Source organism: Hirundo rustica, chromosome 2 (assembly GCF_015227805.2).
Source record: "Hirundo rustica isolate bHirRus1 chromosome 2, bHirRus1.pri.v3, whole genome shotgun sequence".
NCBI classification, from domain to species: Eukaryota; Metazoa; Chordata; class Aves; order Passeriformes; family Hirundinidae; genus Hirundo; species Hirundo rustica.
In genome coordinates, this window is record NC_053451.1 from 90,042,581 (window position 1) to 90,110,261 (window position 67,681).

Here is a 67,681-nt window from a genome sequence, read left to right on the forward strand (position 1 = left end):
CTTCTCAATTGACCTGCTTAACAGTGGCCATCAACTCAGGGAGATGCTTCAAAGTTAACAATTTTTCTTTCTTTTATGATCACGCAATTCTGAAATTGGGAGGTGCAAGACAGGTGCAAATTATTGCTTTCTTGCAGCTCTTATGGGCTGGCCAAAGTCTTCAACAGGTCGCCTTGGATGGTACAGTATTTCAGAACATACTTGCATCCAAGCAAGAGTATTAACTCATGCTACTCATAAGGGATTCTCTGTTCACACCAGTCATCAAATGGTTTTGGGGTCGTTCACAATGACCTTTTAAATATTTTTTTTTTTTACAGCAACAATGTCAAACAACTATAGAATTTACTGCTGCTTAGCCTGGAAGGGATCTGTTTCTCAGAATGGGGAACTAGGGGAAGATGTTTTCACTCAGCTGGAAGGTTTATGGGGCAGATTTCATCCATAGTCCAGAATTAAATTTCAGGTCCCTTGAGCTCTTGAAACTCAATGAATGTTCAGCCCCAGAAATCAGGTGATGAACCAGAACTTCAGTCTCTCAGAAACCAAACACTTTGTGTTTCAGAGAGATTTGGTTTGGTTTTATTTTTTCTCAATTTTTTCTCCTTTTTCCTTAATTTTGATGGATGGTGTTTTGTTCCGCAGTGAGTTTTAATGCATGTAGCTGTGGAACATTTTCAATTGTCGCAAACAACAACAAAAAGCAATATTTCAATATTTCTCAAGAAAAGGCTTCAAAGGTTTCAGATCTTTTTAAAATGTTTCTGCTTTATTTTGACGTGGCATAAAAGTTTTGTATGCAGTCTCGCATTCGCTATTGTGACAGCTGTATTTAATGAGTGCAAAATGATCAGAAAAACAGCCTTTACTGTGGGTTGCCATTGCCAGCAGATGACAGGAGAGAGGCAGTACTGTAATAACAGAAGCGATGAAGTAGTTCATATTACTACTGATGAGGTATTTCTAGCTCAAATGCCTAGGTATGCCTTTTGAAAAGAATGCATTGGTCACATTATCTGATCGTTTCATCAGATTTTGTTTCTAGGTGGATTTTGAAGTAAAATTGTGCATTCTTAGCCTGAGGTCATGAAGTGGTTGGTTGCGACATATTATTTGGGGATAACACAGTCAGCTTCTGTAAGACGAAGAGGGAAAGGTCCTGGTCTTGTCTATAAATGCCGGCCTTTCCATCAGATTAATGCTAAGTATGAAATGTAGATCTACAGATAATGCTAGAAATGAAACATTGCACAATACATTTGATTTCTATTTTATACGCATATTTATTATCAGACTACTTTATTCCAAATTGGAGGGAGTATAAAAATAAATCTAAATGGATTTGAAAGGCAGGGTATTTCTTTTTTCAAAGCTTCATCGTTCCTGACTTCCTCTGGTGACTGTTAGCTTATCATGCCTTTGTAGAGGAGATCTAAGTATTTCATTCTCTCTTGTGTCTCCATATGGTACCATTTCGCAGATAGTCTTCCTTTGGTCACAAGATGACAGTGAGAATGGATTGTCAAATGGACCACTATGACAATTTACTCTGGGGGAGAAAGTCCTGTGGGTGTTTAGAAGCTTTACTGTAAGTTATATTTGATTAACATATCCTACTACTGACAAATAATTAGGTCAGCAATTAATTTCAAAATGCAAATGTGCTATGGGCCTTCATATTTTAAGAAATTCCCTTTGTCTTTAGTTTCTACTTATGTTAAAGTCTTAATGGATTTAGCTGAACGAAGAAACAAAATTATATTTTCTAATGCTTTACTTACTTGGTTGAGCTGGACTTTTTCAGCAAATATTGACATCAAATATTTGTTCAGAAATGATCACGCGGGATGGAATTTAATGGAGGAAGAAAACAGAAGAGTAGTGATATAAAGAGTAAAGAGTAACTCCTTTAATATATATATATGTATATATATAGTATTCACATTTCTGCTGCAAAATAGTTATTTATCTTCATGAAATAGGAACAGAAAGACAAACCAGAGGGTCAGGAGGAGATCACTGTGGCAAAGTCATTAGTACCTGCTTAAGCAGTTTAAGAAACCAGGGTATATCATAAAAAAACCCCATACCTAACATTGATACAAGCATGTCCCAAAGAAACGTATCTACCAGACTATCTCAGGGACTTTATTATTAAACAAACACAGATTAAAGGCTCAGCCTTTCCCAAGAGAAGCTCAAGGGAATTTTCTGTTGACTTTAAAGGAGTGAGGCACCTAAATCTATATTTTCTGTGATTAAAATCATGCAATTTTTTAGAAAACATTCAAAATACACTGCTATAAACAAAACCAACCAGCTATCCTGATGTAAAATCTGAATGAATTTACATAGGTGGCAGAATTATATTAGAATTTCCTATGAGTTATTTTGCTCAAGTATTTCAAGTCAAGAAAGAGAACAACACTCAAAAATTAGGTGAGGGTTTTTGACAAAATTTTTACTGACCTGAAGATGAAAAAAATTCTTTTATGCCTAACGATGCAAGCCACTTTGGAAGAAATAATGGTTTTTAAAAAAAGCCAAGTTTTGTGTTTTCTGGGCTTTTTTGATTCAAAATGGTGCTTTCACATCACAATTTTTAGTAATGCAAGTAATTATATGAAAAAAAAAATAAAAAAGATAAAGCTAAACATTTTATTTCTTAGGGAGTTTCATTTTGCAAGGAAAACAGAGAGAGAGAAGAATTGCATGGGGTCAAATATGTCTCATACACAGAAAAAGCTTGGTTTCCATTCTCCTCTGAAAGACAACATCCAGGTTCCATTGGGTAGGAGCGGGAAACACAAGACTGGAGCTTGATTTAGAATGAGGAAGAATCTCTCTCTCTCCCCCCAGAGTTGTGGGAAAGAAAATCAGAACCATATCTGGGTGCAAGAGGGCTGAGCTGTTGGGAGCTGAGCAGACAGAAGCTTTCTTGTAAGATAAGGCAGTGATCATGCTGCTCAGCTGTACGCTGAGGGACCCCATTAAAGAATCACTTTTCATAAAAGATGCCTTCATAAGTGTCTGAAGGAGAAGAATGGGAATGATCAGAAATTTGGGAAACGTCACCTGCAAAGAAATCTGAACTGGGGTGATTTTGTCTGGAAAAGGAGTGGACATAAAAACCAAAGACTTCAAATGTTAAAAGCCTTCTGGGAAGAGGCAGGGAAGAGTTTATATTTCATGACTACAGCCAGATGACAGAAAGTGACAGTACTACATTGAAACAAAGGAGAGTCAGATCAAATGCTGGCAAAAATTTTCTCACAGTGAAGACACTGAAGCTGTGGAAATGATTGTTTATGGAGGGTCTGGAGTCGCCCTCACTGAAGACCTTTGAGAATAGGCTGCATAAGCTGCTTTCCGAAATAATATGAATATAGTTTTTAGCTGAAAGTAATTCCTTAGCAGTTATTATATTGATATTTTCAATTTATTTTAAGAAGCTGAAGGAACTCTTGCTTTTGTGGTAGCATAAAATAAAATTTTAAATTAATCTAGAGCAAGAAACACTATGAATGCCCAGCTCAGCTGCCATTACGAGTGAGAGCAATTTTGGATGAGACTTATCTGCTGAAGCAGAACAGATATAAATGGTCTGCATGACCAAAGGTGAGCTCTTTAAAATAACAAAACAAAAACAAACCAACAAAAACAAAAATATTTCCATCATGAATTAGCTGGCTTAAGTACTATAAAATAAAGCAAGTCAATCAAGTCAATATGCCATAATATTATCACTAGAATTGGAGTTTATTCAACAGATTTTAGAAACAAGAGTCACTATGACTGTGACCAAGTGGAGAAGTACGAGGCAAAGCAATATCGAACTCTGTTCCAATATCAATAGCAACTTGATATAATAGCAATTTGGCAAAAATACACAGAACAGAACCTGTGTAATGCACGTTTGAGTGAGAATATTATTTCTTTCAGGTAGTATCTCTATATTTTACAAAAAAATATCATAGAACCACAGAATCACAGAATATGCTGAGTTGGAAGGGACCCACAAATGACCACTTAGTCCAGATGCTGTCCCTGTGTAGCACCATCCCCAAGAGTCACAGCTGTATAACATTCACTTCACTCTTAAATTTAAAAAAAAAGCAAATAAATGTCCCATGTCATTTAAAACATAATTTTTTCAAATCAGAATGATCTCTGGAGTCACCTGCCATAAATGTAACAAGGTAACATATGTAACAAGGTAAAAAGAATTTTGAAATATTGTCACACTCTAAAATTAGGACTTTTTGCATAATTTTATTAACACTTTTGTATCTGTTTACATTGAAACATCCACGCTAAATATCTCAATCTCTTACAAAAACCTTCTGCCGGCTTCTCTTCCCTTGGCTGTTAGTGTTTTCTCTTTGTCTCAAAAAGGGAGTGGCACAGCCCACCTCAAATGGTCTGTCTTTCTCTCTTTCTATCATCCTTGGGAAAGAAGAGATTTTCCTTATCCTGTAAAATGGCATCTGAGGATTTCCTTGTGGGGATCAGAAGGACATTTCCCTTGGGATTGCCAGGCAATGGCTGAGGCCTGATGAGTATTTGTTTCTTCTGTCATCCATTCTGAGGAGCATAATCCCGAGGAAATCAGTGGGGAGTTTTAATATGGACTTTGAGGGCCAGATATGCGTAAGAATATGAAGGTGATTAAGAAATTATTTTACTGAAGCTTTCCCAACAATCTGGGGCTGGCTCTTTTTGAAAAATAAGCAAAATAAAAATGTCTTCCTTTGTTTTTCATGAGTATCAGATGACAGGTCTTTGCCTCTCCTTATAGCTTAAACAACATTTGGCACGCAACTACAAACACAGGTTCCAGCTTCAGGTAAACTTACGTTAAATCCTCCCAGTGTTGTCATTTGGATCCCAAGTGTAGTTTTGATTCTTGTTCACATACATGGAAATAGTAGTACAACTGTCTTTTTAAAATAAGTGAAATTCACAAGATTTACCAAAAAATGCAATTTAACTTTATGAAATCTTTAAAGAAACATCTTATCTTACATTCTGCTTAGATAAAGTTTTCCCTTTGTAACATAGTATACATAGTATGGCATTACAAAAGGCCTCCTTTTTTTATAACAAGGTAGAGTCGGACTCTAGACTGTCTGGTGTCATCTCAGAGCATGTATCCTCTCTGCACCCCACAGCTGCCCCACAATCTGTCTTTGAGTGTCTCCAGGGCAGCTTGGGCCCCGGATACTTGGCATCCCCTTGTTTCAGGGGCTAAATCTCCAAATCAAGGACGCAGATACAGACTCCAAAGGACCCAGAGCCTTTCAGAACATGCTCTCAGCAGAGTGAGGAGTTTATTACTCTTGAAAATCCTCTCCAGCACTCTAAAATCCCCACTTTAAGTGTTCTTTTGCTGGCATCAACATCCTGCAACAGCTACCACAGAAGATATTGAAGAGTAACAGAAAGAAGGTACCTTAAGCCAGATGGCACACTTTAATTTTTTGAGGAGTACAACTACACACAAGAACCAACCAGTAAAGGAAAAAAGTAGGGAAACAGTGGGGAATTCATTACCTGGAAATCACACACTGGTCTGGGGAGGGAGGTGAGGGGAGAAGCCTCCTTTTCCTCAGAAAACACATATTGCAGCATCTTCATCCTCATAAGAAAAAAATAAGTATGAAACCTTGAGAGTGATTACATGTCCTGCTCTCTTCCTTACCACCCTAGTCAGCCACCCATGACAACAGAGCTAGTTAGAGAGTCCCAACCGGCAAAAGGATTAAAAAAGAAAAAAGTAAAGTGGAAAAATGCCTCAGGCCCCACACATGTGACTTCACAGCAAAACCTAGAGCCAGCCCTGAGGGGTCTGGTACAGAGAGCAAAGTAATGTGACTGTGATTAGGATGTGTAGAAATTAGAAACCCTCTTGTTTTAAGAAGGCAGGTTATCTACCAAGCCTGCTCTACACTTCTTTCAACTGTAACATGGTGAACAAAGGCCGTCTGTAGAAGATGCTGTATTTTTCTCCTCAGCCTTTGTCACTTACAGCTTTTTATGCTAGACTCATTTAAAAAACTTCAATTTAAACCAACATGAAAGGTCCTTAAACAGTAAATAGCTATTATATCAAAAACAAATAGATTAAAAAGTGAACAACCATAGCCAGTATCTCTCTTTCCTGAGGAGTTTCACTTTCCACACTAACAAAAACTCTAAGACTGGCAGATCTGGGCCAGAGGTTTGTAATGGGCCTTTTACTTTTTTTTCTTCCCACTCCAGAGATAAATAATCAGTTTTAGAGAACTGATAAAAAGAGACAAGAATGAAAAGTGAGTATGACACATTTATGAGAGGGATTTTTCATCTGTTTCTTAAATACAGCACCTTTATTTCAGATTGTATTAAAAAAAGATATGGGAGAGCCAACCAATTTATGTTGTGCTGCAGGAGTGAATACATATGAATGTACAGAGCACAGCCTGAGAGAGACAGAAAATTCATCCAAAATTTCCTGACAAGTTGAAAAAAGTTATGTTATCATTCAAGAATCATTTATTTGAAAAAGAAAAATAAAAAACAGGCCACATGACTAAAGGCAGCGGAGAATAAAAACACATTGTTTCCAGACAAATCCCCATCAAAGACATATGACTCGGGACTCTGAAGTCAGAATATCTTCATATTTTAAATTTCCATGAGCATTTTCAAGAAAAGCTGGAGTTCTGCTGAAGGATTTTCTTTTCACTACTGATTGATAACAAGAAGCAGCATTAGCAGTATTTTCCCCCCATCATTCTTCTGAAGCTAATGGAGTCGAGGATTCGTTACTTGATCTAATGGCAATAGCTTTCCAATAGACATGCACAGAATCATTGATTAGTTTGTCCTCTTCTTGTTTGCGTTGGAACACTGTTCAATTTACACCAATTAAAGAATGCTTGGTTTGTGTATTGAAGAATAATTAAGGGATGGAATCCCCTATAGGCTACTAAAAATGACATCTGACTTGAATGGTGATTACAGCATGAAGACAGCATTAGTATTTAAATAGTTTGACTGCTATATAAAATCATTACAGCACCTCACCATGAAAAGAGCATTAGTTAATTTTGCCTATAACAAAATTAGTTGTATGTATTTGCCTGGTCACTTTAAGTAAATTTGACAAGGCTAATCTTAAAGCAAGCGATCCAGGTTTGGTGGAAGGAGCAGATAGAGCACTGTTCAAAGCAATGATCTTGATAGATATGTCTATAATCTCCAACCAAAATACAAACACACACAAATGAGTAACAAGAGCTTTGTCAGAGATGCTCAAATCAAATGTAAACATTAAAAACGCATCGGTTGCTAAAACTGAAAATCCAAGGGTAACTGGCATGTTAATTATTCAACAATCAAGTTTCACAAACTGTAAACACGCGAGAAATCCTTGTTTGTCTGCCTCTGTGATTGTCAAACCTTTGCTACCCTTTCTAGCACTGCATGATACAAAGGATCATGGGAAGCAAACAGGCACTGTGGAAGAAGTCATCCTTACTAGAAGGACTTCCCTGTGAAATATCCCGAATTATTAAAATATTAGAGTGGCCTAGCCCATCTATGTTGTGCTTGCCTCTTGAGACAAGCTTGGGGTTTTTTTGGATTAAAAGGTTCATTCTTGAAAATACTCTTGAGGAAAGAATGCTTTTAAATTTCTCTGGTTTTAAATTTCTCCATGCATATTAAATTCTATCTCCTAGCCTTAGATTATAGTATCTACAGTAATGATCTATCCAAAACATGATAGCAACATTACTGTAACATAAATTGCTTGGGGCCAGTCCTGAAGCCTATTTACATTTACATAGCCTACTTATATAGTGTGTTTGTTTTACTAAACTTGGATACTGTAATATATTTTATAAGGTCATCTGCCTTCCTCCAGACCTCATATTGTAGCTATCCTTCCTATGAGAATTTATGCAGTTTCAATTGAAGGTTGTCAACACCTTCTTTAATTCAGCAAAGGGTTCTCTGTGAAGGAACATAAGGCTTTTCCATTGAAGCCTCTAAGGGCGTGTAGCCGTGCTTATTAGCATGTGTACATTGTGCAATGCACAACTGTGTCAAAGATGCCCAAGCTCCCAAGCCCAAGTTCCAAATGAGACGATACATCTGCACAGCACAACATGCCTTTATTTGCATGGCCCAGCACCTCTGCCCAATCTGCAGTGCCTCTTTGCAGACCAAATTAGTCTTCGGTGCCATGCTGTTTTGTGAACATGCCTGGTTCTGCAGATCTCTAATGGATATCTTCACTGCACTGTATCCCACTGGATGGATCTGCCCTAGAATTAAGTTTGGGACAGTACGCTTCATCACACTGACTTTCCATGGGGTTTTTTTCCAACATTTAAAAAGTCTTCTGTTCTGGCTTTTGTTTTCATGTTGGACAAGTAGTTCTCACTTCTGTACCAGACCTCCTGTTGGGATCTCCCAGTATAATCTGCCTGACTAGACTTTGGGCTTTCAGGAGTGAGACTAACGCTTTTTTTCAATGAATAATATTATTTTGCAACAGGGCTGTTATAAGAGTGTATTCTTCCTTCCACCCACAAGAAGAAAGTCCATTAATTTCAATAGAAACTCTCCATGCAGAAAAGGGAGAACTGTGCCCCAGGGAACATTCATGGAAGATTAATGGCAAGGAGAGAAAAGTGATACAGTACAGGCAGAACAAAATCAGAACCCACCACACAAATAAAACTGGACAAGGGATCATTTTTTAAAAGAAAGTCAGAAACGGCAGGAAGGCTTTGAAAAAAAAATCAGGGCTGTTTCAGTGCACTTTTGCATACATTGGCTTTCAGGAGACATGAATAGAAACCTAACAGTAACTCTTTTTTCGTACCTCCTTTCACAGGTCTCACTGGCAAAGAAGGATTTAGCACTTAATTCCTGTACTTTTATGTGGCAAATTAGGAATTTGCACCTTAAAAGGAAATTGCTTTTCAAACTACCATAAATTCTGGATTTTATTTTTTTTAATGGTGGAAAACATTCCCTACTTTCATCCCAACACATAATAAATAGCACTCTCCATTACCGCTCCTCAGAAAGGTGTAGGAAACTGGATCTGGCCAAATAGAGGTGTTTATCATTCCTCCTGAGGAGATGCTAAGGGTCTGGACCTTGTCCTTAACCCTTTTGTTTCCTCAGTCCTTTTTAGTTTAGACTAGCACATTTGCTCTCTTTCTCAAAATCAAATATCTTTTGAGGAAAGCATTTAACTTGAGACTTGGTTGCTTGATGAAGTAGGGCCAGTTGGCTCTGAATAGTCCAGACCAAAACTGGAATAAGAACAGAGTTATAATATTTTTTATTTTTCAGTTTATCATTGTCTTAAAAAAAAAAAAAAAAACCCTACACCATTTTTTGTGTCATTTTAGATAACAATTGTTTGGTTTGCAATTGCACCAAAGCAGGAGAAAGATGGTGAAGGAGACGGCCAGAGCATGAGAGCCTGCAAGCAGACAGCAGTTGGTGACTCTCCAGCAGGAAGCACTGAAATGTGGATGGTAATGCTGACCCCAACACAAGGGGTCATGTGGGACTTGAGACTGAAGTGGTGCCCACTAGAGTGGAACAAAGGACATGATCAGAGAACCTCTGAAGGTCTTTTCCTCATGAGGGCAAGACAAGACTTAAAAACAAGGAAGTGCAGCCCAGTGAAGAAGTGTTCGCTCACAATGTGGCACCATGGCTGTCATCAAAACACCTTCCATTCTGACTGTCAACACTGAAGTGAAGATAAGCTTTCAGAAAGGTTGGTAGACAGCTTGACTTGCTTTATTTTTGAGTCATTTTTGAGTCATTTATGACCTGGTTTCTTTGTCTCTGCACCTCCCAGCATGACAAAAGGCCAGGGGCAGGTGTTGGGATGGCAATAAGTTTTTCTCATTTAATCTGTGAGTCACCATAAAAAACAACCAACAAGCACGGAGCATGCTCTGGATGTGTCTAAGAGTAAGTGGCTCAAATACTAACATGTGAGTTTAGTAAAGTTAAACTCTGAGGAATGGGAGATAAATGACAGCAGCAATTGAAGTTGAATGTGATATAGAAATCCAACTAACAGAAGACTGTCTGGAAACAATTATTCAGAAAGCTGCTGACCCTCTATTTCTTTAAAGAGTTAAACATTTGGATTGGTTAACTGGCAGCTGCAATAATAGGCATATGCTCTAATCTTTGATCCATAGCTGAATTTGCAACTCTTTGTATGAGAAGCAGATCACATAGATTTGCATATTCTAAGGATCTATAGGGAGAAAAAGGAGAAAAAAAAACTGTCTTTCCAAGATGACACTTTGAGATCAGACAGTGTCATGGGTCCTCCCAAGTACACTAATGTTCAGAGCCAGTTGCAAGACTCACAAATGCTATAAATGGCTCTAAACTGTGGCATTCACATCTGAAAATTAATCGAAATTCCTCCTAGAAGAGACTCTTGCAAGCCAAGGTTGCGTCATAACTCATTGGAGAGTTATGTACATCTATCCTTAAGATCCCATTTCTACACCTAAATTTGTGTCAGAACTTTCCTAAAATCTTAAAGAGTGCAGAACTAATACATAAATTAAAAGAATGCTTTGTAACTAAATGAGAAACTGTTGACTAGAATTCAATGCATGAGCAAATAACAGATTTATGCCAAGGTCTTGACATTTTCTTAGACTTGGCAGAATTTTTCAGTGTTGATGAAAATTTGCAGAGAGAAGACAACTATGAATAGAATGGATGCGATTAACCTTTTTTTTTTTTTTTCCTTTTAAAGTTCATTTCTTGCTCATCTTTGTTTTCAGCACCAACAGAAAGGTGTTTACTAATTACTCATTTTGGATCAACAGTCATACCTATGGCACAGATTTCCTCCACTTGGTAGTATTTCATCAGGAAGTAGATCCTACCAAGAGAAGTGAGCAATATACTGAGTACTGTGAAATGAAGAAGTAATCATCCCTGCAAATGTGCTCAATTGTGTGGGATGTTTCAATACAGTCTTTACTCAATTCGCACTTTGCAATAGGCTTTCTCTCCTGGTTCACCTACACAAGTCTTTGACATCAATGAAGATGATGAGAGCAGCTATTTGTTATTTGTCTGTGAATATTTCCTATCATTCCAAAAAAATGTGCAGACTACTGCATGGGACTATGCAGAAATGTATGAGAAATGCGATGCAAAGAAGTCATTTTCCAAAAAATATTCTGTGTAGCTTTCTTGTAGTTGCCCACAGTAAGCCATATGGAGGAATGGAGGACTTTTAGAAGCCTGACTGACACAGAAGGCAGCGCATCCAGGCACTATCTGCCTTGTCCTCTCTGCCTTGTTACTTCCTGGCCAAAACCCCATGAAGAGGAGAAGAAGGTGTTGCACATTCCTGGGTAAGGTGTAGTAAGAGAGTGAGATGATGCAGCACTGGTGATCAGACCACTGGCAGGTGGACAAGAACTTGAGCCTTGAACAATAGCTTCAGTACCTTAAAGAGGGAGAAAAGAGAGAAAGAGAATAGCATACAAGTTTTAATGAGAAAAATTGTTGGCTGATGCAGAGGTTTTGAGAAGGGACCAGCCTGTGTCCTGACAGCACATACGTTCCACACCGTAAACAGACTTCAAAGTAACCCAAAAGCCAAACCAAAAACTTTGCTACTTTTTGTACCTTTCCAACAGCATTAGTTGGCACTCCTCTCACCAGCATGGCCATGTAACAGGCTTCTCAAGTTCTGGAAGCATTATTAAAATAAAAGACCAAGACTTGCCTTGCTTCTTAATTAGGAAGAGCTATAGATCTCTACAGGACTATTCTTTATTGTTGTCTTCTGTGCTTTGTATACCTTTGGGTGACTCTTCCCAATGGCCTCTGAAAGATTTTTGATCTCCCAGAACCTTATTTTTTTAGGGTATTGTGTGACGTACTTGTTTTGTAAGAAGGCAGAGTGCAAAAATGGAGAAATTTCCTTATGTGCTGTATAGTATATTTCAATTACTTCATTTAGTTATTGCTAACCATAGCTTATAAATATCAACACATTATATTTGTTCTGGCCATTGAAATGATGCTTTCAAAGTAATTGAAATATGTATTCTGATATATTTTGTCAATATTACAATTGTACAAAATTGGTTATATTAGTTAGGAGAAACATCTTAAAATTGCTTTCCTACAATTTATTCTCTGTAGCTTAACTTTGTACAATACTACAAGATCATTTTGCTCATGTGCTAAGTGGGCTCCTAGTATATCACTACATTCAGTCAAAATATTACAAGTTAAAATAAAAATACCTGTAGATTATGAAAATGAGACCCCAAAAAAGTAGCATTTCTCATTACATAAAGCAGAAAGACTGGAAATAATTTCAGTAAAAACAGATTAGAAAAGGGAGGGTTGGGAGGCATTGTCATTATTGTAAACTACAGTAAAAGAAAAACATACATCAAATCAGAATTACTTCCCTTAAATTAAAATAAACAGAGACATTTACAAGGAGATAGTATCACCTTAGTGGTATGGTCTAAGGCAATTGCCTACACTCCCTCCATAGTTGAGAGAGAAAGAGAGACTCTGCCAGCAACAGAGACTTATTTTCATATAGCCACATGAGATACCATCCTATAATGGCCATATGAAATTGTTGGGCAGAGATCTGGAGGCGCCACCTGTGACAGACTGGGAAAGAAAAATTACCTGAGACTAGATAGCTAATTCTAAGACAGCCACAGCAAATTATAAAGCATACTGCTCTGTACATGAATTCCCAAATTTTATAAAATGAAAGACCCAATTAATTTCTAAGGTATTTTCATTTCTTATAAACAGATGTGCTAGGGATGAGCATGCCTGTTTGAAATAGATTTCATAGGCTGGACTTGAACTGACAGCTCTGTAGTTATGAATCTTGAGATGCATTCCACCTCAATTTAGGAAGTTCTAGGAAGCTCAGGGTCTTTATTCACAAAAGCCTGAGACAAATAGAGCTGTCATATTTTAATTCTTCATTTGAAATAAGAAAGTTAGTGGAATAAGGATACAAACAGTAGGCTTTCTACAGCTTCTCCTTTCAGAAATCTAGGACAAACTCAACAGCATAAATGCTTTTCTCCATGATGGATGAAGTCATGGAACTTATTTCTGACATCGTCTCCATATCTGGGCCTTAGGCAGCTAGAGTGAACATATAGTGAACAATCTCATATCCATACCTTATCAAAGGGATGTTTGTCTGTGTCTCAAATCAGACATGTATCTTTAGTGAATGCAGTACAGATACAGCTACTTTCTTGGGTTTGACTCTATAAGCAAACCAAGTAATGGTCAACAAAATTCACTGAAATAAGTTTTAAGTCACAAAGCTCAGTAGTGTTCGTGAGCATGTGTTTTCATAAAACTGACTTCTTTTGAAATATCTGGACTGAAGGTAAATCTACACTGGCCAGAGAATAAAACAGAACATGGAGAGTATTTGCCCCATTTCTGATGTTCTAGTTCTGTCCTTCAAAATAATTAAAGACTGGATTTGCCATACGGCAGTTTCTGACTTTCTCAAAACAGAAAGGGAGTAGGAATAAACAGAAATAAAAATATATAAAAGAAAGAGCAGAAAAGTTAAAGGATTGCTCCAGCCCTCAACTTCCCTTTATGAAAGGCAAAAGACCAAAGGGCTTTTCACTTGATGAGGGTCATACCACAGGCTAGGATACAAACCCTCTTCCTCTTGGGTTGTGATGCTGAGTACTCATCCTGCCCCTTTGCTGTGATGTTTCATGGGGTGGCTTGTCAAAGCACTAGGGAAGGGTGTCCTGCAGGACCAGCTCCTCACTGAAACATCTCCCTAGGGATAGTGCCAGTTGGCATAGCTGAGAATTTAACCCACCTGTGATGGATGTAATGCAGAGGAATGATACTGGGCTTAATAAACCAGTCAAATAAGATGTGCTGAGAGTCGTTGTAGTAACACACCGAAACATCCTTCAGTGGAACAGCAAGAGAATACCAGCTGAGAGACAGGCCTCGCCTGTTGGTGAATATTATTCTTAGCCCGGACTTTACACAAAAATATTGCAGAGATCCCCACAAATCCATATAATGTGGGTCAGAAGAGTGCAACAAACTAGCAGAAGAGTTAAATTAATCTCTTGCATTGTGTCTGCTGCTGAGAGTGGTGCAGAAATTCCTGTGCCAAAGGCACTTTGAAAAGAAAATCAGAGTGTGGCCTTTATACAGATTGAAGTCTCTAAGGAGGAAGTTGTAGAGTAACTTGAGAAACTCAAGTGCAGTAAATCACTGCACAACCGGATGGTGTTCATCTGGGAGTACTGAGGGGAAATAAAGTGAGAAAAAGCCAAGATACTGACAAGAGGATGCCTTCTTCCCTTGAAAAATGCAGCAGCACAAGAAGGCTGAGAAGCCCTGTTATGTTGCCTGTCTTCAAAAGGAGATGAAAATCCGGGGAATAAAAGAGCTTTGAAGTTTGCCACAGTTTTAGGGAGCCCCAAAAAACCAGTTCTGAATAACAGCTCAGGTTAGAGTTTGTTGGGCAAGAACACTCCATGAAGGTGTTCTTCAGTCTCCCAAACCACTAAGGCTGTTACAAGGGGGGAAAGTGCACTTGGTTACTTTGAAAAAACAGTAGAGCAACCTTCAGAGGAAAAGCAGGATGACCGGGTCTTCTCAGAGAAAGCAAACCAAATGATCCAAAGATTCTAAAGGTTTTACAGAGGTCAACTATAACTGATTGTCACAGAGTATTAAGAAACAAAACTGAGAATAATACTTGATGATGATTTCATCCTGGAAGAAGTGAATAGGAGAAGCATTTTTCTTTCTGCTGAGGCAGGGAAAGGTGAACTCCTGGTAGTAGGCACCAGGACTAGTGTCATAACAAATAAATGAGTCTGAATCCCAAATCCTCATGCATACAAGTTAGTGTATCCAGAATCCACCCAAGATCTGGATTCAAGTCACACATGTGGTTCCCATCTTAAAAGAGGACAAATCAATTCCTGGGCTGAAACTCCTGAGGTTTGTGCTCTGAGGTTTGAATACTCCACATTCAAAGACTTCAGCCTACATGACAGTTATGTATGAAATATGGGGGGGTGGGAGGAGTGCATGTGTACACATAGCATGCAAAGGAAGCAATTAAATGTAAACCCCAAACAATTTTAAAAGTGATTCATGGTAAAAAGTGCTCTGATGCTGAGACTGTAAGTACTTGTTCTCAACATTAACTTTCTGCAGCTAGCTGAAAAGGCAGAAGATTGCAAGTAATAGACAGTGGGAATTTTGCTTGGTTTGGTGAGGCCACTTACCATGAAAAAATCAAACATTTTAAATTATCTGGATTTACATGGCTTTGTACCCTTATATTTTCTCTCCTTGGGTTTTGGGGTTTTTTTTTTAGTTCCTGTAGTCTAGGCCCAGTGTACTGAAGGCAAAGCTTCTTCAGTTTTAATTTGTTTTGTCTCTTGAATTCATTAGATTTTGAAAGCTTTCCAAGGAAGTCACAGGTAGGAATTAGAGAAAATATAGAAAATGGGACATTTCTGACTGGCTTGTATGTTTCCAGTGTCTGAAGAGAAAGCTTTTCTTCTGAAGAAAATTGTAGGAGGGTTTGTAAAAATAGATATTTATATTTACATATTGGGACAAATCCTCAGCCACCATGGAACAGTATTGCTCCATCTTCTTGAACAGGGCTAGCCCTATTCAGCACAGCTGAGAACCTGCCTCTCACACATGCACATACATGTGTGAAATATGTCCAGGATTCTGCATTTTTCCAAATGTACAGAAAGCTGGTTCTCCCTCCAGGTGCTTTTGCCTGTGCACTAAGTTGTGGGAGTTACAGCTCCTCTTTTTTTAACTGAGGGTGGTGTCTTCAGGGAGGCAGGGTACAAAGGAATGTTGAAGTGTAAGGAGAGGGATGTGTGAACAAAGGAACTGGCATGAACATAGAAATCCAAAGAAGGTGATGGAGAGAAATAGGAAAGAAAATGTTATCCCACATAGCCATGATGTACCAAGCAATGTCTGCATTCACAACAACGGGGAATTAAACTGTGATTATACAGCAACCATGACTTTTGGAAAACACCTCAGGTGTTTCCAGCTAGGTAACAGGAATAGCAGGAGACCTGCTGCTGATAGCAAGGTGGAGAAAAAGGAGCTCTGCACTCAGCTGTGCTGTTGCAGGAGTCATGTAACACAGCACAGAGAGTAAGTGTCACATCAGATAGTGCTAATAGGTGCCAACAGCCACCTTCACCCCTTTCCCCTCAGTCTTTCCCTGTGAGAGTCAAGTGAATATCAGTGTGAAACAACTCTGTATGACCATGTGCTTCTGCCCACACAGTGGGACTCTGGTAGTGATTCAGACTGTACTGGACTCTGGACACAAAATATATACTGAATATCCATAATAAATAATAATTACCACAGTAGGGGGCAGCAGCCAGCTGTGGAGGAAGAGTAGGGCCAGCTGCTGGAAGAGATGTAGGCACTGGCTGAGCATGCAAGCTGGGCACTGGGGAGGGTGAGGGGGCCATGGCTGGGAGCCAGTGGCAGCTTACTGCCAAGAAGAGGGAGATAAAAGCACAAAAGAGTTTCACCAGAGGGAGCTGCTCCTGGCCACCCCCCAGCAATCAGTAGCGGCCCTGATCCAGGAGGGAAGGCTGATGGCAGACAGGAGCATCGCCAGCCTGTGAGCGTGGCCAACACTGCTCACACATACCATGCTGGAGCTAGCAGGTTGGGTGTCTGTAAGCCAAGCAAGCCTGCTGCAGGGAAACAGCCCTGCACAGACCTCTGGCTTGCAGGAGACCCATACCTCCTCCAGAAATGAGGACAGACCCATCCTGTTCCCCTCAACATCTCCCCAATGCACCTCCAGCTAAAGCAGGGTCAATACCCCAGAAACAAATGCAGATGCAAAAGAGACGGATAGGCATGTGGTCAGTGCTTTTCTGAATACCCTGATGCTCAGGTCTCCTTGATTTCATCTACAGAGAAGTGTCCTGGTAGCACTGAAGATCCCCAAACAGCAGTGTGATTATTTGTCTGAATTCCTCGGAAGGCCTGACGCTTAGTGCTTGGGTTCCCCAGGCGGTATGGTAAACAAAAAACTAATTTTGAACACACTGCACACACTCAGCAGTCCAGTCATCCAGCACAACTAAAATTTACCATAGATTTAAAATATTTTTCTAACCCCTCCGAAAAGTAATTTCTAAGACCAAATCAGCTCACCAGTCTCATTTTCTCAAGGCCATTCATGGCATGCTCCTCACACACTGGCTTCTAAACAAGAGTCAACAGTATCCCAGGGTCAGGTCCTCTGTTTCTCCCATATGGAATACTCAACTCTTGCGCCAGCACAGTGCAACAATTAATTAGCACATGTTCGATGTAATAATTATAACAATGTGGCACAATTCCCTTGAATTTAGCACAGTGAAATTTATATTTACTTATATTTATGTCTTACCTTCAAGCATGCTTTCTGTGCCTGGTTATTTTTCACTGAGTTCAGTTGCAAACAGATAAAACCTGTTTGCTTTTCTCTCCCAAGGAAGAGTATATGTATTTCCAGATTTGTCCTAGGGTAACTTTATGACGATTGTATCCCCAATCGTCTGTTCTGTTTGTGCTGGATATTGAGTTCTGTGCCTTTAAGACTGGTTCTAAGAGCAAGGAGAAGCGCGGAGTTTGTTTTGGGAAAACTGCCCGACTCCTCCACATTCTTCTCCGGACGGGGTGTTCGGCGGAGGCTTGGAGAGACTGCAGGACAGAGATTTTTTTGCTTTTAGTTAGTTTCAGCTAGCTAGGGCAGAGAAGGATCCTGGACTGTGTTTTTTTCCTTTTTCTTGGAGCTGTTTAAACCTGCTCTGGACTGAAAACCCAGGGGATCACTGGGGGCTGCACCTGCGGCCCACCGGGGCCTGGACCTCGGCATTTTCCAGCAGCGCCGGAGGGACTGGGACTGAGGAGAGGCTGAGAGAGAGCCGAGCTACCCCCACGGCAAGGACTTTCTCAATTTGCCATCTCCCTCCAGAAGGAGAGGTTTTATTGTTTCATATTTTTCATTCTTTATACTTGTATGCACTTTGTTTGTTAAGTAAAATAGTTTTTTCCACTTTTCTCCAAAGAAGTTTTTACCGGACCGGTTGGAGGGAGGGGCCACTTGGGTTTGCTTCCCAGAGGGATCCTATTCAAGCGTTTTCTCCCAAATTTGTCCCTAAACCAGGACAAGATTTTATTCACATCCACCAGGAAAAGTCCTACACAACAACTGAAGCTTAGTTGGGCTTTTTTTTTTTTTTTTTTTTTTTTCCCATGTTCTTAGTTGGTTGAGCATAGGGGGTGTAATATGGGTGATGTTAAAGTAAAGCTGCTTTTCCTCCCTTTCTCAACATAGCAGCTGATGGATTTTTCAGTCCCAGTAAAAAGAAAGAGCTGCCATCCAAATCTCAGTTTTTGTAGCCCTTGAGAATGAAGAAACTGATAGAGGACATCCCAGGCAAATAGGGTACAGTATCAGGGAGAAACATCCATATTTTTTGCGGGTAGTAGACAAGCATAATCCATGAGTGAGCTGATATGCAAATTCATGGGCAACAAAAAGCCTATATGTTGAACATGTATACAGTTCAAACATAAAGAACCAGATTCTTTCTGAATAACTTATATCTGAACATCTGACCTTAAGAACCAGCTCAGTAAAGCGTTGGCAAACACCAAGATTTGGAAGGAAGTTAGGGGTACTGCACTACTTCAAAATCTCTGTTTTGAACTAGCTGTCATGATGAATGTGTCTGTTGGTACCTCTTCTTGCCACACAGCCTGTCAAGGGTGAGCATAATGAGAATGAACCAATGGAGTATATTGAGCTATGTTTTGTTGCCTGTCCTTGTAGCTCGAATTATCCCTTCACACAGCCATAACAGCTAAGCTCTGAATCTACTTATGCCACATTCTAATTGGTTTAATTTAATTTGTGTATATGTCTCTGTGTGTGTGTTTGTATATATATATATATGCATATTCATATGCACATATGTATATTTGGACACCGTTATTTAAAGTAAATATGCATATTGTCACAGGTTATTGCTATGTTCATAAGAGATTCTTAGAGTAGTTTGCTTTATAATACAATAAAATCATAGAGATTGATTGCCTTCTTTAGAATAAATAAGGAACACAGGACTCATTGTACCATATATGTTTAATAGTTTGGACTTCTCAGTGCCCACATAAAAACAAGGAAACATATATTGCAATAGGCAGTATAATTATTTCAGTGAGGAACATCCATCCCACACTCCTAGAAATATGAGATTCAGCATCACAAGATTCTAGAATTATGTCATCATCTGCACGAGTTTCACAGTTTTTCTTTATGATTTTATCTTACAGAAGTAAACTCCAGCAAAAATGTATAACACTGCCAGTTTAACTGCACATTCATGTTAATACTAGCTGTAAAGATTTCAAAAAGGCGAATAGCATCAGCATTTCTATTCATATGTATGCACTTATGTATCTGTACACACACATGCACATATAAATGTGCACATACTTGTCTGTGCTATGTATATAACCTGTCTTTAGACATGCCATTATTTTATAAAGTTAATTCCAAGTATATTAAACTTGAAAACAATGTTCTGTACAGCTGACCAATTTAAAGAAGGCCCTGCTGGTGCACAGAAGATCGAGCTAGCTGAGATCATTAAGCATCATCCGAGAAGGCTGCAGGTAGCTGAAACATTCCTTAATGAAAATTTAAAGAGAGCAGATTAAAACTATATTCCTCCAATCTAACAGAACACAAAGGTAAAGACAGTCAATTACAACCAAGATCTCATCTAGCACAAAAGGAGTATTGTAGTTTGTAGAACAGAATTTATTGCCTGAAGTGAACATCTAGGTTTGTGACTATGTATATAATTACTTTCTACAGTGTACTCTCCAAGCGCTCAGATGTAGTTATGGAAGATGATGTCTTCCATAATTTTAGTCTGTTATGTTCATGACCAAGAGTTAGAAAATCCCAACAGCATCAAAGATTTTTTTATCTGCGTTACTCTGTCTTTTTACGTTATGAAAAAAAAAAAAAAAAAAAAAAGCTGACTGTCATGTACTTGTTTTTTTAACTCCTAGATTAATTGTTTTAATAGTGTTTTGTGGGTCAATAAAGTGGCATCAAGGAAGTGGTTCAAGCAGGATACTCTACCTGTGTGCCTGTTCAGAATACTTGCAGCTTTCCCCTGGACACCTCAGGAGGTCCTTTTGGTGACAAGACCCTAAGGGTGCTCAGCTCTATACCAGACCTGTTGTTAGATCAGAGAAATGCATCACATCTTTAAATCTCATAGCAAAAAAAGATACTGACAGCCAGTTTTGTGACAAGAAGAAATGAAGAATAAGAAGAAGGCTGAAAGAACTGCTACATTAGAGAAGATTAAGTGAGCTAAATATCTATGAGTTGCCTTAATGCTAAGTAAACACAACATCACACTAGTTAAAAGAGATCAAAGAAGGGAAAGAAGGAAATTTGCAAAGGGACGTAAAAAGAAGAAATATGATGACATAAAGAAAGGAAAAAAAACTCCTGACAACAAGAGACTCTAGGCAACACAACCTCTCCCTTAGATATAGAGTCACTTAGGAAATTTAATCTAGACACAAAAAACCACAGAAAATATACCACAAGAAACAACTTCACTGTGTCAGGAAGATGTACTGGATGACCCAAAAGATACTTTACTAATTGGTGTGCACCTGTTATCTGTGATTTTCCTTGCTTGTATGGCCAACTCATCATTACTTGTCTGTATTTGGTTTCTCTGGGTCCCATCCAACTCATGCTGCAGTCAACAGAAGTTTCCAACAGGAGCAATAGGACCTCAATGTCTGTTCCAAGTCTTTGCTGTTCTAAAAAGAAGAGGGGAAAAAAAAGCCCACACTACTTTGCAAGAACTTAATGCATCCGGCTTATGAACGTATATGCAATTAAACCCTTAAATTTTTTTTATATTTAAACCTGTGTTTAGCCTTAGAGATATCTGAGGAAATGTGCATTTTCTTTCACTTGGTGCAGCCAAAATTTTTTGTTAGGGAGGAAACTTACAGTTCATCTAAAAATAACCTCTAATGAAAAATGGCTTTGGTCACGGAAGAGTGAAGAAAATTCTCTACACAAAACTAAAAGTAAATTCTATATATTACATAGAAATGGCAGAGATCTTTCTATTTCTAAAGCAGTAATGCAACCAATGAAATAAAAACTAAACATGAATTTTGAACTCAAGATGATAGTTTTCAAATACTTTTACCCAATATCTTAGTATATATAATCAAATAGTGCTTAAAATCCACTTGCTTGCAGGTAGGGAATCGCTATTTTGTGGCAGCACAGTGTTGGCCCCTTGAGAGACACAAATTTCTGTGTAAGTGGGGCTGAATGTTCAGGGGTCAGGGCTGTGAGTCAGTGTTGCCCATATATCTAGCAGCTGGTATTGTAAATCTTTAGGGCAATGTTTCTTGAAAATACTAAACAGACATTTTGGTAGCCAGTATTGAGCCCGTGGCTATACTGCTTCAGGCTGTGATCTTGTCAGCTTTTACAAGATAAGTAGGGTCAGGCAGGGTCACCACTTGGACTGGTAATTCTAAGGAAAGGCAGGAGGTGCCGGAAGTGTCTCAGGCGATAGATTAGCTGTAACCATTTTCCCTGGGCCTTTTCTAATATCCTTATGAAGGCATTATGCCAAGCCATGACACAAGAGCAAGATCCTCACCCTCTGCAGCCATCAAGTGCATCATTTGCATAGGGATCTTTCCCTGGCCTGGCATGGCAGTGTGAGGTACAGTATGTGGGAAATGGCAAAATTGAGGTGCTGTATGCACGTTTTGTCCTGGATGAACTGCATGTAGTTGTTGGGCTACAGCATGTCTCATCAGGAAGAGGGTACAGGAGAATGCCCTTTCTGACATCTTGGGGCTGCTGGTAGCTCCAAATTGGGTTTTGTCCATGTCTATAAAGCAAAATACAAGCCCAAGAATGAAGAACTTGTACACTAACTTTCAGCCTCACACACTTCTACAGAAATTATAGAAGGGCTGATAATGAAACCCTTGCCCAATGGTCTACATTGCCAAGAATTTTAAATTGTAAGTTAACCAATTTCTCCTCTAAAGTTCAAACAATAAATAAAATTCTATGTGAAAAATGGAGCCTTTTATTCCTTTGTTAAAATCTGATCAGAGTAAACTACAGATGTTAAAAGGCACTGTAGTTCAAAGAATTAAAAGAATCTTACAGGGTTTGTACAAAGAAAAGAGTTTTAGAGAATAATATGGAAAATATTATAATGCTATTATATAAATCAGTGGCACATCCTCACTTTGAATACTGTCTTCAAATTTGGTCACCTCATCCCTGAAAAAAAGAAAGTAGAAATAGGACAAGTCCAGAGAATGGTAATAAAAATGATAAAAGTCAAAAGGATGGAAAATTTCTTGAGAAAAGAGAAAGAATATAAGCACCAGCTTGTCTCTCAGGAAATATATATCCTCATGGGACATTCATAGATATGGCACTTAGGGGCATGGTTGAGTGTCGACTTGGCAGTGCTAGGTTAGTGGCTGGACTTGATGATCTTAGAGGTCTTTAATGATTCTATGATACAAATTATACTGAACTGAACAAACCTTTTCCATGAACTTAGAACACATGCTGCTGTCTCAGACAATCTAGAAAATGTCCTTGGATCCCAGCAGTTTTGGAAAGCTCTGGGACCTTTCATGAACCAGATATTGCAAGTATTTTCCTCAGTTGTCTTAAAGAACTTTCAGACATGGGAGGCCAATCTGACTCACGGACAGTGGACAGGACACAGAGCTACGTAGTAGAAATACTTTTTTTCCTTTGTTAAATCATGGGCTCATAGAGTGGTTAGGGTTGAGAGGGACATTAAAGATCATCTAATTCTGATCCCATCACCATAAGCAGTGATACTTCCATTAAAGAAGGTTACTTAGAGTCCCATATGACCTGGCTTTGAACATTCCAAGGGTGGGGTGTCCCACATTTCTGGGCAACCCACATTTCTATTCATTCCAGTGCCTTACCACTGTTACAGTAAAGAGTTTCATCCTAATATCTAGTCTAAATCTAGTCTTCATCTTACGGCCCATGTCCCTTGTCCTGTCACTGCTTGTACTTGTGAAAAGTCCTTTTCTAGGAACTTGACTACATGCCTAACTCATTGTTTGGGTCTAACTTTTAGAAACTTCACTTTTCCCTACTTTTCTCCTCTGAAAGGCATAAGTCGTTGAGAGGTATATGAGTGGCAACTTTTTCAGTTAAATGACTCATCCTCCTTGAAAGTGTGCCATGTGTCTATTAAAACAGTCTCAGTTCCAAAGGACTTGCACAGTCTCCCTCACTTTGTGTTAGGGGATCCCCAGTCTTCATCAGAGTTCTACTTAAGCATGACTATAACATAAATAACGTTTTGTCTCCAAGATCTTTGAACTTAATTAGCAGCAAAGGAAAAAATCTTTCCTATCCTGCAAGGTGAAGCAAAAAGGTATTGAATTTCAAATGGATGAAAGGAATTGCTTTTCCAAACAGTGTACACTTAATTAATGGAACTTGGTATCACTTGGTTAGTACTGGGAGAAACAGCATCATATTTGTAAATGAGAAGTAATTTTTAGGCATAAAAGCAAATCTTCACATAAAGCTCAAATTTTTTACTGGGTTAAATTCAGTAGAATGCATTACATAGAAGATCAGATTAGGTTATAATAATGGCTGCTCCTAGCCTTAAAAAATCTCTGAGTTTTACTAGCTGCTACTACACAATGATGTCTAATCATCCCAGTGGTTCATGGCATGTACCAATCAATAGACAGTGTCAGGACAGCATCTTCACCCATGGTAAACAATCACACTGGGCCTTCAGAGGGTCAGGAAAGTCTAGGAGGCTTTTAAAACTGGTGGCAGTTGCATCTCTTTCTAGAGTGGGACAAATCCTTTCTCCTCCAGCCCTATATGGGAACCCTGGAGGCATCAGTCATATTCATGCTAGCATGGTGTGTCTTCAGCTCTGTCTGCAGGTCTGCAGGAAAAAGCAGACCAAATTCAACAAGCTCTTGGGTGTAAAAGGTTTGGAAGAAGGTCAGGAAATCAAAAGGTCAATGGCTGCAATTAACTGTATTCTTTCCATCCCACCTAAACCTAGAACCACCCACAGGAACCTATGGAAGCAGAAGGTCTATCCCCAGGTGCCCAGGGTTGAGTTGTATAACTGAACCTTGGAAGCAGGACAACATTCCCCATGGACAAGTGTGTTCTATGGCATTTCTGGCACTCTTTTCTACTTGAGATATCCTAAGCAGGGAGCAGATGTCTTTTGTCCTTATTGCCTTATCTCATGTTACCTTACTGTGGTAGGGCATCATAGATACCTGATTCATCTCTGAACTGTTAAGACTATGTTAATGCTGACAAGGTACCAAGAGAGTAGAGGCACTTTTTGCCATGATTGCACTTACCTGCAAGTTCAGTCATCTTACGCGCCCCCCCCAAGAAATCAAGGAGGATGTCTTCTTGTGAATAGCTGTGCTGGGGACATTTCAGTTAAGGGAAGTTTTTTCAGCCTTGTGGGTTGAAAAGTTATCTGCTGGGAGATAAAGAAAAAAAAAATTTGAAAGGGCCGAATCAGTTCCTTACGCTAGTATTTTTTTACCACCAAGGTGTACTTTTATATAAAGTCACAGAATACAGATAAAGTAAGCACAAAATGCTCACACAGTTGCTATTCCAGGATGTTTGTAATGGCAAGCTAGATTGTAAATTATTTCTTTGGAGGGCAGAAAGCACAGTGGAAATAATGTATATTATTCATAAAAATGATTGTCCTGTTCACTTGTATACCTCTGCAATTTATTCTGTAACAGCTTTTTACTTCCAAGAAATCACTAGCTAATGACATCTCAAACTTAAAAAAAATCCACTTATTCACAACCCTGCCCCTGAGGGAATTCCTGCGTGTTATCAGAAATTTTTTCCAAAGATCATTAACAGATATTACAAACCAATTGAAACTGAGTATTTTCTTTGCAAATTACTTTTAACTTTAGAGCTATTGAAAAAAGACATTGAGTGATTTAATTTACTTAATCTGTCTATGGATTGCAGCTATGCGCGTATTCTGTGATTGCCTTTCCAACAAAAAGCATATATAACTATCCTTAATAGGGATATTTTTCTAAATTATCGTACAAGATCAGTAAGATCTCTGCAGATATTAATGTTTACTTTTTCATTTAGAAAATTACACTCAAAAAAGAAATGGGCATCTTTATTCTGTTGGTATTTTAGAAATAATAGCACACTATAATACTTATTTTACCTGCTATTTTAATTAAAACTCTGATAATCATCATATCCTTTGAGGATATGTCCTACTGATTTTTCTGAAAAATTGCTGTATTTTCGTTAGGCTGTGAAGACGGTATTTTAGAAACACCTTACACAACAATGAGTATACCAAAAGCCATCCTCTCTCTTGCACCAATCCAAAACAGCAAGCTAATTTAGCAGTGGAGGGCTGGAGAATGTATCTGATTCTGTACCTCATTGCCTTAAACTCCGCCCAGAGAACTTTACATGTGTCAGCACCCCTTCTGCAGGAAGTATGAAAAATCTCTTATCCCATGAATATTTAGCATGCAGCTTCCTACCTAAGGTTCCTGCTTTCTTTGCAGATAAGAGGTAAGTGCTCAGAGCCCCTGAAGCTTGGGTGGAGTTTGAAGTTATTGCCTTTGAATAAATGTGAACACAGCTGCTGTGCTTTGTGTACTGCTCTGTCCTGATCATGTGTTACATGTGCTTTACCAGGACACTCTTGGTAGACATATGGGTGAACCAGTAGATAGATTGAGGGGGTGACTCAGGATTAACTGCTGGGAAGTTCAACTTAAGTGAGCTGGTGACCGACCAAGAGGCATGAGTAAAAAAAAGTTTAGATGTCTTAAGAACTTTCTTATCAAAAACACAGGTGATGAAAAATGCAGGGGGTATGTAGATTGGGAACCTGGACTTGTACATCTATGTCCCACATGAGTCTTAGTCACTCTCTCTTGCGGCCTTGGGCCCAAAGACAGCTATTCAGAGAAGGACCCAGATTTTTCACAGCAAATAGGTGCATAAACATCTTTTCATATCTTGCTTTGAGTGGTGGGAGAAATGTGCGGGAAGGGTGACAGAGATTTTGCGGGTGGTAGCACCTTCCTTGGATAGTCTGCATCTTCCTATCAGCTGGGTCAGAGGCCTGCAACCAGTCTAAAATCTTCTCCATTCTCAGTACTATTGAGCTCTCACTCTTGCTGTTTTCCTTCCCCCGGTTACAACAGAAAGATCTCACAATTAAAAAAATGTCTTTTATTCACAGTGAATCAAAATATATGGGGTTAGTTAAGTTAAGCAAATTTCCAAACTCTGTCAAGAGCTGAAAAAATTACTCCCTGAGCTACCTGTAAACATTAAGAAACCATAAGTCTTTACAAAGGTCCCATGCCATTAGCTTGGCAACTTGTTCCTGCCACCATCCTGTGGAGGCAGATAGGCATGAGAAAGAAGAGGAACTGGTTGCTACTGAGCAATTAATATCTGGCCTGGTTTTAACCCACACTGCACTCAGATAAGTGCCTAGGGAGGATAGCATGCCTTTTTTCCCTGATAAAGCTGCAGCCTCTCCTTCCTGCTCTTCATTCCACTTCCATGACCTGCTCAAGACAGTTTTCTAGTCACGGTCCAAACCTCTAGTTTACAGCCATAATAGCACTGAGACTGTCAGTAGTTGTCTGAGTGAAATCCAACTGCTTTTCAGGATCCCCTGCTTTTAGATGCATTTCCCTCACCTTTCTGCCACACTCTTGCAACTGGCATTGCAGTGTCAGATCAGATGGTACACATGGAAAGCCAGAACCCCAACACATTTGCTAGTGGCTTGTGTTTCTCTTAGAAGTGTAATGTCTTGTGCATATCCGGCTCCAGGGACAAGTCAGTTCAGCACTCCATCCTCCCTGTCTTCCCTTCCTGCCTTCTCAGGAGTCTTGTTTGTGCTTTACTACATCCACCCGCCTGATGCTCTGGACTCCTTCTACTTGGAGACTGGTGACAAAAGCCACCAGGGTGTCTCCATCAGGGGAGACCTGGAGTTTCCACCTGCCAGCATTGGGCACTGTGCCATCAGCTGCTAAACTGGCACAGCTCCACTGGCTGCAGCAGCTGAGCCCTTCTGTTGTCACTCAACCCAGGACATCTCCACGGAGTCTGATAACATATCTGCTAATTAATGCTAGTTGTGACCATTGGTCAGGTCCTCAACTGGGTTAAATTGAAACAGGTCCATTTAAGCCTGTGACAATTAGCAGCAGCTTAGAGGTGACACGACAGTTTTCTCTATAATATGAATATATGTCTTGTTCAAAGCAAGTAAAACCCACCAACAAATTGCATAAGAACTACCAAATGATCAGAAAATGAAATGAGTGATAGTAACTCCCAGCCCAGGACAAATTACAATGGTGGCAAAAAAGTGATAGCCCTAGCTATCACCTCGTTAACAACTCTCTGAGCTGTCCAAGCTCTTTATAATAAAATTAATCAATAATAATAGATGTGCTTCTGGACACATTCACCTTTCTGTAAAGAAAGCCTAATGAGTCTGTCTTTTAAAAAAACAGATTATCAGAAAATTTAAATGTGATTCTATTAACTTGTAAGCCTAGTTTACATTTTAACAATAGAATTGATCTATTCTTGAATTCAAGACTTGTAAAGCAACATCAGTTAGTGAAAAGGAACAGTTCAAGAATTTTCTTTGTATTTTGTTTCTGCCCTTTGTCAAAATTTTATTTCAGTCAATACTTCCACCCTGTTAGCTTTTACCATTAGTTTTCTCAACCATAACAAGCAGAGTTGTAGAAAGTATTAAATCTTAAACAGAGGTAAGTAAGGTACTCCTGGAAATAAAGCAAAAGTTTGATAGGTTGTGTCAGAAGGAGCTGCGGTTATTATTATAATTTATTATTTGTTAAGCACTGACAACGTGCTCAGTTCTGCTGATTAAGTTTTTCTGAGCAAGTTCTACTGATTATCTTCTGAGGACAACACACTGTACTACAAAGAAGATATGTGACAGCTATCAAGAATTTTGCTTTCAAGACTCACTTAGCAAAACAATTACATGCCAGTTATGCAGGTTTTATGGAAAAAAAGAGAGATAATGCATAAACTGAGTAAATATCATGACTTTTGTGTTCTCTAATTTTTCTACTCCAGATCTCTCACTTCAGCACCGTCTGACAATCTCAAAGTTACAGTGAGATTTGAAGAAGATCTAAAGCCCCATCCCTGCTTATATTCAGTTATAAGCATCATGTTATGTTAGAGGCAAGCACACAGGCTGTATTGTTAGAATCTGTCTTTGGATCTGGGACTCATTCCCCAGCAAGTGTAGAGATGGCTGAATGGGGCCAGCCTGAGACAAACAAAAATCAGAACTACTCCAGACTCACACATACATTTCCTTCATGCCACAAAACAGATCAGACAGAGCTAGCCCATCCTCTACCCGTAGGCGGTGATCTGACCTTACAAAGGCATTTGGGGTGCAGGTGCCTCAAGGGAGCCTTCAGATCCTTGCTAGGCTCTCAGGACTGTTTCTCTAACACACCTGCTGTTAAGTTTTTCGAGCCTGAGCTATAGGCGCATTTTTGCAGGGCATCTAGGAGCCAGGGATATTGGGCTTCTGCTGGTCTAGAGGCACTGCAAATATTCTATTCCTGTGAATTTTGTGCCTGGTTTTTATCTACTTTAGTATGTAAAGAAATCACAGTTTCTTCTTCCACCTTTACCCTCAGATCATTTATGTATACTTTACTTCCAGGGTGGAAGATTCCCCAAAACAGGCATTTGATGGCAAAATAATGTCCATGCATCTGTGTATGCACAGCAAGGGACATGGTTGAGGACTGCTCTAAGAATCTCTGGCCAAATTTGCATGTCAGGAGGGTGCCAATCAGTCATTGTCCCTTGCTCCAACCTGGCAACACCTAGGCTTTCAAACCACAGCACTGCTAGGATTCCAGCTGTGCAGATGTCCTTAGAAGAAAAACTCCCTTTTGTCTGCTTCTATCATTTAGCCTGCACACTTACCTAAATCCTGCCAGCATGCCTTTTTTTTTTTTTTTTTTTTTTTTCCCCGACTGAGAGAGAGAAGTGAGTTCTTGTATAAATCTTTTGTGTGAAGTTCAAACTGCATGCATGTAGAATTATTTTTTTTTAGGGGAAAATCTGCCCTAAAATAATCATTCCATGTTATCCTCACAGAGCGTCTGCACTGCCTTTTAAAATGCATCCAAGGCCACCCTCAAGACCAGACTCAATGCTGTCAGGTGGCAGGCTGCAGCTGAAGTCTCCATGCATGCAGGGAGGGCAGAGCGTGGGCAGCCCAGGGCAGGACTGGGGTCAGGGGCAATGCAGCTGGAAGGAACCGTAATCTGAGTTGCTCCTTGCAGACAATGTTAGCCTTTGTACTGATAGAAACTTGTGGGGCAACTCGGGAGCTGAGCTGGGTCATGTGAAAAAGGTGTTTCTTTACCTAGTCAGCTTGGACTCCTCAAGCATCCAGCTGGCAGACCCTGAGGTTTCAGTCAAATCTTGTAAGTTAACATTAGTTTACTAATAGACCGAGGAGTAGAGGATTTGGTTGAGAAAACATAGCCTTCCAAACTCAGAAACCCTTGTAAATGGAGAGGATAATCAGCAAAAATGATTGACTGATAACAGTACTATTGGGAAATTCTTTTTTCTAAAAAAAGAAAATACTAAAGAAGATAGCCCCAAATGAGCAGTTTTAGGGTCAATTTCAGTGCTGCTTTGTGTTTCACTATTTACAATTTAATTACCAGCTAGAAAAATGATCAGGTATTAGGCATAGTGAAGCCCCCATGTGTGATACCAAGCAGTAGTACAACTCATTGTAGGACCTTATCTTTGAGAAGCCTCCCTCTCTCCCTTTTTCACAATTTCTCTCCATCTTGCTTCCTTCTTATGCTCCCAATTTCCCTAAATACAATATAGTCAGAGTTTTACATCCAGCTAATTTTCCCAGAAGGGGCAGCCCTTAGAAAGCAGCACAAGTTCTTTTACTCAGGACCATAAAAATGGACTTGTTCTCCAGTGCAGCCATCTAATAGACAGATGAACAAATTCTATAAATATAAAAACATTCTACCTGTGCCCATCTCCCAGCAAAGTTTTTGCCAAAACTGGAACAAAACCCTAATGTAGCCTTTATTAAAGTGGAGAAAAATCAACTTCCTTTCACTCCGCTATTCATTTTCCACCACTGTGATTTTCTAAATTTCAGGCAGGCTTGTGACCAAGAGCTGCAGGGCCAAAAGTGGCTGGATGTGCCGTATTCCTGGCCCAAATGGAAGCAGGAAATACTAAACATCTTGCATGGAAGCCTGTTCTCATCAGGTTTATAGCCCAGCTTTTTTCATCAAAAGCAGTGAGGATAGTACACAGTTCAGAAATGCATCCAAGCATATGGGAGCCTCTCTACACTAATCCTCCTTTTGAGCTTCATCCAGCACTAAATCAGAGCCACACCGGAGAGAGAAATAATGCAATAACTTGTGGAAAATACATGGTTCCTCTCTGTTAGCGTATGGAAAATCAAACATGACTCACTTTCCTCCTTAAAAATTGTTGGAAGAATATTAACAGCATAAAGCATGACAGAGACTGGAAAAGAACAGAAGTCACATACCTTTTAAACTTGCCTGCCCTGGGACTATACAACCCCAGGCACCACAGGCTACATGTGCAGAGCAGTCTTTACTGGGTCAGCACCAACAGCCTTGGAAGAGCAACAGGATAATGACAGGTGACAAAACTCACCTGAGAGGCTAAGAAAACACCATTTTGCAGAGTTAACCTGCACCATGCTCACAGCATTGCAACTGCAGCCACCACTTCAAGAGGTCCCTTGCAAGCATCACTGCTGGAATTCTGGGGAAGAAGGGCTGCACAATCTTATTTTCCCAGGCAGAATACAGGGCTCTCAGTCTGAGGGAGAGAAAGGGCTTTGCTGAGCTCATCCAAGGACAAGAGGGCCCTATGGCTGCACCAAGGCCTGAAGAGTGTGCTGTCAGTGCTGCCTTGCACGTGGGAGCAGAACAGGCAGAGTGGTGACACCCCACTCTCCGCCACAACCTCTGGCCTCACCTACTGAAAGCAAAAACAACAGAAAAAGCTGTGAGAGGAGATCTGCACCAGCTTCTCGAGATGCTGCAGCAGGGAAGCACAGGTTGACCAGGGCTTGAGCCCTTCATTCCTTTTCCCGTATGTCAAAAGTATAAAAACATTCAAAGAAGTACAACCCTGATCCACAGGCTCCAAACACCACTCTCTGGACCTCAGACAGGTGACAGAAAGAAAGGTTTCTAACAGAGCTTGCTTCAGGAGTGCTGATGTATTAGGGAGCTGAAAAAGAGCTGTCAGCCAACAAAATTATGTGGGTAGTTAAGGATACAAGTTATGAGAGGGATTGGCTATGTTATTAGCAACAGGAAAAATAAATGCAATTCCAAGCACACAAGCAGGTACGTGTGCAGAGCCAACTTAGAACTTGTAAACAGCCTATTGTTTCCATACATAAACATCATCAAACTAGAATTTTCTTGATCACATTTATTGCCTTCTCCTGATTAAAACTGAGTGAAATATACATATATATACACACACATATACATATATATACACATATACATATATATACACATATGCATATGCATATGCACACACACACACACACACACACACACACATATATATATATATATATATAATTTTTTTTCTAAAAGAAAAAAATTATATTTGACTCCCAGCTCTTGAAAATTACTGACCAGAATCTTGTTTGGTATAACTCAGCCTCGCTGTGGTAGAATCATAGTTATCACAGAAATTTAAAATCACAGAATTGTTTAGGTTGGAAGGGACTTCAAAGACCATCTAGTCCAATCCCTCTGCCATGTGCAGGGACACATTCCACTAGAGCAGGCTGCTCAAAGTCACATCTAACTTGGCCTTAAACAATTCCAGGAATATGGTATACACAGCTTCTCTGGACAACCTGTTCTAGTCCCTCACCAGCTTTTTTGTGAAGGATTTTTTCCTAATATCTAATCTAAACATACCCTCTCTCGGTTTAAAACTAAATTGCCATCTACAAAGCAGAGCATCTTTACTGAAGATTAAGATTTTCTCCCATATGCTGTTTCTTTAGAACAACTTGTCTTCCTCTTTTTCTTTTTTTTTTTTCTTTTTTTTTCACAATATGCATCTGGTTTAAGGTGACTTTTTCTTTCCCAGCATATGGAGCTGAATGATTATGATGATTTAGATTTATTTTAAATCACAGCCTATTAAATGGAAAAATAAATGCTAATATGTTGATACGGTTTACTTCTGAATGAACTATTGATATGAATTAGTAGTTTCTTCTATCATAATTACTCTTTATTAAATAAATCTATTTTGAATTAGAGATTCTTCATTAAGAAATCACATTTTTATCTCAAAATTGTTTCCCTGATGCTAGTATAAGAAATACCTTACATTTCTCTATGGATAAAAAAGAAAAAAAAAGGCTGGTGAAATTATTCTATTTTTTATCTTTTCCTTTGCTCTGTGAATTTGGCAGTGCTTTGTGCATATTCCCTTTCACTGTTTCTCTCCTCTAATCAGTTAAGTGAGGCTCTTTCCCCTCTGTTGTTTGTGTGGATCTGTCACATACCACCTAGAGACAGAAAAAAAAAAAAAAAACATTTTAAATAGGAAAATGCAAAACACAAGAACTAAAGGATTGAGGATCAGATACCTGAAACTCCTCTCAACATTTTCTTTCAAGCTGAGCACGTTTCAGATTAATGGTGACTCTTTAACATAAATAATGATCTAATGAAATAAATATGAAATTGAAAGAATTATAAAAAGAATTTTACATTTAAGAATGCCATCTGTGTAACACTTAGCCTAACAATGAAATCATTACAGTGCCAAAACAGCTCACTCCGCTTCTAGCACAAGTTACAGGAGAGGGTAATGGCTTTGGAAAATGGCATAAAAGTCTGAGTTCAATCACAGAAGGAACACCTGGGTTCAAACTCACTCTGCTTCACACAGACAATGGATCTCACACATGAGTTTCGAACTCACCTCTGCTTAATGTTTCCACCTTGAGTCATCACAAATTTTTCACAAAGCTGGCGATTTTTATTGCAAGGACATTTAGATATCAGAGGAGAAGATTTTCTGGGTCAGTGTGAGAGGATCTTGCAACAACTATTACACCGATTCTCTGCTTTCCAGCTGTGGAATCCAGAGTCAGTATTGTCTGACTGAAGTGCACAGGACTCAGAAACAGGACCCTATTTAAGCATATCTGTAACAAGAAAAACTCCCTCATAATGCACTTAGGAGTTAACAGCAGACCAACTATCATTTTTTAGGACCAGTGTCCTAAGCTACAGTTCTGTCTGGGCCTGCACTGGGAAGCTCCATGTCTCAGAATGGAGATGCTGTTTTTGTGAACAGGGAAGCCAAGTTCTTGCCATGTGCAAGGCGGCGCAGCAGAGCCATGCAGAACACAATGGAGATTGTTTGTTTATACCAGCCGAAGAGAACATATTTGTTTTGAGTGAGCTGTGTTAGAATACATATTGTTGTATATGCCCAGGCATCATTACACAATGCTAGTCTTCAATATGGATCAGATCCTAAAACTGCTCGACATACTGAAATAAATGTGAGTTCTACCCACAGAACATCTCCAGACTTAGGCCTCATGTCTGTCAATGTCATCTCAAAAAAACAAATGTTCAAAGAAGAAAAACAACAAAAGTATCTTAGAGACTGCGGAGGACGCTCACGTGTGGTAGATGCCATTCAAGGGTATGCTAGGGAATTACTTGGAGAGAGAGAAATCCATATACCAAGACTGGAGAAAAGAGTGGGCCTGAAAAAAAGGAGAAAGAATTAAGTTTCACTGAAAGAAATATTTCTTATTTGTATGTCAGAAGTTACTCTGAAAGCAAAAGGAAATTCTTCCTTCACATCAGCAATGAGGCCACACTAAAATGTCCTCAGGCAAAGGTGGCCACAGCTCAAATTTTGCTTAAAGTTATAATCATAGGGGCACTCGCAGAGGAAGAGTTAAAGTGTTGTTCAGTAAACAACCTGAAGTGCTGTATGCTGTATTCATATAAGGAAAGGTACGAGCCAAGGGAGAGATATGTTCAGCTACAATCAAAGAGGATCTAAGCCTAAGTGAGTGCTCACATGACAGTTGGGATCATTTCAGATCCCTTCCAATGAAGATAAAATAGCATCAAAAGCAGAGAGGTTTTTTTCCTTTCTTTTAAGGATGAAAACACAACATCATTAGTCAAATTTACTCTGAACTTCCACCTCCTCATGTTGATTTGTACTCAGGTTCAGTAAACATATCTTTCCATCAAGGTAAATAAATGTAAAAGCCCATCAGTAACTTAATTGCTTAACGATGGATGCAGTGCGGGGTGTAACACTGACTATGCTGTTGATGTTAACGACCTCTCAAAAAAACCTATTATACAGCTTGGCAGTAAAAAAAAATCTGTTCCTTCTTGAAAATCTGCTTATCAGCCATTTTTTCCTGATGTTGGGGAGGGTGTGGAAACCTCTGAGAACAATTTTTCAGATGGGCTGATGTAAAAGGGAGTTTATTCGAGGTGCCACCTCGAATTTGTGGGTCTGCATGGTCCAGGGAAATTAGGCTCAAGAGAAGTGAGGAGTCCACAGTGAGGGGAAAGGAAAAACACCTCCAAATTAAAATGTCCATGGTCCTGAGTGCAATCATTTGCTGGGAGGGGTGGAGGGCTCAGTCCACAGATGTCAGGCAGGAGCCTGATCCCACATGCATAGCACACACCTAGGGACATTTGGGAATGTGCCCTCCTCCTCTGGCCATACCGAGAGCCCTGGACTGAGGACCCATGGGACAAAGCTGCTGTTCCCATTAAAACCAAGATGTTAATAGAGGTGAAGGCAAAATCAGCTCTCCAGTGAGAGAACAGTGAGGGAGGAGAGTATGCCAAGCATCTGAGAGTGAAATCTGGCTCACGGTGGGCAAGCAGGCACAGTGCAGAGGCACAGCTGCCAGCCTGACATGATGGATCAGAAAAGCTACTAAGGAGCTGTGAGAGTCCAGGCAATTGAAACAAAGCAAAACATGAAAAGGCAATAGGTCAGACCTTCTTTGCAATCTATCAATTAAACAAGTATCCACTTCCGAAGGTGTATGATGTCCTAAGCAGTAGACATCCCAGTATGTGATTGTTACTGTGATGGAGGGACGGGCTTACCAAAAGGAATTAATAATAATAATTACTAGTAGTGCTAATAATTTAGTTGAAGTTGTTTAGTGAACCCCTCTAAGGAAATAACATTGCTGGGCCTTTTGGCTTAATTATATAGTCCCATACCAGCTTTACTCAGCCTGTTGGAAAACAAAGGTGTGTTCAAATCTGTCCATTACATGGGAGGCATGTGCCAAAATCTTGCCCTCCTTCAGTTAGGCAGCAGTGGTGAGTGCCACAGCGTTGGCGTCGGTTGCTTTCTCCAAAACCATGAAGCTTTCAGAAATATTCATTTCTGCTGGCATCACTCAGCAGCTTATTGTTAGGATTTGTTCTCATTGGCATGCATGAACTGAGACTGATGTGCGGTGTGATCCAGAGTGACAGCCTTCAGCCCCAAAAGTGGATACCTGCTTCCCTTAGAGTCCAGGGACTCACACTTGACTCGGATATATGCAAAAATTTATCTTTCGTCTCTCATTTGCTCGTGTTAAGGCTAAGTGTGTTCAGCCAAATTAGCAATCAGGCAAACTGTGCATGCAGAAATCTGCACTTGTACAAACTGTGCAGTTTTTTGTAACATTCCAAGATTAAATATCTTGACAAAAAAATGAAAACCCTTTAACAAATCTGCCCCTAGAGAAAAGTAACATTTTTTTTTATTCCATTTACTGTCAAACAACATATCGTTGAACACAGTCCTATAGGTTGATTTTTTGCTTTAAATAATGTCACTAACATCCAGATATCAATGTGATGGTGCAGAAAAAAAGAGTTCACATTGAGCTAGATTCAATTACAGACCTAGAAATTGAAATTAAGTCTGATGCTACATGCTTAATTCATGTTTGTCTGACTGAGAAAGGGAGTATCTGGTTTACCTTGAATTTCCTGCCTCAGTGTGGTGAAAACATGACCCATCGCATTAATTAAAAAATAGTTTTCAAATGTAACTTAAGTGGTATTGCACTGGCAGGAGAAGACAAACAGCTTTTTGTCCTTGACATGTTATGTGATATAAAGGAAACTGTTCAACTGCTTTTTCCTCGATTCCAAGGCAGGTCTTACAGTTCTCACTGAAGAACAGGAAAAAGGTATGATGATATCTCACAATAAGAAGACAAAGATTGTGCTTTACATTAAAAAAAAAATTTATTCCTCAAAACCCATAACCTTCTTCTGACCACACTGTTTAAATAGGTGCCTATAGGTAGTTATCACATATTTTATGCAGGTCTATATTTATCTAGTTTGAGCATTATACCTGGGTTGGTATTTTCACTTTTAATACCCCAAAATACCATATCATAGCAATGGACTTTCAACCAGCACACATTTGACTACTGATTTCACATATGCGGCTGGGACTAAGTTTTCTCCTAATATGGTGATGGCACAGGCACTATTTAAATGATTCCTGAGCCTTGTAAATATACACCAGATGTATCTTTTGTAAATGTTACATTTTTCAACATCTCAGCATTTGTGAATAGTTGAAAGCGGTGCCAGCCATGCTTTAATGGGGCACAGAAGCGTACTGCATTCAAAGAAATGGCACACCATTGCAATAGTCAAAATTACAAGTGCTGTCAAAAAGCTACATTTTTGCTTTATTGATTAGCACCAGGTAATACAGTGCTTCGCATCGTACCTTCATACATGCCTCTTTCAGCTGACAATGTTTCCCTGCACATGGGTAACACAGAGAGGGATGGGAAACTTCCAGGGCTGCACTGGGGAAGGAGAAGGGCAGAGAGGCCTGGAGAGCCACATGTGTCCACCCCCTCAGCCACTATGATGTGGGAGCTGCCACTCCCACAGCCATGGCCACAACCCAGGGCCACAAGGATGTGCTCACCATCCCAGAGCTGGGGAAGGAACAAAGCTCACCTTTCCCACAGGTACTGATGCAGTGTGAAGCTACGATACATTTTCCTGCTGCTCAGGCTGCTGCTGCTCAGTCCTCCCTTGTTGCAGAGGTAACTCAGCACCAGCGAGAGGGATCTCTCATTAGGCACCTCTCTGTGAGCGCAGGGTGTGTTCAGGTGTAAGAAGCCAACTCCTGGGCTTTTCCAGACCTCTCTTTTTTCCCAAGCTTTTCCTGGATTTCCTGTGTCATTGCAGGAATCTCACCCAGGAGCACTCGTGTAACAGGTTATGGGAAATATGCTCTCTACACCTTCTTCCTCCTGGCACTTGCCCTACCCACCACTGCCATATCCAGACTGCCCTCATGGTCTTCCTGTTAGCACCAGGCAGTAAAAGGAGCTGTCAGAAATCAGCCACCACATTTGCCTAAGAATGCACATTTTTGTATGGTTTGTCCCCCAGCTCTCCCACAGATAAGAGGAAAGACCTTTATAATATTGCACAATTACCCTTATTTGCAAGGCAGAGCGCTTTTGCTCAGTGAATTTTTTGCTGGAATTGCATCATGCGACTCAGTTCAGCAAATCAGCTAAAATCAGAGCTAGGTGACACAGGACAATAAACTTAGAGGGAATGGACTAGACATAATGCCTCACTACAAGTATTATTTCCAAGTTCACAGGCTTGCAAATTTAAATGTCCCTGGATCACTGCCATAAAGAGAACATTAAAAATCAGGGGAAGAGGTCTGGGCATCTGTTAGAAGCATCTAATATATACCAAATGTGTATGCTGAGCTTCTTAGATATATGCATTGCTGAAATATAGCCTACGAGTAATGTAAAAGCAGAAATATTTTAATTGTATTTTTTCCATTTGATATTCAAATGAAAAAATATATCTTATTAAACACAACACTTGGCTTTGCTATTTTAATAAAAAATAAGTTGTTGAGGAAAAGAAAAGCAAAACTACTGATTCCTTTCCTTATGATGATCAAATGAGCTTTTCATGTTTGCATCTTATACTTCACTTTTTAGCATTTTGAGGCAAATAGCAGATATCAAAACTTAGTAAATAATCAAAGACTTATTCAGTTTTCCAAACTGTCATGCTGCTTATCTTGTAATAACTGATCTCTTAGGTAGCATAAGCTATTTAATTGCTACTGAAGATTATTTGAATGAAAAAAGAGACGACATTCTCCCTTACCCCTCAAAAAGACAAAACTATATTCTTCAAAAAGATGCATGCCGACAGATAGATTCTGATCTCTTCTACACATGCACAAGTGCAGTAGCTAATTTTACAAGATTTGATAGGAGCTGTGTATCTGAGATTACACCCTGTCCTCCAGACTGCACATTCCACATGGAAAATGACTTAATTTGGAAATAAATTTTGTTGCTGATAAATCCAGACTCCGAAGTCTCTGGGCATCCAAAGAACCAAACCTATTAAATTATTGTAAAAAAACAGCTACTGCATTTTAAAGTAACTTTTTACGGTGTTGGCAAAGCGCATATTCATGTATCCCCCCTGACATGATAGACTGTAATGGCTCCAGTCTGTCATGTCAACCATCTGCATATTAAACAGTCCCTAAGTACACATTGACACAGCAGACCCTAATAGCTCTGAAGCCGTAACCATCTATTGAGTCAATAATATGCATGTTAAAGAGCATCTCCTGTAGTTCCATCAATATCTTTTATCTTTTCCTTAATTTGTATCTTCTTTTTATATGTATATTCAGAGTTAAAGTTTTAGGAACCTTTATCCTTTAATGTGCTGCCACAGATGTGAAACATGTGGCACAGAGAGGCACACTCAGTAGCAAAATCCTTCCCTAGTATTGGGGCCAGACCTTAAAATAAGAACTGTAATATTTTTACACTGACAGCACACATTCTTCCAGATAAGGTGGAAATAGCCTTTCTTTTCTGCGGGGCTGAACCCAATGAGAGTGAAAAGCCCGGGAAAAGCTCCTGATGATTTCACGGGCTTTGGATGGAGCCCAGTGTGATGATACTCATTTCCTATTATGCATTTCCTTCTAATTAAATGAAATAGGTCACAGGGGGAAAATGAAACAAAAGACAAATGTATTTACTTACAGAAATATCAACCCCCCAAAAACGGCAATCAAAAACAAGATAAAAGATAATACAAAACATACTGTCTCTTCATTAACTTGAAATTATATCTGTTACCACAGTCTTAATTCATTCCTGCGTGATCTTGGGATCTTTTATACCATGGAAGAGGGAGACTGTTATTTAAACATAAGAAAATGGAGACTGTAATTTAAACATAAGAAAATGGAGACTTAACTTCTTTTGTCTAAATGACCGGAGAGAAAAATTCTAATTTTCCTTTCCTCAGCTTTCCATCACCATACCATGCTGTGATCCTCTCGCTCCCTGATCACAGGACTTTCCCATCTTCTTCCAATCCTCTGGCTCTCTGCAAGTATCACAATTTGGCTTACACAAAGTGAAACCGAAGTGCAATTTGTGTTTCCAAAATGTAGACTCGAGGACAGGGAGGTCACTTTACCCTATCAGCAGATCTTAGTTGTCCTAAATTCCCTTCTCCTTTCCATTAATTTGATACCGATGTATCTTTGATGTGCATAGGGATATATTCCAGCATATTCTTGATTAACTTTCACTTCAGTGAGGGCAGAAGCATGGCACTCTCCCTCTTGCTTTGTAGGAGTGTGCTGTTCATCCTACCCCTGCCTTGCACCATTCCATGTCCCCAAGGCACACCAGACCAGGTCATCTACTTCTGTGCCTCATTCAATACAGCATTACCTAACTGCATGAGAAGCTCTGAAGGCACTTGCCTTCTATTAAGTCCTTGGTAACATCCCTTAGCCAGCAGGTTTTCTTCTCAATGCAATGGCAGGGAAGTGGATCAGATTCTCACATGCATGCATGCCCAGGGATTTGCACAGCCATGAGGCAGGTCCTTAAAACCTTAGACTAGTGCATGAACTTCATCTTATATGTGTTGTCTATCTACTGTGTGTCTTATCAGGACAGGACTTTCTAAACCATGGATAACACAAAGCCACAGTAGTCACCAATTAACAAAACCTGAAGAATGGGTGCCATTAAAAAAAAATAAATGTCACTGAAAGGTCTGCTATGTTGCCTATATTTCCTTCAGCTGAGAGTGGCAGCCCCAGTGTATCTGTGGAAGCACTTGTTCCTGACAAAAATGGTTCACTGTTAAGTCCTTTCTGGGATGCTGCAGTTCATCACCAAATTATGGATGAAGTGCAGTCCTCTCTCTACAATATTATGGATACAGCCATGTCCATTTGAGGAAAACATGTCCTCCCTGGATCTCCTGCAGGAGCTCTCTTTTTATTACTCTGATACTTGCGGTGTAGCAACCCAACAGCCTCGACCAGTCTAGCCCCAGTGAAGGTAGGAACATCACATAGCAACCACGCAGCACGTCTGGATCATTTATAACATCCCTTGCTCCTCTGGCACTTCTGTTTGTGCCTGATGAGCCTTGTAGGCTTCCCAGAACTTAACAAAACTACCAGGCAATGGCAAAGAGGGACAGGAGGCAGGTTGCTGTCCGCATAGTCGGAGACCTTAAACAAAAATCCTCTGCACCAAGGGTTACTGGTGGGTCTCACTCACTCTGGATGACCAGTTCTTGTGGGAATTGTTTCACTGATTTAAGAGGATAGGGCACCCAGTCCAACTTCATGGACTTACGGCAACAAATACCTGCCACCAAGCAAAAGAAGAGCCACCAGCCTTGGTCCGTAAATGAGATAGGTAAGGGAAATGAAGGGAGGGCAAGTGAAAGAAACATAATGCTATAGGTGAAGTGCTCCATGTTCCCCCAGCAACCTCCTTGTGTGTGCCACGAATGTAAGGTGGGCTCGCTTCCTGCTGCCTTGTCCCCCTCCTGCACAGCCTGTTCTATGCCTAGCTGCAGCTGAGCCTACCCCAGGCTGGCCTGACCCTGAATGGAAAAATTTCCAATTACTTCAGTGAAGAGGGCTCTGCATCCTCCGGCAAATGTGGGAGAGCAAAATTTGGGTAGGGCTTTATTTCACTGCCTGTGTGCATAGGACATCTTTCCTACACGGAGGAAAGCTGGCCACTCTTCCCACTTTTTTGGTTCTCAGTGTTCACCACTGCACCTGGAGTTATCTCCCATTTACCAAGGAGTTGATTTAAGTGTCTGACTCAGTCACATATGTTTGGCTCCCTTATTCAGAGTAAGATTTGGCCTACTAGCTGTGAAAACAGCTTATATCACATGTGCTGCAAAGCCTAGCCAGAACAGGCTGAATAAAGGATGAAGTTTAATCATGGAAATGTTGACCTACAAATAGAGAACAAAATGTTAAACCACATGGTATAGGGTGCTGCACGCCCCAAATATCAAGGAGAGGAAAGAAGAATTGAACATATTTGGAAAGTAAAGCTTACTGTTTGGGGTTTGGTTGTGGTTTTTTTTACTTTTTCTTTCTGCATATTCGAAGAGTCAGACCCACACTGTTCCCGCTCGCGATGACACCCTGGCATCCGAAGAACAACATGACACCCACCACAAAATGCTGCTGTTGGCTGGCGCCATCTAAAGCAGCAAGTTTTGGTGAGGGAGGTGAGACTGCCAAAGGCAGGCAAGTGGGGGTGTCACAGAGAGTGGGACCCGGCCACCAGCACCACAGACTCCAGTCTATAGGACCTGTACAAACTGGGGAGAAGCAAATGTGATGAGGATCAAGACCTCTTTCATCCTGTGTCCTTGAAGACTAGTCCTGGGTTACCTCTTACAGCTGGGGGGCCGGAGGGATGTTGTCATTATTTACACAACGTCTTTCAGCTCGGACATCCTCACCTTTGTGTGTTTCACACAAAGAAGAGCAGTGTTTTCAGCAGAGGGTCCATTTCCATTTTTAATCACAGCCATTACACAAACAGTTCATCTCACATGATGGAAAAACTTTCTCACAGGCTTTATTTAACATAATTTTGGGTGTTGCAAAGGACAAAGGATAAATTTTTTAATCAGTCATCTTGCTTTCAGTGACTCGTCGGCTTTGTCTTTAGGTACACTACATTTTACACAAACATAGTTAACAGCAGCCGGCCAGGCTTTACTGAGTGACAACTGTTCTTTACAGGATTTCTATGTGCCAAGGAGCTGGACAGTAATATCCATTTGGTATTCATGAAAAGTACTTGCAGAACAATAATGACAATAATTGCTTCTGATTCTTGTGTTTACAACACTGCCAAAGTATCATTAGAGCCTTATTTATAGATAAAAATGCTTATTAATCAAACATATTTGAATTTTGGAATGTATTAGATTAATATCTTTTGTAACTTGGTTCTGTACTAATGCTATGAAAAGCACTTTCTGAATGCAGCCCACTGGGAAGTATTTGCCTCGGTAAAGTAAAAGCATCCAAGCCATGTGCAGGTGAGGGACGAAGGGCATACCTCTTCCTCAGCAGGCAAACACCAAAGCAGACAGGACACACCAATTCCGAAAGCAGCTCCTTTGGATTAAAGTCAGGGGCGGACGCCTGAAAAAAATACCGTGAAAGGTGTGAGAGTAGTGTTGTTCTTGAGCTTGCTTTTTGATACTCTATGAAAAGGTTTGTTTTCAACTGCTTTATAAAGAAATGGGGTTTGGAAGGTGACGAATAGATCCGTCCATCATCTCACTCTCTAACAGCCCATTCTAACCCATGGGTGAGTTTAGCCTGAACCTCAGGATTCCTTATAAGTCAAGAGGTTGGCAATGAGAAATATACTACAAAAAACGCTCATAATTTTGGTTATTAAATAATTCCTATTTTCTATATCAACATCTTCTATAATTCAATAGCATGATAGAAAGAAAATAGATTTTTTAAAAAGACATTTACAACAAATGAAAATGCCACCCAAATCTAAATACCAACTGCTCTATATTCATATCCTCCTTTGTCTCCCTGTAGCCCATTACAATGGTGAAAAATACACCAAAGCAACTGCTGTACCAAACTCTCCCATTTTTAGTGTGTGATCGGCTCCATAAATTAGTGTTTAAATAAAGTCCAGAACAGCATGGAATGTTTATTATTATTATGGTTTTTTTGAGATAGCTCTTCAAGCAAATTTGCAGAGGCTCTGTCAGTTCAGAGATGACATTTCCACCTGTTTGGTTGGGGTTTTTCCTTTTTACCCACTGCTGATGCAATGTTACTATCACCAGAAAGTAGAGAAACTGAGAAGCGGGGGAGCGGGTGTTGGATATTATTCTCTGTGTCCATTTTGTGGTTTTTTTATGGTGCTCCCTGCACAGTGAGGATAACCTGTTGCTAAGTGTCACCGCCCCATTGTCTCCAGGGGTCTTTTACAGTGGCAGAAAAAAAATTAAAATGCAGACGCTTTAAACTGTGAAGAACCCTTGTGGCTTTACTGCAACTCCCCCAAGATGCCCCTAGCTGATATGTTTTAACAGACAAAATTACAAAGTGATGTTGCCCCTTTAAAACATGTTTCACCTATTAATATTCCAGTGTGTTTTGCTTACTGCGTTTAGAAAATGCCAGTATTGAGGTTTCCCAGGAATTTCAAACCTATCAAGACAGCCAGTGCTGAGCACAGCCCAATTGTTTCCAAATTAAGCCAGGATTTAAAATTTAAAAAACCTTAATAGAGAGATTAGAGATGAAACCAAAGCGCGAAGTTGGCATCGGGATAGGGAGGGAAGCTCCATCCTTATGGGTTCCACACAACAAAGCGGTGCACCCCTCCCATCCCAGAGACCACAGCTGCTGCTGGGGGCCATGGGGCCAGCTAGTCCTGTGCATTGCTGGGAGGAGGGTCATGGCTCCAACCACCGCTTGCAGACAAAGGAATTATTCCCCAAGTGTGGGCACAGGGGGTGCACAGAGCTTTGGACTGGGCTTCTTTCCCAGTTGCAGCTCAATACCATCCAGCCAAAACTGATCCCAAAATTTGACAATGCTGTACTGAGGGGACTTTGATCAATAGCTAGTCATGGGTTTTGGTTCTTCTGCTAGTCCTCTTCTGAAAGGAAAACCCGTGGCCCCAGGTGCACACAACCTGCTGCAACATTCACTGGCACAGAAGGGTGTACGGATACTCTCCTCTCTGCAGCCTTTCGCAGCTCATGGAGAAGTTTGCTATATTTTCCTTAGGTTTCAGAGTGCTGCAGTACAAAAAGGTGTCCCCCTAACAGGTGTTTGAAATCTGCACCTTCTTGTTTCCAAATAGCAATAAAAATAGCTGAAAGAATTCAGCACAATGATCCTAATTTCAAAAAAGCAAATCAGCAGCGTATAAAATCATAATTCACCCTGAGCAGAAAACAGATTTCTTATTTTCTTAACTGACTAGTGAACAATAATTTCTGTTGTTTCTGTCAGATGTTTTTTGTTGGTTTGGTTTTTTTTTAAGGGCAGTAGTGGTTTAAGAAATTTTTCTACCTCTTAGAATAAAATGACAAAGCAAAGAGTTATCACATGAGGAAAGTACGGTTGCATTTTATATATGTATGGCTAAACCCACACAAAGATAAAAATAGACACTTCCCACTATAGAATTTTACCATTTATTATAGCCAGAGATACACAAGTCAGTTTTCCATGTTGACACTTGACTTTCTAAAGAAAAATGGGCACTTTTTTTTTTTAATACTGAGTTTTCACAGTTCTCACTGAAATCAAATAAAGGAGTAAATGCCCAATGCCCTTGAAAAATAGTCACTTTTCTACAGTATCACTTTTCTGTGCCTATAGGAATCCCCAGCAAGAAAAAGCTGTCCCTCTTGCACAAAATAAGTAGATGACCCTACAAACACTGTTCACATGCACCAGAAATTCCAGTATGAGTCAGGGTATGCAAAATCAAGTCTCAAGCAAAACCCAAGCAAACAAGCAGCAAAATCACCCTCTTAACATCGAGTGCAGTTACAAGTTGCATTTTTGGATTTGTAGACATGGGACAGGAAAAATTAAGACAGAAAAGTTTTGACTGGCTTGTTCACTAACCATATCCCAGTGGTCACAAATGATTAAAAAGGAAAATTCAACTGGAAAAGTTCTAAACATAGAGGAAATTTCATAAGTGTCTTTTTGTAGTATCATTTTATTTGCTATATTTCTCACTAGGACAATATTACTCTGCTTGTATTTAACATTGGGTTTATTGTCAAATAATTCTTCTTTTTTGTTATTAGATTGCATGATTATTGTGTATTTATTCCTCCAGATACATATCATGAACATCTTTTTTCCTTAGTTTTATATAATATATAACTACTAAAGTCTAGAATTTGTAGCTTCCCATTGCCTTCATACAACTGAAAGACACAAGGAGGAATAAAAATAAAAACATACCTTTTCATCATGTAGTCTGCTAGCCAAAAGGAGAAAAAATAGACTTTGTGTATTTCTAAATAGTCCTATAGGAGTCTTATACTTATACTATGTGTTATATATTGTATGGTGGTTTCTCCCCCTTTATGACATCTCTGATTACTTTAAAAAAAAAATCTCTTAAAAATGTTGAGGTACAAACCTTTATATGGAATACTTTTCGTACGCTTTTTATTCTGACAAGATTAATAATTATCCTATAAGCATGACACAGTGTTTTAAAATGTTTTTGGGTGTTTTTTTTTCTGCTATGAGTTAGGATTGTGCACATAAATGTGGAAAGAAAGGTTATTTCACACAGAGAATTGCATATTTAAACAAACTGTGATTAAATGGTAAAACAGCTTAAAAAAGGAAAAGCATGGGGTTTTTCTCATCAAAGTTATTCTGAATTTAAAATACCCATAGTGAGTTTCCAAAAGACACTGGGCATTTGCAATGGAAACACAGGCTACTGAAATTAATGGGAGATAAATTGAGAGAACCATTGCAAATGTCCTAGAGCTTTAGCCAAAAGTGGACAGAAAAAGATCCGCTTGTGCAGCAAGTGGCAACTGCGTCCCTTCCCCACCATCAGCACCCTGTCTTCTTCTGTGGCACCAGTGGGAGCAAAGGTCTATGTGGGAACCAGACTACGGACCAACCAGACCTCTGCTGTCCTTCAACAAAACACCTCACAAGTGCTGACAGTCCTCATGGCAGCCTTAAGTCTTTCCCTGAACACACAACTGCCCTTTCCACTAAGCTCATACACATTCAGCACTTCCCATTGATGCAAAGACATGGGCATGGGGGTTTTTTTGATCATTCAAAATGCCCAGTAATGTGTGTCCTACGTGTCAGTATGTAGTGACCACAATTATTGCTGGCCTGATTCACTAGTCCAAGTGTGTAGGATGTAACCCTTAGACAGCTGAGGCATAACGGCAAGATCAATGTGGCACTCAGACCGAGCTCCATTCACATCAAATAAATGCAAAAACAATCTCTCCATATTTAAAATCTCTCCATGATATTAAAGTCTAATGGAAAGACTTCAGGAAGCAGAATGAGAGCTAGATGTTGCTTATTCCAATCAAACAAAACTCCACGTGGCTTCAGTGACTGGGACAAGCAAGATTTGGCCTATCCTGAGCGGCACAGGTTTGGCTTCCAGAGGCTGAGCTGTACCTGCGCGTTGGAGAAGGACAGAGAAATATTAGAGCCAATAGACCTTGAACTAAAGGAGACAACCAAGGGTAGCACCTTGTCCGCACTTAAACGGATGGCAAGGCAAGCGGTGGAACCCAATTTGCCCCTGAGCTTTAGTGCTGGGCTTCAACCATGGTACAGTCTTTCTACTAAATTTACTTGAAGGAGTAATTTTAAAATAATTTAATGCCAAGTGCCAGAGGGCTCACTTTTTCACAACATTAAACTGAATCGTATCAACTCCCATTCTAAATATAAAATATGATTGCATTACTTGACTGCATACTTTTTGTAAACGTCCCATTGTGGAGGGGTTTCACAAGGTATAAAAGCCCATGCAGGAATTATGGGCCATATCAGTCCATTTCATCTAATTAATCATCTACTTTAAAATGTTTTTCTTGTCTCAGAGTAGAAAAAATAAAATAAGTGCTCTTTTTTATCATTTCCAAAATTAAATTCATATTCCATAATGACCATATTTCATGTGCAAAATAACAAGATATGCTTATATACCTGACTTCCCTTCTTTAGTGAGTTTCTTCATTTGTAAAACGTTGCATATAAGATTAGAACCTAAAATGAATTAGTTGGTTTTTCTTGATATGAAATCTTGTTTAAGTTCTCAGCAATTTTAAATATGATACATTTAAAATATTAATATTTCCCATATATTATTCACTAACTTTCAGGTTTCATCTCAAGTTAGTGGCACTTCATATTTCAAAGGAAGAACTGGGTTTTTTTCAGTACTAATATTCTATTAATTCACTTTGTAACATCATTCTGGTTCAGACAAATAAATTTGCACTAAATTGCTTATGCCAAGAATTGTGCTAAAGTTGTTGGCACTATATAAAATTCCATATTCCATTATTATTTTATAAGTTTTTATATCAGTGGCATCTTTTTAGGCATAATTCATAGTCCCATTAAGTTAGTTCTAGAAGGGCAAATACACACAGAGGGATTTTTATACTGCAGTGGGGGTGTATGTAGGTATTTACAGTAAAGTCTGCAACTAAAGTGACTTTTGCAATGTATCAGATACAAAATCCCAGCAAACTACCTTTTCCTTCATTAATATTTTGGGGGGGGGGGGGGGGGGGGGGGGGGGGGGGTGGTGGTGGTGTCTTCGTTTCCAAAATGTTTTTTATCTCACACATGTATAAACACATATGTATGTACACACATACATTTGTGAAAAATAAATTTGTGTGTGTACAGAAATACTTGAATGGCCTCATATGCATATTATGCAACATATGCCATTCATGTAATCAATACGTACAAAAAAATCATTTTAAAGATACAAATAAAATATGTGAAAGAAGTTCTTAAAGGACCCATAAAGGCCTCAACATAGATGGATTTTTCATCACATCCAAAGAACTGAAAGAACCATGGGTATAAACCAATCTTTTGTATGTCCATTTACATTTTATACTCTTTACTTAAAGTCCATGTGGCCACATAGCTGTTTCCAGATATGTGGATGAAAATTACTCCTAGATAAACTGAAAACTCTTTAATGAGATAATCTAATCCTATGAAATGCCTTGCTGAAGTGAAATAATTACTAAGTGCTGGAACAAGAGTAGCAAACAGCAATAAAATCACTTGTAAATAGATGGGAGGAACTATAAATACACTTTAGAAATTGTATAGTTGACTTTCTCTGACTGTCATCAAAATCAGATGTTCAGGGGGCAGAAATCCAACTCCAAGGAACAGAGATTAATACATATATATTAATATATAGTCTGCGACTAAGTTTGCAACATTGTTAATAATGTATGCTCCTTTTCTAGCGCCTAGAAATTGCTCACTCTGCAATTTTAAAAATAAGAAAATTTTGTACAACTCTTTTAAAAAATAAATTGCAAAATAACTGATGCAAATCCCTGTCACATCTGAACACAATGAAATTATACAGAAAAGAGCAAGTGTAGGAGAGGCTCCTCCTCAAAAATAGAAACGAATGCCCTGTTCCTATAAGGTCCTCAAATGGCAAGATTTTGAAACATGAATTAGACCTCGAATGCAAATTAACTTCGGAAGGCAGGGAATGGGAAAAAAAAAAAATAATAATTAAAAAAAAAAAAAATCAGCGAAACATACCAAGTCAAACGGTCCTTTTCCTGCCTATCTCGTCCGCAATGGTAAAACAGGCTAAACAAAACAAGTGCACATCAAGATAGAGTCAATTAAGGAATAGAGAGCGGGGGGGAGAGAGTGGAGAGGAAGGCACCTCACTGAGCACATGGGGAGTGGGAGCGCAGCATCCCACCATACCTACCTTATGAGTGCTCAAAGGAAGACAACTGGGGTAAATTGGAGCCAGCTTTGATTTTTGCCATCCGGTTGCACGCGGGATGCGGGGGAGTGGGGTGGGGCAGAAGGGTCGGTCTGGGCGGATGTAGAAGGGTGATAAAAAAAAGTGGGGGTAAATACTGAGCGAGGGTGCCAAATGCTATGCAAGTAGTTAAGCGCTTTTTTTTTTTTTTTTTTTTTTTTTTTTTTTTTTTTTTTTTTTTTTTTTTTCCGCGGGGGGTGGGCAGAGGAGGGGGGATGAGAAAAGGCACCGTCAGTGGCGAGGTGAGGTCCCCGAGCCGTCCGCACACGCGTTGGGGAGGGTGAGGGGAGTCGTGCGGGAGCGGCAGCGAGGGGCAGCGCTGCCCACCGAGGGGCGCGGGGCCGGGGCTGGCGGGGCGCGGGGGCTGCACCTTCCCGGGAGCAGCGGCTGCTCCGGATGGGGAGAGAGGGGGTGTGGACTCCCCCTCCTTCCGTCAGTCATCGTCTTTCTAACCCCCCGACCGCTCCCCCACCCCGTCACCGCTGCCTCACCGCTCCCGGCGGCTCCCCGCTTAGAAATGGAGACCGGCAACTATCGCCAGAGCTCACCCGCATCCCACGGTCCTGAGGAAGGAGTTTGGGGCGGCGGGGGGAAGCGGGCGCGAGGCGTGGGGGGGTTGTTTGAGAGTGACGATGAGGCGAGGAGGAGGAGGAAGGAGGAAGGCTGGGAAGAAGGGGGTGGGGGGAGACGGCTTCTGAAATGGAGCCAGCCCAAACGGGAGACGATGCTGGAACAGGGGCTGCGTCATTTCGGGGCAGGGAGAGGGCTCAGCTCCCCTCCACCGATTCCCTGTCTCCCGGCACGGAGGACAGATACCAGAGGACAGATACCAGCAGGCCAGGGCAGGGTGCGGGGCTCTGTAGGGTCGGGATCACCTCCGCCCGTCCTTCTCCGCAAGCCCCCGGAGCCGGGACGGGGAACGAAAACCCCCCGTCAGGAAAAGGAATAAGCCGCCTTCGGTCTGCCTAGCGATGACAGAAAGGACTGGGGCAGGGAGAGGAGTACGGGACTCGTCGGCCACAAGGCAGTAGGCAGGACCGGTCACGAACGGGGGCCCGAGGCAGGGCCGACATCCGCGGGGGTAACAGGGTCCCGGGACGGCGAGGGTAGGAGGAATGATCGGCATTTATAACGCCGGGGGAGGCTCACAGCCTTTCAAAGAGTTTCAGCTGGGTGAGTGGAAATGCCTTCTGCCCCTTTCACATATGGAAGCACAGCGATCTTGGAGGGGGGGGAGGGAAAGCGCTTTTTTTTTTTTTTTTTTTTTTTTTTTTTTTTTTTTTTTTTTTTTTTTTTTTTTTTTTCCCTGCTGGACAGTGGATCTCTTTGAGCTTATTGTCATATCCTATGGCAGCAATTATAATTAAACTTTCTTGTAGCAGAGACTGGGTCTGAAGCTAGTGAATGGCCAGCAGCTACCCTGATCTTTGCTGGCCCATGCCGGCAAGGTGGTGGCCTGGCCCTCTATTGAGAGACTGTGGGCACAGTACGCTGCATGTCTGAGGCTTAATAACTGGCCTGGGAACACCTTTACTTGTTTCAACTCTGCCCATCCAGTCCAAGAGAGTTTCATTCTAGAGCATCTCCCCTCAAAACCTTTCTAAATTCAGCTTCAAATACTCGTGTTCATATATTTTTAATTTCTTAGAAAAATTTTTTTCATACCACCCCTGTGGTCCTGTGTTTAAAAAGCAAAGCTGCTCAGTGGGCTGAGATCACAGGTGCCATCATGGAGGTCCATGGTGAGTGTCAATATAAAGCAAGAGAGAATTAAGTCCCCAGGCAAGATTACAGTGCTGGTACACAACCATGTACAGCCTTGTCCAAGCCTTCTACAACACCTGGCAGAGCAAAGGTGTTACATGTAAAGTCCTGAAAATATTGACCGTAGTCATTATTGTTATGTGCATAAATATTTTGGCTTCTTTTATGACTCTGCGCATGTGTGTGCATGTGCAATATATGTGTGCACTCATACCAACACATTTATATCTATGTATATATTCAATAGTGATGTACCTATTAAACTGAGCAGTGATTCCCTCACTGTTGCATAATACACACATAGTGATGATACCTAAGGTGTTTGGGGGTGGGGATGCATAATATCTTATAAATTTGAAGTTTTTATCAGGCAGAGCAGATTACTTTAAGCGTTCAATTTCTCAGCGATCCAATTTTATTAGGATTTACTATCATTTGTGCTGCACATCCCTGGGGAAATAATGCTTTGATTAATGTAATCCTGGGCTGGGATCCGCCACATGCCCCTCTCCCAAGAGAAGGGCCCTGTTTGACAAACAAAAATAGAGCAGCAACTATTGCAATCTGCACTCACCTTTAGTAAGCACATAGACCCACATGCACAACACACAGACACAAATATATAACCCTCTCCTCCCCCCAATCCCAAATACAATAGCAGCTTCTCAAAACAATGTGCACTTATTCATTTACACACAATGACTCTGATTCAATGTGGGCTGTACAGTCCAGCCCTCAAATGCACAGAGACGGCCCAAAAAGGATTCTGCTCTGTCCCCCGCTGAGAAGCTGAAGCATCTCTGGGAAGCTCAATGCTTCTCTGTGTTTCAGACCCTCCTTGGGCTCCCAACATTTCTGCCTCTTTGTTTCCCACTGCAGGGCTTGCCACAAACCGATTTCAAGTCTTATCCTTTAAACCCAGGGGCTGGAGAAGCTGTACCTCCGAGGCTCCCTGGCACCTACCAGAGGGACATGTACCTCTCTAAATGGGCCCTGGTAAGTGAATCACAGCCAGGCACTCTGATCAGCTCACAAGGGAGAGTGAGGGGACCCAGAAAACAACGTCAAACAGAAAGCCTTGTCACATACATTTTTAAACGGAAAAAAAGAAGTATTCCTCCGCCTTTGGGGGTTGCTGGGGTTTGAGCAGCTTTGTTCCAGCCACTACCACCACCCCCCGCCCCCCTCCCGCTCCTTCTGTTTGTGTCAAAGGCTGGCAGGAACAATAGCGTTTAAACAGAAGTAAACATGCCTGGATCAGAACCCAACCCCAGAGAAAGGGAAAGCTGTCTTTACATCCCTAGGTGAACTGGCCGGTGTTTCCCCCTTTCCTCCTTCTCCCCTCATGCCCACAAAACAACGTCTATTTCTGACAGCCCAAAAAGCTGTTTAATGTTGAATTTCTTCCTGTCACCCCACCAGAACAAAGCGGGTCCGGTCCCACTTTGCCTGAGGAGGACATACAGTCTCGCAAAAAGGGCTCTGGCAGCACCTGGGCCACTCTTTCCCAAGTCCAGAGTAATAAATCCAGGGGAAGGAGGGGAGGGATCTCCAGGCTGGATATGAGGAGGGATGCGGTTTGCGCCGGGGTTTTCAATAAGCTGCTGCTCTCTCCTTCGTGTTTACCCACTGACCCCCAATACGGTGACTCAGCGATTACAGAGCACTGGGTGTCTGTGCGTGTAAGGGTGTGAAGGGGAGCGGGGGGATTTCCTCCCCCTTTTCTCTTTCTTTTCTTTCCTGATGAAAAACGTTGCAATTACATTTATGCATGCTGATCAGAGAGTTCAAATAACAAGCCTTAAAAGCGTTATCAGGCTCTTGTTAAAGAGGAAAGAGGGAAGTGAAGGGGGGAACAAATCCAGACGTGTACGCCTGGATGTATGTGTACCTATATATGCACACACCTATATAGATACAGATTTAAATGACAGACTGCTACAAGCAGAGATGGGCTGTTGTTCAGCCCGAGTGCCTTCACCCCGGCAGATGAGGGAAGAGCCTCAATTTAAACCACCAACCCAACTACAGAAGAAAGAGCAAGACGCGCAAATCACTCCAGGGAAAAGTTATTTAGACGCAATCTCCAGATTTTCCCAGTGCAAACTGACTCTTCTACCGTGTTTGATCCAGTTTTCCTACTCCCCTTCACCCCCGGGGGGATCCATCCCTCTTTCGCGTTTTCCTTCTCAGAAGTGGCCCCCGCCGCCCCGCCCGCGGAAGCGGAGGGCGTCTGGCGGGCCCCCGGCGTGCGCGGAAAGGCCGGCGGGGCGGGGGTCGCCCCCGGGGACGCGGGGTGGTGGCGGGCTTTCGGGTTACAGCCTCCGCCCCCCACACTGCTACCCCCCTAACTCTTGGCAGGCAGCAAGAAATTGTTTCAGAAGTAGGGTGGCGGGGCTGAATTTAGAGAGGGGAGGAGGGAGTAAAAGCAAGGAAATGATGAATAACGTTAACTTTTGACTGTAGGAGTCATGATGGAGTTGAGCGAAGCTGCGGGGAAATATGTCATTTAATCCCAGGGCTACTGAAGTCCCTTTTATCAAACGTCGTGATGCTGGAATTATACGGCTGTAAAAGCGGCTGAGTACTTAAAAGTATCCAACATCAGGCAAATATATAGATTGGAGGAATGGGTGTAAAATGAAGGCATGTACAAACTAATCACACGACCGTGAAAACCCCAAGAGGATTAGATAAATATAAATAGATGTGCATTAAAAAAAAAAATAAAAAAATAATAATAAAAAAAAATTCTAGCTGCTGTATTCACACAAGGAGAACAGACAGTGTCTGCATGTTTGTGTGCAATGCCAAAAAGAGCAGCCTTAAGGCTGACCTACTGCAATCTGCACTGAGCTCCTCAGACAATAGACAGGTTCAAATGTCAAAAAATCTAATAATAACAACCAGAGCTGCCAAACTGCACGAACTGTTTTCTGGTGTATCACAATTATTCACCCTCTTATCCACTAAAAGACTTCCAGTCTTTATGCGTGTAAAAGAAAATCTATGTAATGCATATGGATCTCTCTTTTTTGTGTGTGTATTTGGTTTTTGTTGTTGTTGTTGTTGTTGTTTGGGGTTTTTTTGTTTATCACATGTGAAACGCCATTGAGATGGCAAGCACACAAATCGGAATGATATCATGTCTAATAAAAGCAGAGCTAAGGTTTTCACAGTCGTTTTTAAAAGACTCCAACTTGTAAATCCCCTTTAATGTCTCTACATGCACAATTATTCTTATTAATAAAAATCTACATGTTCAAGGGTCTGGATTGAAACTATGTATTCCTCTGATTTTGACATCGATGAGAGCACTAGGTTTCCATCATATGTAATGTGTCTACGTCGAGCCCAAGTCAACAGATAGATTGTTCCATTCATTTGAGCAAGACACGATGGGTAATATCAAAATTATGCAGCTGGGAAATAAAGGAATCTTGCTTTGCACGTGCAGTTCTGTAATATTGTTCTAATTTATTACAGAACCCAAAATGCTTTGTTATGCTCAAAACAATAAATAAGGTTCCGAGTGAAGCCTTCAGAATAAAATGTGTGGATAGATGATCCGCCTGCCTATTGTGTTTATCGTTATTATCGCCAGCCTTTAAAAGTAATCTGTGTATTTTCATATTTTCTCCAGATTGGTTAGTGAAATATCCCTAGTGCAGCTATCAATGTGGTCATAAGAACTATGAACTACAGCATGGGTAAGCTTGGAAAACCCAGAGCAGATCGCATTAGCCAAGAACACTACATATCTGGAAGCCAGTCAACTTCACGTTTGCAGCTGACTGCTGTATTATGCACGAATGTGTTTTACATATAGCAGACTGTATACGGAATATGTCTTTATGTTTAACATTTTAATTTGTAAATGCTAATTAGGCAGTTGGTCTCCACGGTTATATTAGTACATACCTAATCATTTCCCACTATAAGTAAATGAATACTAAATACGGTAAACACTTTCTTTTCGCTATTTCCACGACAGTATCTCTTCTACATCCATTTTCTAAAGGCGTCCATTCGGACAAAATAGGCATTTGTTTTAAAAAGGGGGAGAAAAAAATGCACTCTGTAGCACTTTTACAAATGGGGTGCCACGGCAGGCATGGAGCCGGCAATCCTGTCCAGACCGGACACTTCCAAAGGCAGACAGAAAAGTTTAGTTTTGCCCAATTAACTTGTTGCTCGTTTTAGCGTTAGTTTTTCTCTTCGCTTGCTGTACCTAGCCGCCTGCTGCTGCTAACTGGTGCAAGCACACAGCAGAGAAGCTGCGTTTCTAAATTCTGTTTTGTTTAAAATACAACACAGGTTACACTTGAAGGATTGGGAGAAGGGGGGGCAGAGGAAAGCTGGGGAAATCCGCTCGATCCCGACCCCGGGATGCTGAACTTTGCTGGGGTCTTTCAACTCCAAAACCCGCCCGTTTCACAGGCGAGGAAAGTGTTCACCAAACTGCAAATCGCAAGCAAGCGACCACGTTTCTGAGAATTGCACTCTGGAAATGTGTTTTACTAGTCTGGAATATTGCTAGTGCCATTGCGCCAAACGCCGTAGGTGGAAAGTTTTGTTCATGTAAATATCTCAACCATTTTACCTCACGGTTAATAGACACAGAGACTTGACTCCGTTTTCCAAATGAAGACCCAAGAACACTTTAAATGAAGAGTGTAATTTCTTATAGGTCGTTTTTCGTATTTGATTGCTTTCTCTCTCTCGCTTTTTTTTTTTTTTTTTTTTTTTTTTTTTTTTTTTTTTTTTTTTTTTTTTTTTTTTTCCCTATGTATGTGTTAGGCTTTTAGGCACAGAGTTCATCTTGCCAGGTTCGATCATATTTATGGACTGTGTGATTTCCAGGGTTCCAATTGGTCTTTCCTTTATGAAGGCAAGAAATAAAACTTTCCTTGTAAGACGGAAACTGCTGGGGCTCCACCGCCGGGGAACAAAGTGGCTTCAAGCCCCCGCCCCCGTGGCCGCCTCTCCCCACCCGTCCCGGGGGTGCAGGTGCTTTGAAGGATGCTTCAGCCCCGCTGATCCGTCCGTGCCCAGTGTCCTGCCAGCGGACGGGGGCGCGGGGGTGAGAAGCAGCCGTGTTCGGGCAGGAATTCCACCCCCCCAAAAGACCCAACCCCCTCATATTAGGAAAAAAAAAAAAAAAAAAAAAAAAACACCACCAAACCCCAAAACCCACGAAAAATAAAAGCCACCAGCTAAATTTCTCAGTTCTGTCCCCTCCTGCAATCACTTAGGGAGGGAAGCAGAGAAGAGGAGTAAGGGGCTTAGAGTAGGCGCCCTCGGAGGGGGGCAGAGATCCCAGCTGTGCCGAGCTAAACTGTGGTCGCTGTCGATGTTGTGTTTAGTCGAGGTTAATCTACGAGTGTCCCGGACGGCGAAAACTTGTGCCTGGTGTGCGGCCGGTGCGGGCAGGGCTGGAGGCGGGGGGAGTCCGGCGTTACCTCAGTCGCTGGCTCCCGCACAGAGATAAGTCAGGAAGGGATCGGGGGGAGGAGTGGCCAGCTTGAGGGGGGAAGGAGGGAAAAATGAAAAGAAAAAAAAAAAAATAACAAAAAAAAAAAAAAAAAAAGCGCCACTTTTCCAGGTTCAATACAGAAATTAAATATTAAATAATGTTTTTAAAAAACGAGTCGTTTTATTGCATCTCCAGAGACTTAAGCGCCTTATTTGGACAGGAAAAGAAAAACCACACAAAAACCCCGAGTGGCATCCCAGGTTGCCCCGAGCTGCGGTGCCCGTGCCTGTGTTTAATTACCGCTCTCACTCCCTGCAGGCCTCGGGTCCGTTGGAGGCACCGCACCGCCTGGGACACTTTGGGGCGGCCTCTGACGCGGCAGCCCCTGCTGCCGTCCCCCCGCCCGCCGGCCCCGGGAGTCGCGGGGCGCTGTCCCGGCGCGGGGTGTCCCTGCGGCGTGCGGGCAGTGCGGGCAGTGCGGGCAGTGCGGGCAGTGCGGGCAGTGCGGGCAGTGCCGGCGTGCGGGCAGTGCCGGGCGCTCCGGCGGCGGGGCCGGGCCCGGGCGGCCCCCGCCGCCCTCAGCCCCCGCCGGCGCGCGGGGAGGGGGTGTGGCGGGGCGCCCCCTGGCGGCCGGCCGGCGCCAGGCGGAGCGCGCCCAAAGTTGATTTTGTTCAGCAAGCCGTATCGTATAAAATTAACGACAGCCAATAAAATTAGCTTACATGTTTCAACCGTAAAAGTCCGAAACAAAATAAAGCTAGTTTTAGTGAAGCTAAGAAGCTCTGCCTTGGCCCCGTTCTCTCTGGCTTGAACTGGGGTCCTTTTATCTAAAGCCCAGTGCACAAACATATAGCTTAATGTGACTAGTGTTCTTCCTTTTATTTCTTTCTCTATGGCAACCAATATGTTCTGCTCAGAAATGTTCCCCCATCAAGGAAACAAATGATCTTGAGGGAGCAGCTCTATACGGCATCTGTTCCGATGGAGCACACAGAGTTAACCCCAGTCAAAAGAGACGCTGGGCACGTCAACAAGAAGTGGAAAATGAGCGATTCTTCTCCCCCCCAAATTGAAACCTATACCTCCGTAGTTTTACAAGCCATTTTATTGATTTGGCTATCGACCGTTTCCAAAGAAGTAACTAATTCTAGGAAATTACAATGATCACCAGCTATTGTGTATCCAAAAGAGCAACAGAGGTGGCAAGGAAAAAAAAAAAATAAAATAAAATAACGCGGTAAAATTAGAATAAATTAAAGTCACATAATGGGATATTTAACGTTCGGTAAAGTTTTCGGGAGCGGCGTTTGGCCTGTTAATTTAATCCTATATTATTTATCACATTATTTATCACACTGACCCAAACGCTATAGAAGAGTTTCAGATCATTAGACTGCGCCTCTCAATCGGATGGGATTCGGGGAAAGCGGAGAGACAGGCAAGATTGTCAAGAGAGAGAAACAAAGTGAAATCTGGTCTGTAATCCCCCAGCCCCAATCTCCTTGGAGAATAAAATGAAGGGATGTCCTGGTTAGTTTTGATTGATTATACTCTTTCTGATGGACTTTCACTACAGAGCTCTAGATGTTGCGCTTAACCGTCTGTTCCCTAGTTACAGTATTAACCCTGTGCGTGCACCGCCGCTCCGCACCTTCCCCTGCCTCCCCCCGCGCCCGTCCCTCCGCCGGCAGGTGCTCGGGTCACCCGCGCCCCGGCCCCGGCCCCGGCCCCGGCCCCTCTCTCGCCCGCTACACCGGCCGGGCCCCCTCCGCGTCCACCGGGCGACCCCCCCGCCCCCCCGCCCCCTCGCGAAGCAGCGTTTGAAAACAGCCCGCATCTCTGCCTCGCCTCCCCTTCACAAATCTGTAATATTTTCGAGAGCTTTCCTCGCCCCCTCCACCCCGGCCCAGCCTCCCCTAGTCTTGGTGTTACAATAATTAACAGTGCCCAGAAAAGTGAAGTAGTAACCAGAAAGACTTTCCAGTGCTGAAGAATTGCTTTGCTGCCTTGAGCTTTGGAATGAATCCATACTTTTTATGTAATATTTCACTAAGGTGCTTTTTGTTGCTGGTGGGATTTTTTTTTCCCCTTTCCCTTTCCCTTTTTTTTTTTTTTTTTTTTTTCCCCAGCCTGTTTCCTTCAATGCAAATTGCCATGGGTTTCCCTGTCTTGTCCTAACCTTTTGAAAATATATATACAGAAGACTTTAAAGAAAACAAAAGTAGATAAAAAAAATGTAAAACACTTACCGATCAAACTTCCAGGATTTAGAGGTGTTTTTTTTTTTTTTTTTTAATTTTTGGTTTTAATAAGGTGACAGGGGGGAAAAGCATGTTCTCAACTCCAGCGAAACGATCCATGTTAAGATTTTCCTTTGCACTGACTCCACTAAGCCCCGCTCTCCACTAGTCTATTATTTTCACCAAAATATATGAAAATTTATGCAAATGAAAATCAGCACTAACTGTTCTCCCCTTGTTATACTTTGGATTTTTTTCCAGACAAAACAATCTCACTCTGCAAGGGAGGGGGTGGGAAGAGTTGGGGAACGAAGTTGGTTGTTTGTTTTTTGTTGGGATTTTTTTTTTTAAATAAAAGACCTTACTCCGGCTTTTTTTTTTTTTTTTTTTTTTTTTTTTTTTTTTTTTTTTGGTCGCTGTTATGATGGTGTACTGTGGTTTTTTGTTTTGTTTTGTTGGGTTTTTTTAATTTTTGGGGGAGGATTTCTACACACACACCCCCCCACACACACACACACACCTTCCTTTTTTATTAAGAAAGTAGATCTGTTTGCAGAGGCGCTATCACGTTTCATCAGGCCACCTGAGACGGCTTTTGAAAGCGTGTACTGTGAAATTCATAGCAGTAATTTAGACAAAATCCTCACTGTATATTAATGAAAGACGGCCCCATGGCACCGTTCCTATCCTCCCCATTCAGTGTAAACAAAACCACGAGACTCACTCGGTTTTTGAGCCTGATCCAAGCAAAATCGGCTGGAAAGGAAAACATGGGGTTCTGGCACTGACTATTCAAACGTCTGCACCTGGAGATCTCAGATTTATTCAATGAAATCTGTGTTGGATCTTTTACATATAAAAAAAAGAAACCTTTGGAGGACGCATGGGAACAAATACACACATACACACACACACACACACATACATATATATATATATATATATATAAAATGATTATGTTTAGTGTTTAGTTACCAGCGCCCTTAAGATCCGTACGCTTCACTTGAATGGTTTTTCTAACCCGACCTGCCATGGTATTTCGTGCCGTGCCAGCCGGGGGCTGGAGGGAGCCCCGAGCACCGGCTGCCGAGCGCGGCGGGATCGGGACGGCATGGAAGGCGCGTTCAGCGGGACGCAGCTCACCACCTCCCAGGGCCGGGTTATTCAGCGTGGGGAGGAAGAGGAGCGGGGAGGGCAGGGCCAGGCGGGGGGCGACGCTGCCCGCTCCCATTCCCATTCCCATTCCCGCACCGCGCGTGTTTGCCTCGCGCGGCCCCCGCCGCCCGGGGAGCGCGCGTGGGACGGCGCTGCGCGGCGAGGCGGTCACCGGCAGCGCCGTGTCCCCTCCGTGTCCGAGCGGTGTTATTGCACCGGCAGTCCCTGAGGAGCGTTCAATTTGCCCTTGTTTTTGTTGCCACTTTCTCTTTCTCCGTGGTTCACTGAGGTTGCCTGTGCGCAGCGTTTCCGCTCGGTCGCATCTCTCCCCCGCGCCCCCCCCCCCCCCCGCCTTACCCCGCCCCCCTTAACTCTTTCCGCTGGACGAGAAATAATACAGCGTTTCATGCCGCGAGGCTGGCTCCCTGCGAATAGACCGCAGCGGGCAGGGCAAGCCCGGACGCCGGCTCCCCCTTGCCACCTCCCCCGCCGACGGGGCGGCCCTTCTCCGGCGCTGCCGGGCCAGCCCCCCGCCGTGACGGCTGCGGACGGGCTGCCGTGGTCTGGGGCGCACCCCGGGGTGCGAGGGCGGACAAAGGGAGGAGGGGGCGGGCGGGGGGCGGGCGCCTCCGGGGCTGGGAGCTGGGGCGGGGGGGGGGGGCAAGTCCGAATGCCGGTACGGGAACTGCCGGCGGAAGAGAGGCGGATGCGTGTGCCCGGCGGTGACACCTTCGCACAAACGCCTTTCCGAATCCAGCCCGGTACTGGTGTCGTTATTATTGTCGTTTTACTGTTGTTATGAATTATAATCGCCCGCGCTCGCCCCTGCCCGAGCGGCGACGGCGGGAGAGCTCCGAGGTGCGTGCGTCCGCCGGGCAGGAAGAGTTAAGAGGCGGAGGGAGGGATGGAGGGAGGGAGGAGGAAAGAGGAAGGGGAGAGGGAGGAGGGATGGAGGCAAAGGGGGGGGGGGGGTGCAAGTTCCATCTCCGACGCCACTTCGCCTAAATTAAAAAGCAGCCAATCGGAACGGCCGGAAGGGGGGCCGCGCGGCCGGCGGCGCGCTGTCCGTCACGGGGCGCGCAGCCAATCGGCGGGGGCGGCGGCGGCCGCTTCCTCGCGGCGGGGACGGGCGCTGGCGGCGCAGGCGGCGGCGGGAGGGAGAGAGGGAGGGACGGACGGGAGGGAGGGAGGGAGGGAGGAGGGCGCGGGCGCGGGCACGGCCCGGGAGAGGGAGGCGGGGAGAGGCGAGCGGCGGGACTCCGGCACCGCCAGTGCGCGCTGCCAGCCCGGCAGCCAACTTCCCCGCTGGAGTTAGTGTATAAAGGATACCATATATGCACACACACATACACACACCTCTCCAGCAAGGCGCTCCTCCTCCGCCTCCTCCCTCGACCAACTGCTGGAATTAAAATAAAAAGCAAAACAAACACAACCAAAAAAAAAAAAAAAAAAAAAAAAAAAAAAAAGACAAACAAAACCAAGCGAGAGAGAGAGCGGGAGAGGGAAAGAAACAATTCGCGAGGTAACGAGAAATTTCAACTTTTCAATTTTCCTTTTTTACGTTTTTTTTTTTAACTTTTTTTTTTTTCCGACCGCCTAAAGGAAAGGTAGAGCGAAAAAAATGTCTTATCCAGAGCGTGACTCTAGCAAGAAGGCTCCGGCAGGACTCTTGTTTCAAAGGGGACAAAGTGCTTCAGCAACAGCACAACTCTGAGAAATGCATCATCACCACCATCACCACCATCATCATCACAGGAAGTTTTCTTAGGACACCAACAAAACTTGCAAATAACAGAGCAAAAGGAGATCGAGGAACCGAGGAGAGAAAGACAGAGAGAGAGGCAGAAAAAAAAGGAAAATATACCCACACACAAAGCCTTAAAGGAAGAAGAAAAGGAAAAGTTTCACTCTGAGAGGGGAAGGCTGAGAGGAGGAGATGTACTCCTAGGGGAGCGGAGGGGAGAGAAGGCACGGGGGCTTTTTGATCCCCCCCCTTTTTTTCGCTTTTTAGCCTTTGTTTGGTTCCTCCCTGCGAGCAGCAAACCCGGGCGAGAAGAAGGCGGAGGAAAACTACATGTACAGCTAAATATTTCTCTTTTTTTGGGGAAAAAAAAAAAAAAAAAAAAAGGAAAGGCTAAAAAAATATAAAAGGCGAAGAGAGAGCCGGCGATCGCAACGAGCGCGCCACGGAGCGGAGGCAGGACGGCCGGCGGACGGGCGGAGGAAGAGCGCGCAGCGGAGCGCTAGCAGGTGAACCCCGCGCCCCGGCGCCCCGGCGAGGCTGGGGAAGGCGGCGGCGGCGGCGCAGGGCGGCGGCCCCGGCAAGGACGGCCCCGGCAGCGCCGGGCAAGGGCGCTCGCGGCGGGCGCCCGGCAGCCGGCGGCGGCGGCGCAAGCGGCGGCCGCGGCGCGGCGGGGGCGAGCGGCGGGCGGCGGGTTAGGGATGGCCGCGGCCACCTCTACCCCTACCTCCCCGGCAACGGCAATCCCTGGCGGCCGGCTCCATCGTCCACGCGGACTCGGGCGGAGGCGGAGGCGCGGCGGCGGCGGCGGCATGCAGCCGGGGAGCGTGGCCGTCACCTCGGTGGCGGGCGGCTACCGCGGCGACCCGGCGGCAAAGATGGTCCAGAGCGACTTCATGCCGGGCGCCATGGCCGCCAGCAACGGCGGCCATATGCTGAGCCATGCCCACCAGTGGGTGACAGCCCTGCCCCACGCCGCCGCCGCCGCCGCCGCCGCCGCCGCCGCCCGCCGCCGAAGCGGGCCTCGCCGTGGTCCGGCAGGCCCCGTGGGCATGACGGGCAGCCCCCAGCAGCCGCCGCCGCCGCCCGACGTCAAGGGGCAGCGGCGGAACGCGACGACCTGCACTCGGGCGCGGCGCTGCACCACCGGCCGCCCCACCTGGGCCCCCCGCACCAGGGGCACCCGGCGGCCTGGGGGGCGGCGGCGGCCGCCCACCTACCCTCCATGGCCGGCGGGCAGCAGCAGCAGCAGTCGCTCCTCTACTCGCAGCCCGGGGGTTTCACGGTGAACGGCATGCTGAGCCCCCCCCCCGGCGGTCAGAGCCTGGTGCACCCGGGGGCTAGTGCGCGGGGAGACGCCGGAGCTGGGCGAGCACCCCGGGCACCACCACCACCACCACCACCAGCACCCCGGGCACCACCCGCCGCACCACGGCGGCGTCAACAGCCACGACCCGCACTCGGACGAGGACACGCCGACCTCCGACGACCTGGAGCAGTTCGCCAAGCAGTTCAAGCAGCGGCGGATTAAGCTGGGCTTCACCCAGGCCGACGTGGGGCTGGCGCTGGGCACCCTCTACGGAACAACGTCTTCTCGCAGACCACCATCTGCCGCTTCGAGGCCCTACAGCTCAGCTTCAAGAACATGTGCAAGCTTGAAGCCTTTGTTGAACAAGTGGCTGGAGGAAGCCGACTCTTTCCACGGGCAGTCCACCAGCATCGACAAGATCGCCGCCCAGGGCAGGAAGAGGAAGAAGCGGACCTCCATCGAGGTGAGTGTCAAGGGGGCCTTGGAGAGCCACTTTCTGAAATGCCCCAAGCCCTCCGCCCAGGAGATTACGAACCTAGCGGACAGCCTGCAGCTGGAGAAGGAGGTGGTCAGGGTTTGGTTTTGCAATCGGAGGCAGAAAGAGAAAACGGATGACCCCCCCGGGGATCCAGCAGCAGACCCCCGACGATGTCTACTCCCAGGTCGGCACCGTCAACTCCGGACCACGCCGCCCCCTCACCACGGACTGCAGACCAGCGTGCAGTGAGGGGCACCGCGGGCGGGCCGGGCAGCGCGGGGGCAGCGCGGCCAGGCCGGGCCGGGCTCCGCCGCCGGCACCGGCTCCGGCACCGCCGCGCACCGCCGCACGCTCACACAGACACACACGCGCGCACACAGACACACACATACACACGATCCAGGCTCGTTCTAGACTGCTTGTGTTTATATATATATGGATATATGCGTGCATCTATATATATATAAGATCGATACCAATAGGGAGCGGTGGAGAAGGTCGATCCGAGCGAGAGCGTTTAGAGACCGTGTTGGGAAAACGGGGTGGAGATGCATAATGCACCAAAACTGCAGAGATGTGCCGGGGGGTTGGTTGGTTGGTTGGTTTTGGGGGAATGGCTTTGGGGTGGGCTTGGGCTTTTTGATTTTATTTTCATTTTTATTTTCTCCAAATTATCCCCTTCTCGCAGTAAGGAACACCACTGGTCTGGGCTTCTTCTCTCCTCTCCTTCCTCCCCCCCCCCTCCCCCCGCACTCCTTCCCCCCATCCCCAAAAGGGCTCTCTTCTATGAATCACAGAAACTTTTTTTTTTCTCCTTTCTCTCTCCCTCTGTTTATTTTTTTTTTCCCAATGGGAGCAAGTTTAAAAAAAAAAAAAAAAAAAAAAAAGGCAGAAGAAAATAATCTGGTTAATCAGAGGGTGCCTGCTGCATTCCAGCACCCTGTTTTTCTTGGCCAAACCGTAGAATTTTGGTGCAAGGCAGACATCCACTCTGAAAACATATATATCTATATATCTATATACTCTGCAAAAGGAAAGGGTCCACTTTCTCCAGGAAAAAAAAAAAAAAAAATGCACACAGCACTAAAACAAGCAGGCTGAATAGGGAAGCAAATACATATATATATATATATCTATATATATAGGTATAGCTATAGAACAAAAATATGGAAATAAATGCCCGCACGCAGAGAAAACTGACCCTGAGGAGAAAGGGGGGGAGGGACAGACGCCAGGGGGAGGGTGAGAGAAGGAGAGGTTGTTGGTCCCTAAAGTTCGAGCTCTGTAGAAGGACTTTGCATGAATTAAAGGAACCAGGGAAAGAAAGGGAAATAATTTAGGGCTGTCAAAGTCCTGCTCCTGACGGCTGCCAATCATCATGGAAGAGTCATAAAAAAATCCACTGCTAATATTTTTTTTATTAATATTTTTATTTTTTATTTCTGGACTGATTCAGATAAAGGGATTTAGAAGGACTGAGCATCTGCAGCTGCACTTATCTGAACTTCTCTTCTCCTAAATCCGTTGCCAACTTTGATTGAATGGGTGCTGTGGATGTGATTATATAATACTGCCATTTCCAAGCAGTGTTTTTGGTAGGTTTTAATAAACAGACTTTTCAAAAAGACGGCAATATAGAATTGTTAGATCCGTTGTTGATCTAAAAAAAAAAAAAAATTTGCTTTATATTTTCATTAAATGACTTCTTTTAATATTTTATTCAGAATACCTATGAACTGCTGCAAAACGGTAATTTATTTTTTCCCCAGATCTTGTATTACGTGTTTTTTTCAGACGAGCACAAATCAAAATGAAATGAAAATATGGACAGTTGTTAGGTAATAAGGGTATCTTTTGATGTGATAATTTGATTGTAATTTAATTTGAGTAGTGATTCCGTAAGAGCTGATTGAGAAAATAAATTTGTTAGAATGAAATAGTCTGTGTCTGATGCATAAACACTGTGTCGAAAAAAAAGAAAAGAAAAGAAAAAAAAAAAGGGGGGGGGAAAAAAAAAAAAAAAAGTTGTCTGAAGGGACATACTGCTAAAGTGAGAGAAATACCGAGGGTCCGACCTGCCGGCTGCACGGCCCGTGCTCCCCGGCGGTGCCCCTGCCTCACCTCTGCTGCTGCTTGCCCGGCACGGGGCTCTCCCCCTGCCCGCCTCTCCGCCGAGCCCGTGTCCGCGGTCCCTTCCATCGGCCCCGGGGCCCCTGTGTCACCGGGAAGGGCGGCCAGATTAGAGGTCACCAAATGCCACCCTCTCCCCGAAAGGGCTGTGGCGCCTCGCTTTAGGTTGGCACTCGGGCGCGGGCGATACCTGAGCGCGTCCTCAGGTCCCGCGAGGCCGGTGCTGAGAGGGATGTCTCCAAAAGTTCGTTCTTGTTCCCTCTCTTTCCGAACTGAGGCTAGACGGGGGGGGAGGTGCGGGGGGAGCAAAGAGGGAGAAGGGGAGCTGAGCTATAATTTATTTTGATTCATTTTATATATGTATTAATATTTGTATTTAATTTATAATTTAAAGAAAAGGTATGGGTTTGGTTTTTTTTTTTTTTTGTCAGATCGAATATATAGAATAATACTTTCAGCATCCTACGTGCGGTCTGCCTAGTTCACCGTTTCTGTTGTCGCTGTTGCTGTGGCTCTTGTTGTTGTTTTAAGGTTTTTCTGTGGGGTGTGAAGTGGTGTAGTCTAGTTTTCTTCTCCACTTTGCCAATGCGCTGCCATGCCTTCTTTGCAAACACACGCGCGTGTCAGTAACGTTGGAGATGCCAATAGATGCACTAGCTGACCTGTCATATACATCCACTAGAATTTATTGCAGTGTAGGGACAAGTGAAATGACCGCCTCAACTCTCTTCCTTTTGCAGCGGGGAGGTTGTGGGAAGTCGAGAGCTGCATCTAACGCGTCCACCCGCCCCCACTGATAGTCTACTGGAGAATAAGGTTTTCTTTTATGATCCAGCTCGTATGTGGCTCCTTCCTCACCTTCCTCTTCCTCCCCTCCTCCGCGCCCCCTCTCTCATGCCTTGCTTCTCTACGTGCTATTGAGGCAGGGGTTAAACCCCCAGAAAACTGCTGTAGGAACAACAAGCGTTTCTTCCTTTTAGACAGGCCTTGTGTCAGTCCATAAATCAAAGCGAACCTGGGAACCGCGCACCGGGATGCATTATTTTAACACCAGCTCGTAGTAAATATCACCGTCGGTTTGATTTGTGAAATCAGAAAGGCCCTACAGACACGGAGGAAATAAGGGGGGGGGAGGCGGGGGGGGGGGGGGGGGGGAGGTGGATGGAGGAAGAAGCCAACCCAACAAAGGGAAAGAGAACCCGAAAGGGTAAAGGACGCTATTTCTTTTGTTCGTTTTAGCAGAAGCTGCTGGCTGATTTTGCAGCCGGGGAGGGAAGAAGGGCCGGGCGGGGGCCGGCGTGCAGGCGGCCCGGCCGGGCTCCTCTCCGGGGGCCGGGTACCGCTGACACGTGAGGTGGGATCCTGTTTTCACACACGAAGGGGAACAGTGGCATTAGCCGCGGAGAAAGTCTATTTAAATTTCGGAGCGGTATTTGGTTACTCGATTTCGATGGCAACAAAGAGCTAACGTTAGGCTTCACGCTGGTTCCTATTAAAAGGCAACCTTTGCGGGTTGCTGCCTCCGAAAAGCTGGGGGTTAGGCTGGAGGAGTAACGTGTGGTCGGAGGGACCGGCAAAATGTGCCCGTTCCGTGGACTTGTTATGCACAAAAAGTGAGGCTATGGGCGCTCCCCCCTCCGCCCCTCCGCCCCCTCCCCCGCCCCCGAGAAACTGAATCCTTTGAATGTATTTAGGAATTTCAGGGTTGTGAGTCTTTGAGATAGCAAGAGGTAGATATTATGTGAGAGGGTTTGCGCTAAGGGTTATATTGTTACACGTGTAAATAATGAAAATATTGTTATATATCGCCAGATCTCTTAATGAATTTAGTAATTGTATTCATTTATAATATCAGTGTTCTGTGCTTGGTAATAGAGTCGGCATCGTTTTCCTTACTCTTTTCTTCTTCTTCTTCTTTCTCTCTTTCTTCTTCTTCTTCTCTTCTTCTTCTTCTTCTTCTTCTTTCTTCTTCTTCTTTTCTCTTTTCTTCTTCTTCTTTTTCTTCTTCT

At 42.7% G+C, this 67,681-nt stretch overlaps 1 protein-coding gene and 2 long non-coding RNA genes across 8 annotated transcripts; 2 read left to right on the plus strand and 1 right to left on the minus strand.

Moving 5' to 3' along the window:
* Nucleotides 1–19,250: 19,250 nt before the first annotated feature.
* LOC120749312 (uncharacterized) lies at nt 19,251–59,087 on the minus strand. 6 transcript variants are annotated; one of them, XR_005699611.1, is made up of 8 exons: nt 49,925–50,168; nt 49,320–49,429; nt 42,879–42,964; nt 33,341–34,139; nt 24,598–24,722; nt 20,815–20,967; nt 20,267–20,363; nt 19,251–19,803 (listed from the first exon to the last, which is right to left on the minus strand). It is a non-coding gene; the product is annotated as an uncharacterized LOC120749312 (long non-coding RNA). The 6 variants fall into 6 exon arrangements; XR_005699613.1 differs by lacking the exons at nt 49,320–49,429; nt 49,925–50,168 and adding an exon at nt 58,866–59,087; XR_005699612.1 differs by lacking the exon at nt 49,320–49,429.
* On the plus strand, nt 50,052–53,915 carry LOC120749313 (uncharacterized). Its single transcript, XR_005699620.2, has 3 exons — nt 50,052–50,549; nt 52,020–52,136; nt 53,607–53,915. It is a non-coding gene; the product is annotated as an uncharacterized LOC120749313 (long non-coding RNA).
* Nucleotides 59,088–62,456: 3,369 nt separating the features above from the next.
* On the plus strand, nt 62,457–63,791 carry POU3F3 (POU class 3 homeobox 3). Its single transcript, XM_040055669.1, is given in 9 exon segments — nt 62,457–62,501; nt 62,503–62,550; nt 62,553–62,855; nt 62,858–63,091; nt 63,093–63,338; nt 63,341–63,409; nt 63,411–63,668; nt 63,670–63,744; nt 63,747–63,791. Coding segments are annotated over 9 exon segments (1,323 nt in total).
* The last annotated feature ends 3,890 nt before the right edge of the window (nt 63,792–67,681 follow it).